The sequence below is a fragment of the Pleurodeles waltl genome, chromosome 2_1 (assembly GCF_031143425.1).
Source record: "Pleurodeles waltl isolate 20211129_DDA chromosome 2_1, aPleWal1.hap1.20221129, whole genome shotgun sequence".
Taxonomy (NCBI): Eukaryota; Metazoa; Chordata; class Amphibia; order Caudata; family Salamandridae; genus Pleurodeles; species Pleurodeles waltl.
This window is the reverse complement of record NC_090438.1, coordinates 151257820-151329908: the sequence shown is the minus strand read 5'-3', so window position 1 is coordinate 151329908 and position 72089 is coordinate 151257820.

The following is a 72089-nucleotide window of genomic DNA, read 5'->3' as shown; positions in this document are numbered from 1 at the left end:
GAAGAACTACCACTCAATCAATGTACAGATGGTGTGTTTTGCAGACCAATGCATCACATAAGTCACAGCCAAGTTTCCAGGATCAGTTTATTCTTCCTACATAATCGGAACAGCAATGTTCCACATCTGATGGCATGACTACAAACAGAGAGGGACTGGCGACTTGGGAAGTATATATTATATTGTGTATTTCAAGAGTTATGTCACCTGTCATAATATCATAGGCAGTCACTGAAGCTATTTCTGTTTTGTTCTACCATTGTGTTCACAATGACTCTGGCTATCCAAACCTTCTTTGGCTGTTGACACCAGTGAGGTACTCAGCCACGCCAGGAGAACTCCCTTTCAGTGAGGCCCACAGGAGGACAAGGTGTGTAATCCAGCAAACATTTGGGCTCCTGAAGGCAAGATTCAGGTGTCTGGACCTATCTGGAGGTGCCCTCCTATAATCACCTCACAAGTTATGCCAAATAATTGTTGCTTGCTGCATGCTCCACAATCTAGACCTGAGACGTCAGATACCATTGATAGCAGATAAAGGGGAGTCAGCAGGACCAGTGGCTGGTGATGCTGATATGGCAAGTGATGAAGAGCCAGAGGAAGAAGGAGCAGCTGACTCTAGGACAGAGCTCATCAATCAGTACTTCCACTGACATCCAGGTATGTGAAGTGGACCTTTACATGTGTTGCATGTGCATTTTGTAATGTGGATGGCTGCCATAACACCTCCTGTTTAGATTCATCATTGTTGGTGCAATTAACTCAGGTCTAACATGCATTCTTACATCTGATCCTAACATGCTCTTCTGGAATAGACTATCCAGTATTGAGCTATGTATTTTGCGTTCTCCTATCCTTCTTTCCTTCCACTCACAGAATTTCATTTTCATGTTTCCCTCTGCAACCTACAGCTTGAGGTATTCATTGTCAGTAGCCAATGTTAGTATATGACAGACATGAGAGTTGCTAATGAGAGATAGAAGGCAATTTGAGGATAGTTACATGGGGATGTGAACTTGTTTGCACTTCATTCATACATGAGGAAATGTGACTGCTTTATCCTTTCCTAATACAAGTGGGGTTCGGGTGATATGAAATGGTATTGATATTTTAAGTATGTGGCACGTGCGTGAAGAATAGATCATGGCCTCTGGCTTCACAGTGGGTGGAGTAGTTTGTGATGACCATGGAGCCTAGTTATTTTTGTATTCTGACGTTGCTGTACAAGGTGCAGATTACTGTAAAGTGAGTAAACAGTTAGAAGATTACTCTAGGTATATGCCCTATGTTTGTGTATGGTCAATGTACAGGGTCCTCAGTGATGTCATATGTGTCCTCCATGGGATGTGTGATCATGTAGCTATGCTATGTGTATGTGATGAGTCTGTACCTGGTGATATGTAGGTCCATAGTGGCTGCCTCTGCTTTGTAGGTGAGTTACCATGGGCATGACTTATGCTATCTGAATTCATACATTGTGTGCCACCATGCCTTCTTTCCTGATAATACTCTCTGTCATGCTCTATTTACTGAATGGAATACTGACTATATTATGATGTTGGCCTAGATGCAAGCTCTCAGACACCTGTCCTGTGACATCTATGTTGTAATATGTCTCATGCTGTGGGAGGCTCTGTCTAATGACCGTTTCACTGGCTGTTTGATGCATGCAGGGGGCATGACCTCACCACAGTTGGAAAGCATAGCAATTATTGAGGTATTAATAAAGACACTTATATAGTAGCTGCGCTCAATTGTGGTTTATTGTGCGCATCATGATGAATAATGTCAATATCAAAGTGGTAAAATTTGAGAAGGGGTGATGAGTTAGGTCTTGGTAGATGGATTCATCACCAGTTGGTTGCACAGGTCCAGTGTCCTTGTACCATGGAAAAATTGAGTCATATCTCAGGACAGTCTAAAGGGTGTCTCAGTGGCACACAAGGGTGACATTTCAGGTGAGGTTCACTTCCTGGAAGTGGGTTTTGTCTTGGCATCTTCTCCAGCCAGATGTTCAGGTGGACGTCCATGTTTGTGGGGGGTTGTTCAGCTATAGAGGGAGGGGTGTCTAAGGCTTCTGGTTCCACTGCAGGGCCTCCATTTCACTAGAGGGTGGCATTATGTGCCTGCCACTGCTGCATGACTTCCTGGTGGTATTCCCTCTGCAGCCCTTGATTCTCCCTCAACATGGTGATAATTTGGCCCATCCTGTCCTGGGAACTTTGGTATGCTCCCAGGACCTGGGAAATGGTTTCTTGGTCAGTGGAGTCCCGTTGAGGCCTCACCCTCTGGCCTACAGCATCCCTCCCACATATCCTAGCTGCCTGTGTCCCCGGCACGGTGTGCCCTCTCCCAGTGGTAGAAGGGCCTTCATTGGCTGGGATTTCAATGTTCAAGGTTGGCTCCCTGTACTGTGGGGCACATAATAGATTGAACTGGTCTTGAGACACAGGATGGGGGGGGAATGGTTGCTTGTGATGTGGTTGTACCAGGGGTAGTGGGTAAGTGGGTATTGATGTGGGCAAGGTGAGGGAGGGAGTCGTTGACTGACCAGGTACCCCATATGGACCAGGTTGTTTGACGTTGTCCAGACATCCATGTGTGTTGTCATCACTGGGGCCTTCATCCTGAGGGGGACTGACAGTGCTTGATATGGCTATAATACCTGTGGAGGGAGTGAGACACAAAGTTCAGGTTGGAACGTGTGTTAGATTACCTCTTCAAGAGATTCATGACAGTGGCTCTACATGATTCCCTGCAATGACACTGACAGATGCTGCACAGCATACCTTTGTTGTAAATACTACTCTTTGGCTTGATTTCCATAGTCCATATTGGGAGATGTCATACAGTTTTGGTACAGATTGCAGTGCAGATGAGTTCTGTTATTGTCTGATAATTGACATGACTGCTCACCTCTGTTACCTAGTGATTTGTGAGGCTTGCTAGATGTCACACATTATAGCTGCACAATACACAGCTGTCTTAGTTGGGAACACAGTATGTGTGTATACAAGGATTATAATCTTGTACTTAGATGTGTTGCTTGTGTGTCGTCTCAGCCATCTAACTTTACTACACAGGTAAGTCTATCTCTGGATTGGGATCTGTGATCTGCAACCATTAGAAATGGTCACTCACCTGTATGTTGTTTTGTATTATTGTGTGTGTGCCACTGCATATCTGTCATTGCCATGTACTGGTCCTCACTAGGTCAATCTAGATGGTGCAGCTAGTACTTTCGTTATACATGCATGAAATATGATGTGTTGTGCACATTTAAGGTGTTCACACAATAGTGTTGGTGCATGTTGGGAGTCGTAATGATTTGATTTGGCAGTCGTTAACGTACTATTGCCAAGGGCTGTGGGGCAGTTGGGCTGGGTGGAGTGGTGACGTGCAGGAGAGGGGACTTAGGTGAATATGTAGGATGTGCTATGGGTAACTTAGTGAATTAGGGAGCATTGGGTGGCGAGGAGGCATTCAGGACAATACTTCAGTCCCCCAGGTATTCAAGCCATGTCCTCCGGATGCAGTATGTCCAAGACCTTCTCCTCCCAAGATGTGAACTGTGGGGGAGGAGGTGGGGGCCCACAGCCAGTCTTATGCATGATGATCTGGTTGCGCAATGCCATGGAACGCACCTTCCCCCGTAGGGCTTTCACCTCTTCCTGATGCCCTCCCTTGTGCATGGATGGCTGCCTACTAAGTTGACCCTGTCGACTATCCTTTGCCACAACTCCAGTTTCCTGGCAACCAATGTTTGTTGGATGGTGAACAGTTGTGGCTCTTCCCTGACAATTTCATCTACCATGACCCTCAACTCCTGGACATGATTAAAAGGATGTTTAATGTTTGTGAGGATGTGTGGGTGCTGTGCTGTGAGTCGGTTGATGTGTATTGTGTGGTTATGTTATTTGTGTGGTGTGTATGTTGTGCAAGTGTGGGATGTGTGCTGAGTGTAATGTGTAGGGGTGCCTATTGTTTTTTTGCTATTTATATTTTCTTTGCTGGTATCTGGCTGTGAGTGGTGCTCTGGCTGCAAAGGATTGTGGGTTGTATAGGGGTGTGTTATACAGTGCAGTGAGTAGGTGTGACAGGTGTGTGGATGTGTTTCAGGTGTCGGGTATTCAAACTATTTATTGTGGTGTGATGTTCTGGCTGATGTGATTTTTGACTGCAGCGGTTTCCACCACCAATGGTTTTTCGCCATGGAAAAACCATTGTGGTAATTTGTGGCTCGTAATGTCATTGGTGGATGTATGTCAGGCTGGATGTGCTAGTGGTGGAACAGCCTCTTTCCCACCCTCCTGTGTCCTAGCGATCTCAGATTTTTGGTTGATTTTTGGCAGTCTTTACTGTGTGACTTTTAAGAATGTGGTCGGATGACCGCCAACAGGGCATGCTTTTGGCGACTGCCACTGCGGCGGTCTTCTAAAAAGACCGCCAAAGTCGTAATGAGGCCCTTAGTGTAGTCTCCACCAGCGCATATTGCATGGGTTGAAAAAAAATGAGTTAAGTTGGATAATGGTCAGGTATGGAGCATTAATGATATTTGTAAATTTTTATCAAAGGGTTAGGTAATGATTATGAACAAATTAAAATAATTGGTCAAAGTGGGCAACCTTTTAAAAAAAGATCCTCAAAGTTGAGTAAACATCTACACATTTGTATAAATTTGCATATCTGGGGTTTGATGCATTTTACTTTCCTTGTTGACAAACTGAAGGCATAATCCTGTACTTACCTTATTCATGTTGTTATTATTAGACTTCAGAATTCTAGCTCTTACAATGTCAGAGTGTAAATTTTTCCTTATGACTAACTGTACATATGGTCATTCTTATTTTACCCTTCACTCTTGCATTTTATCTGTCTCTACTAAGCTCTTCTAGTTTGCTTTTTCTTGGTCTTCTCCCTTATTCATCTTCATTGTATCTGGCCTGCCGTGCCTTTCCTGTTCAATATAGGAACGGGATGTGTTATATCTTGCCCTTTGTGTTACTGCGATCTCTTCTGACTACCCGTCTCCTTCCAGTGTGTTTTGAATTTTCTCACTGGAATTTGAGAGTTGGACAGAGAGAGAAGGCTAAGGCGAGCATTGACTTACCTGTTCTGATCTTGATATTGATGAAATTAATGTAAACAGTTTGTTGTGAGATTACAACACTAATGTTCCATGTTTAAAGACTACACCTGTCATAAACGTTGGAACTACTAATTCAAAAGGTTCCCTATGTACTACATAAAGAATGAAGACTCTGGTACAGAGTGCTATAACATACATTTGAAAAAATGAGTATCTTTCTGCTTCCTTAATAATCGCTGCAGCAAAGAGCAAAAATAACTTTCTCTTTGTTTTCCTCATTTCATTATTCGAGGAAATGTTCGCAAAAATGATTCACTGGCTGAATGTGACAAAGGCGCACCAGAAATATACCTATTTTCTTTGAATAGATTTAAAAAACAAGCTCAAGAGAAATTCTTCCATTTAGTCCTCATTGTGTGGATATCTAACTCTTATGTACTTTGGAAGCAAATATAAAGCACTGTTGAAAGTCTATAGAAATAAGGTCGATGAAGAACGTACATGGTAAAAGAAGTAATTTGTTAGGCACCTGAAAAAAGTTAGCATCATTCTAAGGATGGCTTCGAGCTTTTATCACTTTGAGAAGACGTGGGTGAAATATAAAGTCTGCTTGTGCATTTCATATAAAAATAGGAACTTGTCTGATTTGGGCCGAAGCTTTGATTCTTGTCAGACATCAGTAAAGATAATGTTTTACTTGCCAAGAGACCATGCAAAGCAGACTTTTCTGCTTGGGGGATATATCACAGCAGGAAATCCCAAACACCGATTGATGAACCACTCTAACCCTCCCACAGCAGAAATACGCAGTGAGAGGAGAGGACGATGCAGCATGCATAAGTGCTTAGGGGCAGTGTGGAGTGAGTTTATATCAGAACCACTTTGGAACATGGCACTTAGGATGCCTGGAAGGAGACACTGGTTAGTGTTGAGGATCTTCAAGTGGAGGGGGTACAAATGGGACATTTCTGGTAGCAAAATGGGGAATGGCAGCCAAGTTGATGCCAAGTTCAGCTGTGGCACCATGCAGAAGCAGCAACAGTTTAACCCAATAGTTCACATAAACACCTCTATTGCTTTTCAGTTATTCAATGCAATTGGCAATTGTGCACACACCTTCAAATCTGAAAAATATTCAAAGCAGCATAGCCATAATGGAAATCAAATGTGAACCTAAAATTAAATGGAGTCTCGTAAGAAACTGTTGAAAGTGCACTACATGTGCCCAGGGCCTATAAATTAAAAGTTACTTGTGGGTCTGTAACACTGATTGTACTTCCCACTTAAGTAGCCCTTTAACCATGTCTCAGGCGTGCCATTATAAACAGTCATGATGACCTGGCAAGTTAATTCTCTTGCCATGTCCAAACCTTCCTTTTTAATAAATATGTCATCCCTACATTAGGCCCTAGATAGCCCAAGGGCAAGGTGAAGTACATTTAAAAAGTAGGGCATGTACTTTTAAATTTTACACGGCCTAGTAGTGAAAAACTCTTAAATTAGTTGTTCACTACTTCAGGGCCTATCCCTCCCATAGAATATTATCAGGATTGCGTTATTTCATTTTATATGTGTAATTTCCAATCGGGAAGCGATGGGGCCCCCAAGCTTGGTGTCTCTTGAATCACAATTTAAAATCTCAGCTTAAAGTGAAGTTACGTTTTATGGTGCCTGCTGCCTTCTCTGTATACACATCTGTGTGGGCGACAGCTGGGCTCTTGTGTGTTCCCTCCTGACAGCTACACATAAAAGGAGCTTAGTTGTGACTGATGAACCATCAACACCCTGATGACCCATCCCAGGCAGGATGGGAGAGAGGAGCTGACACACCAAAATGGTCTGTGTCCTGATCCCACGTGAAGGGCTGCATAACCCCCTGTAGTGAGTCTGGAGTCAGGGCAGGAAGTACAAGGACTCTGTGCACCTCAAAGGCCTCTCTTTGAAGTCTCTCCCACTTTAAAGGCACCACTGGGTATATGAAATGGACTTCAGACACTATAAACTCAGTACACTGCTGGACCTGTGAAGAACTCTGCCAGAAAGAAGGAATACTGTGCTGCTACAAAGACTGCCGCTCCAGAATGCTGCTATGGAAGAACTGATTTTCTGATGTACTGCCCTTCTGCCTGATGTCCATTGCCCTACTGTAGAAGGGCTTGACTGATCTCAATTGAACCCAGAGTGACTCCATGGGCTTGCTGGCTTGCCTCCTTTTCTTCTGAAGTCTAAGGGACACAATATACTTCCTACTCACCACCTACAGCACCTGGACTTTGCTTGCTGAAAGTCTTTCCCTTGCCAAGTCATGCCAATCCAGTCCTGGGCCACTGGAAAAGGGTATAAAATGCTGTGACTGCCAGAGCCTGCAGATCAACAGCCTTGCGTTGATAGGAACCATCGCATCTCCAGCAACACCAATACATCACTACTGCTTCGCCATCAACGCTAGTGTATCACTGTTGCAGCAAAGGTCAGGAGCACTGTATTGAAGACTATATCATGTATCACCTTCATTCCAGATGCATCTCTAACTTTGCACTGCTCGGAGACGACGCATTACCTACAGCTTCTGGATTGACACCAATGCATTGCCTCCCTTGCTCTTTGCATCTTGTTTTCGATGTTGACGAATCTCTGAACCAAAGTTAGGTGGCCAAGGATAGTCCCCTTATCAGACCCATCCTCCATCATGGTCAGCCTGACCTTTCAGATTTCACCCCTCCTAGGGTGACTAAATAGCCACAGTTGGCACTTGATGCTTTTAATAACTACAGTTTAATTTATTCTTTACAAATTCATATCTTGTCTTCAACTTATTGGATTTTTGTTGATCTGGCCTTGTTTTGTTCATAAAAAATATAATCTATTTTTCTAAATTGACGTGGAGTCTGTTTGTGGTGTTTTCACTGTGTTACTGTTTGAAGTGATGCACAAATAATTTATGCATTGTCTTTTAAGTTAAACCTGAGTGTTTGTGCCATGCCTCCCAGCCTAGGATTGTGGTTCCTGCTTGGACAGGGTGCATATCTCTGCCAACCAGAAACCCAATTTTTAACACACATGATTTATAAGTTAATGCCCCCCGAGTTGGGGTGGTAACTAATTTGCAAGGGAATCCCTTATAAATTAAGTTGGTAGCCTCATGTGCAGAAGACAGTGCTTCAGGGGACTACTGCCTGCTCCCTTGACATTTTTAAAAATGGATACTTTTTTTTTTTAAAGCCCAGAATTGGTTCTTTCTAAGGACTACGGGCTGCTTTGAACAAAAAAAATAATTCCACTTTGGAATGCAATAAAATAATTGGTGGTCTTATGTCCCTTGCAGGCCACCATCTCTGTGATTACCACAAATCTCAGGGGGTTGCAAATTGTGATTTGTCTAATGAATATTAATCAACAGGTCATTATGCCACCCCCTATAATTTGGTATGTTGTGAACCAACCTATTAGTCCAAAGGTCAGTTAGCATAACACTATTCAATTTCCAAAAAGTAGGTACTCAATTTGCGATCACTTTTTGCAACTGGAACCTCTGATCCTCACAATTTTAGGCAAAGTTTGAAGTTTTCAGAGCATTGTAGGTAAGACAACACCCTGGGCCTCAAGTGAGGGACACCACCCTGGACTCCCCGGGTGTTTTGTTTTCAGAATTGTCTTGGTTTGATGGGTTTCCCAGGGTGGCTGCCGAGCTCTGGCCCCACATTGTGTTTTGGGCCCTTTCCTGTTGCTGGAACTAACCCCACCCACACAAGTGAGGTACTATTTATATCAGGAGATGTAGGTGAATGCAGGATAGTTGGCAATATGTGGCTCCATGCAGATTCCAAACCTTTCTGTCACAGAAATGTGAGGAAAAGTAATGTTTTTAGCCAAAGTTTGAGGTTTGCAAGGGCTTCTGAGTAAAATAAAATCTGGTGAGAGTCGCAGAAGTCACACCACGATGGACACCCCCAGGTTTCCAATTTTCAGAAATGTGCAGGTTTTATTAGGTTTTGCTAGGTGTTGGCTGTTCTAGAGCCCAGAATTCACAGCTACCCTAAATGCAAAAAAAGGTTGGTTTTTCAATGGGAAAATGTGGATGTGTGCATGCTGCATTTGGGCCCTTTCCTTTCATGGGCGCAAGGCCCACCCATATAAGTGAGGTACCTTATTTATTAGTAGACTTATTGAAGTTTCCAGAGCTTTGCCTTAGTAAAATGTGCAGAATATGTGTGTTTTAGGCAGTTTGAGATTTGTGAGGAGTTCTGGTAAAATGATATCTAACTAAAACAACACAAGATACACCGCCTGGACATCTCCCAGGCACCTAGTTTTTTTTTAGAAATGTCTGTGTATGATAGGTTTTCCCTGAATGACAGCTGAGCTATGGCCCAAAATTCCCCTCTACCCATGTAGGTAGGCAGTCAAGTTTTATTTTATTGTGCAGTTAATTAAAACTTTATAATATAATTCATGAAAGACATATTTGGACAGCGTAGTCTAACATCAGTCAACACAGCACTAAAAATTATGTCCAAGACCTCAAAAATGTGAGCAACATAACCATGTTTAAAATGATAAACATACTTAACATAAAGTGCAAAGTGAAAAAACATATAAATTAAAAGTTTAACGAAAGAAAGAAAAATGCACAAAGCACATTTAGGCCCTCATTACAACCCTGGCGGTTGGTGCAAAAGTGGCGGTAAGACTGGCAACAGGCTGGCGGTAATTACTGCCAAATTATGACCATGGCGGATAGATCTCCGATAGACAGCCACTTTACTACACCGACTGCCAGGGCGGAAACAACAGGCACCACAGCAGTAGCCGTCTACAGCCAGGCAGAAGTCAATGTTCAGCCCACCATATTATGACATGCCATTCCGCCACCTTTTCTGGGGCAGTACCAACGACACCCAAAGCCTGGTGGAAACACTGCACAGAAGTGAAAGGACTCCTAATTTGAGACACAGGGAACAACCACGCTGCCATGGAGCCCGAGCTGCATGTCTTCTACATGGGTTTCTATGTGCTGCTCCACAACGAACACCAACAACGGCGAAGACGACGACGGTGAGTACAGCTGCCTAGCACACAAGGGAGGGGGGAGGAAAAAGACAGTGACAAATGCACGCACCACATACACCCAACATACACACCCCATGCACACAACCAGATGCACAAGAAAACAAGTAAGTCCCCCTAAATCGGCTGAATAATACAAGGACAAAACACATTTTCTAAAGTGAGTGTTAGCCAATGTAACAGACATTTACAAATGTACAGAACAAGGGACACTGCCCAGTCCTCAGTTTGTGTGGGCCACATGGACACAGGGCAAAGAACAAGGTCCCACTTGTTACCTGCATCAACACGGAGAACACTACAGGGGGAAATAGGCAGGCACCTCAGGGGATGGGAGACGGGGGGAGGGGCAATTCACCCGGCAGGTGGAACAACACCACTGGTTCTGGAGGGGACAACATGCCCTGTGCACGGTCCTGGGGAGTGCAAGACCACAGACTCTCAAGTGGGTGATTTGCCCAAATGCTCTGGAGGGGGCAACATGCCCTGTGCATGGTCCTGGGGAGTGCAAGGCCACAGTCTCTGAAGTGGGTGATTTGCCCACATGCTCTGGAGGGGGCAACATGCCCTGTCCTTGGTCCTAGGGAGTGCAAGGCCACAGTCTCTCAAATGTGTGATTTGCCCACATGCTCTGGAGGGGGCAACATACCCTGTGCTTGGTCCTGGGGAGTGCAAGGCCACAGTCCCTCAAGTTGGTGATTTGCCACATGCTCTGGAGGGGGCAACATGCCCTGTGCTTGGTCCTGGGGAGTGCAAGGCCACAGTCTCTCGAGAGGTTGTCTTACCCACTGGTTCTGGAGGGGGTGTCATGCCCTGTGCTCTTGATCCTGGGGAGGCTGGGGTAGGTGGGTGTCTACCGACTGGATCTGGAGGAGACATTGTGCACAGTGCTCTTGATCCTGGGGAGTGCAAGGTCACAGTCTCTCAGCTGGGTGTCATACCCACTGGATTTGCAGGTGGCAGGCCACACAGCAGCCGATGGAGGCAGGATTACATACCGTCTGCCAGCGGCGATGGCTGCTCAATGGTAGTGATGGTGCTGCTGGTGGGGGGAGGCTCCTGCCCATCTCCTGCAGCTTCGGACAGCTGCCCACTGGAGGTGGCAGTGCTGCTGGTGGGGGGAGGCTGGAACCGTCACTTACATCGCAGTGAATGCAACGAAATGCATTTACCACAATACATTTACAACACATATGCATTTACCATGCATGGCTTTACCACGCATGCCTTTACCACAAATACACCTTTACCACGCATGCCTTTACAATGAATTTCATTGTAAAGGCATGAATGGTAAAGGTGTATGCGTGGTAAAGGTTTTAAAGGTAAGTATTAAGTGGGTATGGGTTTTGGGGTGGTAAGGGCTTTTTAGGTTGTAGGGTGCACAAGGGTTTTGGTGTGGTAAGGGTATTTTTAAGTTTTAGGGTGGGTATGGGTTTTAGGGTGGTAAGTTTTTTTTTTTAGGTTTTAGGGTGGGTATGGGTTTTGGGGTGGTAAGGGAATTTTTAGGTTTTAGGGTGGGTATGGTGTTTGGGGTGGCAAGGGGTGTTTAGTTTTAAGGTTTTAGGGTGGGTAGGGTTTTTGGATGGAAAGGTGTGTTTGTGTGCATATGTATATATATATATATATATGAAATGTATGTTATACTTACCTCTAGTTTTTACCATGCATATGCCTTTACCAACTATCCCTTTACTACGGAATTTTCATGGTAAAGACATTTGTGGTAAAGGCATATGCATTGTAAAAACATTTTGTGGTAAGTGCATGCGTAGTAATGACCATGCATTGAACTTACTGCGTTGTAAAGGCATGTGTTGTAAGTGCATGCGTTGTTCCATCATACATCCGAGGAGGCTCCTGCCCATCCTCTGCAGCCTTCAACGGCTGCACAAACATGGTTGGTGATGGGGACCCCGTCACAGTTCCTGCCCCAAGCCCCTTGCCCTTTCTGCCTGATGGTGCTGGCTCCTTGCTCTTCCTGGCAGCTAGGGGAAGACTCCTTAGTCTTCCTGGCAGCAGCTGGGGCAGTCTCCTTAGTCTTCCTGGCAGCAGCTGGGGCAGGCTCCTTAGTTTTCCTTGCAGCAGCTGTGGCAGGCTCCTTTTCTTTGAGGCTGCCTGGTGCAGGCTCCGTAACTTTCAGGACATGTGCCCTGGATGCATTTCCGACCACGAGTGGGTATGGTGACGACTGGGCCCGTGGACTGGGTGGCTGAGGTGCTTGGCTGGGTTTTTGCCACCCTGGCCAGACATGCAGGATGGGGGGGAAGGGGTAGGAAAGAGGTCATTGGTGGATAGGAAAAGTTTTTTAGGGACACTGGATTGGGAAGAGGGAGAAGGTTTGGGAGTGGAGGAAGAGGGAGTAGTTGTAGGTGGTGTCTGCTGATTTTGGGTGCAGGTGCATGGGCTGGATGCTGTTGTGAGGTGAAATGGCTGTTGGGGGTCTCAACGCTTGTGTTTGTGTACCTTTGGAGGGGGGGGAAGACACAGTGGGAGAGGACACAAGGGACATGTGCATGGCTGTTGTGGAGGTGCCTGCCAGTGAGGTGTGTGTTCTGCTAGGTGTGGCTGTGATGCTGGTAGTGGATGATGGTGTAGAGCATGCAGGTGGCAGTGTACACAGAACTGGGAGGGAGGTGGAGGAGGAGAAGGAAGGGGACACAGTGGAAATTGTTAGTATGTCTGCATCTGGATGGTGTTTGTGTGAGTGCCTGTGGGATAAATTGTGTTTGCCTGAATCACTCTTGCGTGTTGTCTTGTGTGTATGCTCGTCTGCATGTGTGCCTGGCATAGTTTGGGGTTAAGGAGAATGGGATTGGGAAGAAGAGGTTGCAGGGGGATGGGTGGAAACAGGGACATTGGCTGCCATCAGAGAGGAGGCCAGAGCCTGGATTGATCTCTGTTTGGTCGCCAAGCCAGTGTGAATGCCCTCCAGGAATGCATGAATCTGTTGCATCTGGGCTGCCAGCCACTGGATGGCATTCACAGTGGTTGACTGCCCTACAGAGATGGATCTCAGGAGGTCAATAGCCTCCTCACTCAGGGCAGCAGGGCTCACTAGGGCATGGCCTGAGGTGCCTGAGGCGAAGGCGATGCCCACACTCCTGGGTGAGTGGGCACAGACAACTCGATGATGCCCATCCACCAGTCTCTCCAACTCCTCCGAAGTGAAGGCAGGGGCCCTTTCCCCAGTCACACAGGCCATGGTAGGTTCCAGGCACAGGTCACAGCAGCACATGCAGTGTAGGTCTTCTCCTGTGGAAGGTCAGGTAGCAAGTGAAGAATCAGATATAAAATGGCAGTCACGTCAACTGCGATGCATACTGTCACCACCGGCGTAGATCACCATTGGCCACTGTAACCCATAGGGCCCAATGTTACCCAATGAGGTGTTGCATGGCTGGTCCCGACCGCCTCTCGCAGCAGCGCACAACATCAGCAGAATTACCTCACTTCCACCTGTCCTTCCATACAGGGGTGGGGCGCAAGCCCTGGATAATTGCTGCATCACTGTTTAAATGTGGACTTAATGGAAAATTCACACTGACCCATTACACATTAACAGCATGCAATGTTCTGTTGTAGCTCAATTGTTCAGTTTGTGACCGGCTCCTCACTCTTTTGCCCCATAGATTGCTACCACTGCGGATGAATAGGAGATGAAGACATACACCTGTGTACAGACCCCTGTTTGACTTGGCAAAACTGGAGGACAGGCGCATTATCCTCACCTATAGACTGGACAGGGCCACAATCTCAGAGCTGTGTGCCCAATCTGAGCCTGACCTGATATCTGCTGCCCATCACCCGACTGGGATCCCCCCTCTTGTGTAAGTTCTATCCGTGATCCATTTTCTGGCAAATGGTTCCTTCCAAGTGACAGTGGGCTTGGCAGCAGGAATGACACAGCCAATGTTCTCAATAGTGCTGACACAAGTGTTGCCTACCCTGATTAAACAAATGTGCAGCTACATTGTATTTTCCCAGGTGGAAGATTTGGCCTCAGTGAAGGCCGAGTTCTATGCAATGGGACATATCCCCATTATAACAGGGGCGATTGATGGAACACATATTGCATATGCCCCCCGTCAAAATAAACAGGTATACAGAAATCGTAAGAGTTTCCACTCTGTGAATGTACAGATGGTGTGCTTGGTGGACTAGTACATCTCCCAGGTCAATGCTAAGTATCCTGGTTTGATGCATAATGCCTTTGTCCTGAAGAAAAGCAGCATTCCAAATGTGATGGGGCAACTACAGAGGCACAGGGTGTGGCTCATAGGTGAGGCCTGGTCCCCACCCAGTATATGTTAGTGTATGGGTATGGTGTGGGCCATATGGGATAGTATGTGGCTAACGGTTGTTCCTCAATATTTGCAGGTGACTCTGGTTACCCCAACCTATCTTGGCTGCTGACCCCTGTGAGGAATGCCAGGACAAGGGCAGAAGAACGTTACACTGAGGCACATGGATGAACCAGAAGGAGTATAGAACAGATCTTTGGCCTCCTGAAGGCCAGGTTCCAATGCCTCCATCTAACAGTTGGATCCCTGTGCTACTCACCCAAGAAGATATGCCAAATAATAGCGGCATGAGACGCCATGTGCCTTTTCTGCAGGAGGAGGAGACTGGAGATACCCGTGTGGCAGCAGTGGACCCTGTGGACAGTAAGGATGAGGAGGCAGAGGATGAGGATAAGGACAACAGAACAGCAGTCATCAGACAGTAATTCCAATGACACACAGATGGTGCCTCACAATAGTTCCTAGTCTGAACACTGCAGCCAGCTGCAGGGCAGGTCATTAACACATGCTCATTTACTGTACAGTTGAATTGCATTGTTTGAAACTGGTTAAATGAATACATGTTTAAAAAATTTGACATACTCCATAAAGCTATTTTTTTCCAAGGGTGTTTATTGAAGTGCTAAGTAAAAAAGGGGGCAAGTGCATTGGGCTGGGGTGATAATGGAGGAGAGTCCAGGGTATTGTCCCAGTCTATTTGTAGCACAGATGCATTGTCCAAGGGGACAAAGGAAGGGGAGCAATGGCAGTTCAAGGTAGACAGGGTGACTGTGGGAACACATGGGTGACAATCTGGACAGTCTTATTTCCTGGTGGGGGTCTTGGCAATAGTCTCTGGTTTCAGTCTGGATTGCAGGGAATGTTTGCGGGGTGGTTGTCCTTCTGCAGGGGGAGGGGTGCTAATTGCCTGTTGGTCCTGTGGCGGGGCCACCTGTCCACTAGCGGCAGCAGAGGTAGAAGGCAGTTCAGATGTCTGGCTAGTGGCAGGGACCCGCTGTTGTGAGACTCTCAGAATATTGGCCATGTCTGCCAGCACCCCTGCTATGGAGACCATGGTGGTGTTGATGGCCTGTAAGTCCTCACTGATCTCCTGGTACTGTCCCTCCTGCAGCCGCCTGTTCTCCTGCACATTGTCCAGGATCTGGCCCATCGTGTCCGGGGAATGTTGCTATGCTCCCAGGATCTCTGCAAGTGCCTCCTGGAGAGTTGGTTCCCTGGGCCTGTCCTCCCCCTGGTGCACAGCATTCCTCCCAGTTTCCCTGTTGTTCTGTGCCTCTGTCCCCTGAACTGTGTGCCCACTGCCACTGACTGCAGGTCCCTAATTGTCTTGGGTATGCGGGGTGCCCTGGGGTCCCTGTAGAGGTTGACACACTGCTTATTGACGTGTCCTTGGGACAGAGGTATGGGTACGCTGGGTGGGTGAGGTGGTGATGTTTCCTGATGGGGAGGCTCTGTGATGGTGTGTGACTGTGCCTGGGTAACTGACTGTCCAGAGGTCCCTAATGGGCCAGGTTGGTTATCCAGATCCTGAAGTCCAGAGTTGCTGTCATCACTGTGGGCCTCTTCTGTGGGGGGAATGGATATTGCTGGCACCTCCTTTCTGGTGACATTGGCTGCGGTACCTGTGGGGATGTAAATGCTGTGTTATTGTTTCTGTGTCTGACATATTGTGCATCCGTGGCTTGTCCTCTTTGGTTGTATTTGCCCTGGCCGTTTTCACTTGTGTACGTTGGTATGTGGTGGGATAGCTGATTCCCCCTAGTGTGCATGCTTTAGTGATAGGTGTCCATGCAGGTCTGTGAGTGGTGTCGATGCATTGGTATGGCATGCAGGGCTTGGCATTGGGATGGGTGAGATGTGATGGTGGGGTGTGTGGGAAGTGGTGGAGTGTTGGGAGTGAGGGTGAGGGTATGTGATGGCATGCAGGTGGGGGGGCGTAGTAGTAGAGAGTTGACTTACCACAGTCCAGTCCTCCTCCTACTCCGGGCAGGCCTTCAGGATGCATGATTGCCAAGACTTTCTCCTCCCATGTTGTTAGTTGTGGGGGAGGAGGTGGTGGTCCAGTGTGAGTCCTCTGTACAGCGAGTTGGTTTCTTGCTGCTATGGAATGTACCTTCCCCTGTAGGTCGTTCCACCTCTTCCTGATGTCATCCCTGGTTCATGGGTGCTGTCCCACGACATTGACCCTGTCCATGATTCTCCGCCATAGCTGCATCTTCCAAGCTATGGATAACTGCTGCACCTGTGCTGATTTCCTCCACCATGATCCTTAGCTCCTCCTCTGAGAATCAGGGGTGTCTTTGTTGTGCCATGTGTGTTGTGTGAGTTGTGTAGGTGAGGGTGTGTAAGGTGATACGTTGGCGTGTGTGATGTTGGGTGCATGGGTGGTGTATACGTGTAGGTAGTGTGTGGCTCTGATTTTGTCTGTGGTTGTGGTGTCTGTCTCGTGCCAATGGTTTGTAATGGTAAAGGGTTGTGGGTAATGTGGGTGTGTGTTTTATAGTGGTGTGGGTGTGTGTATGGGTGTCAGGTGTGTGTTATTTGAATTGTCCAATGTGGTGTTGTTTTGTTTGTGTGTGTGTATTTTGAGCACGGCGGTATGTACCGTCAATGGTTTACCGCCACTGAATGTCTGCCGTGGTGATTAATGGATCATATTGTGATGGGCGTTGTCCTATTGGCGTAATGGTGTTGGTTTTGATACCTCCAGTTTATCACTGACCACCTTTGGGCTGACGGAATTGTGTCTGTGGCTGAATAGTGATGGATTGGTGTGTGTGTGTGTCATAATATGGTGAATGGATATCCGCCGCGGCCACCACAAGTTGGTGTCAGTCATCGTGGCGGAAAGTGGGATTTACGGCCAATGTCATAATGAGGGCCTTAATTTACCTTTGGACTGACCATCTACAGACACGAGGACACTTTAAATGGAGGACGTCTTATCATGATGTGTAAAGTGCAAAAACATGCTGAGGTAGTAGCCGTTTTAGTCACTGTTGGGAAGTAAAAGCATTCAGCTTTTTCCTCACAAGTCTTAAACATTTTGTGTAGCAGCAGTTTAAGAAAGGGACCATGGCATTTAGTATTACAATTATTGCCTTCCTACAAGTTTGAATACCTTGTTGATTAAGTAGGGTTTTCAACAGATGCCATCTTTCTTACAGTAAACCAGAGCAAGTACAGGTGAAACAAACGTGCTTTCCCACCCAGAACAACACGATCTGCATCATCCTTTAGGGTCAGATTTTTTCCATGACAATCTGTCAAATTTCCCTGGAAGAAAGCCAAAATGGTAGGGCATAAAGTCAGGGTCCCAGTAGGGGGTTAGGGTCCCATTGTGTGAGGGCAGCCCACTAACCTTTGAAATGTAAGTGTCAGGCCCTCCACCCTCCCGGCCCAGGAAGACACATTCAGTATGCAGATAAGTGCAGGTGTGACTGAGTGTCCTGTGTTTGTGGTTGCCTCAGTGAAATGCACAAGGGAGCTGACAACCAGCCCAGACATGGATTGGAGACAGGCTGTAAGGTACATATGGATTTTAAGTGCATTTCTAAAAGTGGCATTTCTAAAATAGTAATATAACATCCAACTTCACCAATAAGCAGGATTGTGTCTTACCATTCTGACTATACTAAACATGACCCGGTTACCCCTTTCTGATCAAAATCCACCACTCAAACTGTATATGAGGGTAGCCCTAATGCTGGCCTATGAAAGGAGCAGGCTTCACAGAAGTGACAAACGAATTTAGGAGTTTTGCACTACCAGGACATATAAAACATGTCTACATATCCTGCATTTTACCTCTATGGCACCCTGCCCTATGGATTACTTAGGGCCTACCTTTGGAATGACTTATATGTAGAAAAAATGGAGTTTAAGGCTTGGCAGGTACTTTTAAATGCCAAGTCGAAGTGGCAGTGAAACTGCGCACACAGGCCTTGCAATGGCAGGCCTCAGACATGGTTTAGGAGCTACAACCATTGCTGCAGGCCCACTAGTAGTATTCAATTTACAGTCCCTTGGCACATGTAGTGCACTTTTCTAGGGACTTACAAGTAAATTAAATATGTCAATTGGATATGAACCATGTATTTAGAGAGAGAGCACATGCACTTTAGCACTGGCTAGCAGTGGTAAAGTGTCTCGATTCCTAAAGCCAGCAAAAATGGGGTCAGAAAAAGAAGAAGAGGAAGGCAAACAGTTTGGGCATGACCCTGCAGAAAGGCCATTTCCGGCAATATGTTATTTGCAAAAAACTATACGAAAGGGAAATTGCAAAGTACCCCAAACAGCCCAAAAAGGGCTTAGCACAGGGGTAGAAAAGCCTCAGTAGATAAGGGGTTAAAGTACTGTTAGAAATTGGGTCTCTAGTTGGCAGAAGTATGCATTCTGTCCAAGTAGGGCCACAATCCTAGTCAAGGTAAGTCATAACACAACCTAACTGATACTGCACTCTCCCTACGTTAGCTTGGCACAGAGCAGGCAGGCTTAACTTAGACAGCAATGTGCAAAGTATTTGTATAAACACTCATACAGTAACACAGTGAAAGCACCACAAAAAGTACTCCATGCCAGTTTAGGAAAATAGATAATATTTTTCTGAAAAAAACAAGAAGAATCCAATATGCGCAATTCAAGATATCACTTTTCAGAGGTTTTGGTAAGTCTTAATGCATATGAATCAATGGTTGTATCTTTTTAGCACAAAGTACATGGGTTGCATCACAAATAACAATGTAGAGGGCCACAGAGGAGGTGATACATAGGGAAGTGTATAGGAAAGTACGTTTATGCTTCAGTTTTTCTGGCACAGCAGAGGTAATGCGTTGATTCTTTCCTCATGGGCAAGGTGATGCATCAATTTCCTGGTGAGCCTAGGGTCCTTACTGTGGTGAAGGGATATTTTGACACCCAGGGACAATGCATGGAAAATCCAAAATGTACTGCGATGAAGAAGCATGCACTTCGTCGACTGGGGAGGCACTGCAGTGTTTTTGAGCATCAGACAGGCGCTGCATCGATTTTGCAGAAGATGCTTCAATTTTTGCACACATTGCAGCAGTTTTCTTGTGCAGTGGATTTTTGCCCTCTCGTAAAGTTTTTGATAGTCCTGAGACTTCTTAGCTGGAGGCAAGCTCAGTCGAAACTCTTGGAGATCACTTGTAGGGAAAGGCACCGTCCTTCTAGCAGAATCTGGCAGCAGCATGCAGCAGAAGAGCAGTCCTTCCAGAAAAGCGGTCGAGATGAGTCCTTTGGGCAGCCTGGCAGTCCTTCTGACAGAATCCAGTTAAAGGTCCAGAAGTGTCTGATTTTAGGGAGTCATAGACCCAGCATATAAACTCAAATGTGCCTCTGAATGGGAGAAGACTTAAAAGAGTAGTATTGAAGTGCACTAATTCTCCATTCAACCCACTTCTGCCTGCCAGGAGATCTGTGGGAGGTTATGAGTCCCTTGTGTGCAGTATGCAGATGCAGCTTAGTGTCCTGTGTTTATGGCTGTCTGGGTAGAATGCACAAGGGGAGCTGTCAACTAGCACAGACCAGTCGTGGACTGGAGAGAGGCTGTAAACACAGTAAAAAGTGCAGAGAAATGCCTACTTTCTAAAAGTAATACAACACAATAAGTGCCAATACTGACCTAACAATAACTGCACAATTACTTTATGTCTGAAAGACACAACTAAATCAGAATGATTTCCTTGTTCTAGACAGAAAAGACCCAAAACAGCTTCATATAAAAGTCAATCATTTTTGTTGGCCCAGAGCACATAAAACAAAGATAATAAAACATAATCGCAACGATTCAGGAATTACTATTCATATAACACAAAAACAAAAGACAGGTGGTTCTCAGTTCTGGAGTTATATTCCCAATTGGGGCATTCTTCTGTTTAATTTGCAAGCCCATGACAATTGGGTAATTACCAGCGGGTGCCAAACAACATTTGAGCATGGACAAAAATTAGGGATAATGTCTATTTACTACTTTTGTCTAATATTCCCTATGTGGCCATAACATCTTTCAGTACCCCTCCCTGATGTTTGAAGTTGATGCATTTCAAACCCTACAACACATCCAGGGTTCTCATCAGGACATAGAACTGTTAGACACTGTAAAAGAAGAAAAACCAAGAATACTAATGAATACATTCCCAAATGTTGGCTTTCAATTGTGCAAAAATGCTTGAAAAACGTTTTTAAAAAAAACACTTCACTTGGCAACCTACAATTATTAAAGCCAATCGATTACTACATCTGTGCATGAAATCTATATGAATAATGAAAAAAGAACTAGTTAGGATATGAATGGACATAAAGGCCCTCATTACAACCTTGGTGGAAAATCCCGCTTACCGTCGTGCAGAAGATTGCTAACACACCACTGCGGCAACGGAATTCCGCTACAGCTATTACGACCCACAGCTCGGAATCCGCCAAAATCCAGACACCCACACAAGTCCGCCACACCAAAGGTCAGTGATAAACTGGCGATAACGAAACCGACACCGTCACACCAACAGGAATACGCCCACACTATCACAACTCATGAATCCACGCAGCGGTCTTTCAACCGCGGTATTCCATTGGCGGTACAAACCGCCGCGCTCAAAATACACACACATTTAAAAAACACAACAACATTGGACAATTTGAAATACACACACCTGATACACATACACACACCACTCCCACACACCCAATCCAATATAAAACAAACACCCACATCACCCACAAACTCTTACTACCAAAATTGCAAAAGAAGGCCAGAGAGAGACACTACCAGAAACAACACTAGCATCCACAGACACACAACATCATCACTCACACAACATCCACGCACCTCAGACAACACACACAAACACATCCCCTCACACATCACAACAGACATCACCCCACACATCACCCACACCACATCATGGCACCTCAATGACACTCCAGGTTATTTGAGGAGGAGCTCAGGGTCATGGTGGAGGAAATCGTCCGGGTAGAGCCACAGCTATTCAGATCACAGGTGCAGCACACCTCCATTGCTAGGAAGATGGAGCTATGGCGCAGAATCGTCGACAGGGTCAACGCAGTGGGACAGTATCCAAGACCACGGGATGACATCAGGAAGTAATGTAACGACCTACGGGGGAAGGTGCATTCCGAGGTCTCAAGACACAAGATTGCAGTACAGAGGACCGGCGGTGGACCCCCACCTCCTACCCCACAACTGACAACATGGGAGGAGCAAGTCTTGGCAATACTGCATCCTAAGGGCCTCTCAGGAGTAGCAGGAGGAGTGGACTCTGGTAAGTCAACTCTTAACTATTATATCCCCTACCCTACCTGCATGCCCTCACATACCCCCACCCTCACCCCATCACTCCAACACCTCACATATGTCCCACTACCACAAACCACCCATCCCACCACCAAGCCCTGCATGCAACACCAAAGCATGGACACCCATCACCATAGCATGTCCACTACAGATACCCACACAGACCCCAAACCAAATATCACACAAGGACCTAGACAAGAATGCAAGCACTGGAGTACAGGGTCACTCACCCATTGCACACGAAGGCACACACAGATGCAATAATCATGCCTTTACACCCCTGCAGGACCCATACCCAACATCACAGTACAGGAGGTTCCAAACATGTCCACTCCCCCCACAGAAGAGGCCCACAGTGATGACAGCAGCTCCGTACAACTGGATCACGATGACCAGCCCGGCCCATCTGGGACCTCGGGACAGTCGGTTCCCCTAATACTGGCACAAGCCACCACAGAGCCTCCCCCCTCAGGAAACACCAGCACAGCACCCACCCAGCAGGCCCATATCTCTGTCCCCAGGATACGTCAAGCAGCAGTGTGTCCCCCACTACAGGGAACCCAGGCAAACCCACCACCCCAAGAAAATCAGGGACCTGGGGGCAGTGGGCACACGGTTCATGGGACAGAGGCACAGGAAAACAGGGGAACTGGGAGGACTGCTGTGCGACAGGGGGAGGACAGGCCCAGGGAACCCACTCTCCACGAGGCCCTCTCCAACATCATGGGAGCGTACCATCATTCCCAGGAGACAACGGCAACGGTAATGGCCAAGTTTCAGGAGACCCAGCGGCTGCAGGAGGAACACTATCTGGGGATCAGGGAGGAACTGAAGTCCATCAACACCACCCTGGTCACCATTGTAGGGGTGCTGCAGGACCTTGTCAACACCAGGCGGGACACTGTGGCACAACAAGGGGCCCCTGACACTAGCCTGGATGATGAACAGCCCACCACCTCTGCCGGCACTAGTGGACAGGAGGCACCGCCACAGGACCACGACATCACCACCCCACCCCCTGCAGATAGAGAGCCACCCCGCAAACGGTCCCTGAGATCCAGGAACAAGACAGAGAACATTGCCAAGACCCCCTCCAGGAATTGAGACCCCCCCTGAATGTCATCCTTCTGTCTCAGTTTGTCACCCTGTCCATCCTTAAACTGCCCTAGCTACACTTCCTATGCCCCTTTGGACAATGCACCTGTGAAACAAATAGACTGGACTCTGCCATGGACATTCCTCCACCATCACCCCTGACCATTTTACAACCCCCTCCACTTATTTGCACAAAAATAAACACACATGAATCACAAAACAATCTGGAGTCAGTCTGTGCTTTCACAAATGTGTATTTACAATAACTATGGAATATAGCAATGTCAATTTTATTATCAACATGCTGATGTAACACAGCTGTAGTCCATGAGGAAATATAGCAGAGGTCACACAATGGGACCCACATCTGTTAAATGGAAAGTCAAAGTGACAAGTCAGGGTCCATACACTGGGTGAAAGTGACAGACTAATGATAGTTCAAACAATAGTATGAGATGTGTGAGGCAGGGATATCTTCTTACCTGTGTCTCACTGGAAGTATTGCTGGATAACGTTGTTTCTGTTGTCGATATCCTCTTCTTCTGCCTCCTCTTCTTCACTGTCCACAGGCTCCACAGCTGCCACAAGACCTCCAGCTGGACCATCCTCCTGCAGAAAAGGCACCTGTCATCGCAAAGCCAGGTTGTGCAGCATACAGCAGGTCACGATGATCTGGCACACCTTCTTTGGTGAGTAGTAGAGAAAACCGCCTGTATGGAGGCACCGGAACCTGGCCTTCAGGAGGCCGAAGGTTCTTTCTATAATCCTCCATGAAGGTAACAGAGAATTTCAATAATTCTGTAAGGATAAGTGATGGCAAGGCATGGGACTTGAGTTGTTTGGTGAAATGTAAGAAAGGTGAAGAAATGTTAGAAACAGATTTGAATGAGCACTACTGGTTGGATAAATTGTGGATGTCAGGAAGTTTTAATGCGTGCGAAAGCATTAAGAACTTCATGCAGTGAATGATATTGGTACACAGAATGAGAAGATTGTAGGAGATGGTGTTGCTGTGTATGATGGGATGGATGAAAGAGCTCAGGATGTACAGGAGAACAGTAGGTGTGGCAGAGAGATCAAATGGCCAGCATACCTGAAAGATTATAATATTTAAGGTTTGATTTTATTTAAATACATGTGCATGTGTTAGCAACTGATAGAACATTGTGTATTAATTGTTTCTTGTTTAAGATTGTTGATAACCTATTGTACAAGTTATAGTTAAATTCCATGTGCAACCCTACTTTTGATTTTTTCTATGCACATTTCAGTATTATATTATTATTTTCAAATTAGATGTGCTTTTTGAGAAAAGGGGAAGATGTGTTGTGTTTATTTTTTAAATCCTGTTCAGTTATTGTTGTGCATGCAATTCTAATAAAACTAGGGCCAGATGTATCATCACGGGCCTTTGCGATTCGGAAATAGCGATTTTTAAGAAATCGCTATTTCCGACTCGCAAAGTGCCATGTATCACATTTGCGAATCGGTAATAGCGATTTCTTAAAAATCACAAATGCTATTACCGAATCGCAAATTGCGATACCGGCCCCATTCGCAGCCATGGGCCTGTTGGCCCAGATCTGCAAATTTTTAGCATTTCCAAAATTGCAATTTCTGAACCAGAAATCGCAATTTTGGAAATGCAAAACCCCAGGGTGCTGGGGGGCTAAGGCCCCCTCTGCTGCACCCCAAAATATTTTTGGGGGACATGTAAGGTGCACACATGTCAAAAGGGCATTTGTGCTTTACATGTACAATTTAAAAATGCATTTTTTAACTTTGCACATGGTTACCACCAAGTTCAACTTGGTGGTAATTAGCGATTCCTAAATGCCAAAATCGCATTTAGGAATTGCTTCATACATGTGCTAAGAAATCGCAAATAAGGAATCCTTATTTGCGATTTCTAATTTAGAGAGTCACAATTTGCGGCTCTCTAAACAGGGTCGCAGTTTTAAGGAATCGCTATTTTAGCGATTCCTTAAAATTGTATTCAGAATGTATTTCATACATTCTGAAATGGCATTTTGCATTCGCAAACGGGCATTCGCACCATTTGCGAATGCAAAATGCTTTCATACATCTGGCCCCTAGCATAGAATTTAGTGATGTAAGAATCCTCTGTGTACGGCAGACACTCCACAAATGTCACTTGCACACTGTATGACTAAAGGTTAGAGTAAAAGGGCGTTATTAAAAATAGAATCATATTTTAAGGATATGTATGAGGAGTGTGTGTCTGATGTTTGAATCATAGTTTAGGATGGATGGAAGGCAGAATTGTTTGAGTGACTGTAGCATATCTTTACCATTACAAATAATATGCTTCCTTTTGCCCATGCTTCCTATTTGGCAGGGCAACACACACCTGACCTGTCTCCATCCGCAACCCTGCAAGACACAGAGGTATGTCACTATGCTGTTAGTGTCAGTATCAGATAATAGTAGATTTCTATACTTTTGATTGTTGGTCCTTGGCATTTGGTGTTTGTGATTCATTTTGAATAACTAATTTACTAATCTATAACATGGAGTAATGTTTTTATGCTCATCCACTACTAGTTGTGATGTATTTTTATGTTCCTGTGTTGAAGTCCAATCTACCAACTGCTACTAATTCTGCTTCTGGTATTGAACCAAAACCAGGTATGGCTACACACATCTGATAGAAAATAGAAATTGTTGAGTACACTGTCCACTCTTTTAGGTTGCGATCAAACATATCTCTTTCTCCGTGAGAGGATTGGTGCAGCCCTATCCTATGTTTTTCATTTTTTATTATATTCTGTGATATACTTTGTCATGTTTCTGTAGTCAGGTGTATAAGGGTGTAGTAAAATAAACTTTTCATTTAGAGCAAGCGTATATGCATCTTAATGGTTCCTCTGCCTTCACCACCTGCCAGTGCCCTTCACAATTCACCCACAACCTTCCATCCAGGAACCTAACTGTAACCTGGTAAGACTAGAATAGCTGGTATACAATCATACCAGATATAATTTCTCTAAATCATTACCATAAATTCAGACAGATTTAACTAATTAGCAATGCATAACATATTCACATCATGCAGCCAATCTGACGTCAGTTCGATGGCTGGGTCTCTCACATCAGAGACTTCTCCAGGTTGGTACCCATAGGTAGGCTACTCCAACGGCTGATGTGGGTTGCTAACAAGCATGTGCCAGGGAAATATGCTGGCCACCAGGTGTTCTCAAGCAACAGAAACACGGACCGGTCCCCACGCAGCTTCAACAACAGCACCACACCGCAGCTCAGCTTATAACAATGCACGCTCACTCTTACCGGCTGCAGCTGTAGTAAAAGTTGCTCCCACTGCACCTCAATCTGCAAAGAATCCTTCTAGAGAGCTTTCTTCTATAGGTAAGTGTAGAGAGCTTGTTGGGGTGAGAATGCAGACAAAGATACTCAGAAGAGTATTCAATTTAATCCAGCTTCTTTATTGAAGTGGACCCACAACAACATCAGCAGCCATCCAAGACCGGTGTCTGTGATCAACTGCCTTCACGGACACTCAAGAGCATTGGACGTTGCTAAATCTGCGAGGAGTCCCATTAGAATGCTCAGGCCTAAGCACAAGCATAACTGGAAATAAAGCAAGACAGTATTACAACATCTCCTTTCCTTACAACAAAATTAAATGCTAAACTATAAGTACAAGAAATTAACTCAAAACAAAATCTGACAAACTATAAGTACAAGAAATTAACTCAAAACAAAATCTGACAGTTTTGATGGTAACTTAAGTGAACGATTGCTGCGAGTATGCTGCACCACAAAATCTCCTCCGTTGGCACACACTTCTTGAGAAACACAAGCTCTGGTTTTCCCCTCAACATTCTCAAAATAGGATGAATCTTGCAACTCTGGAAGGTCAGTAACTATGTTTTCGTAACAACCCATGCATGCATCCGATGAGATCATGCTATCAGGATTCATGTGAAAATCCCTGTCAGGATATACTTTGCTGAAAAGTTCAACATGTGAAGCATAAATAGGAACAACACTGTTCCTATTCCACCATCCCCTTCCTTCCAACAAAAGAGAATTCCTGTTAGCCTTGATAACTTTTACAGGAAAAGAAAACCTAGATTCTCCCTTAAGTACTCTCTGTGGCTTCCTGATCAAAACATAGGGGGTCATTCTGACTTTGGCGCACCCGTCGCGATTTTCAGTGTCTGCTTGGCAGACACTGAAAATCTTGGTGGGGCCCTGTTAGGGGGCCCCTGCAGTGCCCATGCCATTGGCATGGGCACTGCAGGGGCCCCCAGGTGCCCCTTGACACCCGTTACCGCCAGCCAGGTTCTGGAGGTCAAAACCGCCAGAACCAGGCTGGTGGTAAGGGGGTCGGAATCCCCATGGCGGCGCTGCCTGCAGCGCCGCCATGGAGGATTCCCTAGGGCAGCGGGAAACCGGCGGGACACCGCCGGTTTCCCGTTTCTGACCGCGGCTGTACCGCCGCGGTCAGAATGCCCATGGATGCACCGCCAGCCTGTTGGCGGTGCATCCGCGGTCCCCGGCCCTGGCGGTAGTCAACCGCCAGGGTCGGAATGACCCCCATAATCTTGTACATTGATTGGTATATCTTTGACATTATTTCTGAGATCATAGTTGTGCTTCTTCAAACTTTGTTTTTCCGAAACTCTGTTTTGTAATTTGCTCCAATCAACTAATTTGGATTTATTCACTTTCCCATGAGTCAACCACAGAGGACATAAATTGGTTCTCGCCTGCTTGCCTCTAAGAAGAGCAAAAGGAGACAATCCTGTAGTAGACTGAGGTATAGTGAGATAAGCCCAGAATTTCTCCTTAAGAAAACAAGAAACATCAACATTCACAGAAATGGCTGTTTGAATCCACTCCTTTATAATTTGGTTGGCCCTTTTCACCAGACCATTAGACGCTGGGCTGTAGAGGGCTACTTAAGCATGCTTCACTTTGAATTTTTTCATAAAATCCTCCATTTGTTTTGATGTAAAATGCACTCCATTGTCTGTAACAATCAAAGATGGAGGACTTTCAATTAAGAACAGTTTCTCCAGAAAAGAAATCACAGAATCTGAATCAGCAAACTCCACAAATGAATAATAAATCCATTTAGAGAAGTAATCAATTGCTACGACTAAATATTTAATTGTTTTAGGTAATAAATGAAAGGGCAGAAAAATCTAGACCTAATTTGTCCCACGCTTTTGTCAGGAAGAGGAACATTACACAAAGGTCTCGTAGCACCCTTACAGTGTTCATCAGAAACAATACAGTGAGAACAGTTGTCCACAACACTTGTTTGTCCATACTGAGCCACCAATAAACTCCTTTTGTGCAATTTTGATAATCTTAATCCTCAGACCACCAGGTGGAACAATTAACCCCTCCTCATGGAGATCCCATTCTCACATGATAATTCCATTGAAATTTGGTTAAAAGTTCTTAAGTCACCATTGAGAGTCTTTTCAGAAAGCCAACCATTTTTAATGAAAAAATGCTTGTGTCAACACTTCATATTTAGACATGGCCATAATCCAGTCATCCTTTGTGATAATGCCATCACAAACTGAAACAGCATCCACTAAACCCAAAACACAATCCGTATCATGGTCTACAGCAGTATCATCACAATGCGGCAATGGCATGCGCGAAAGAAAGTATGCACAAATATTTTTCCCACCTTGTACATATTTCACATTAAGATTATACTCCTGTAATTTTAAAAGAAAGCGCACCAAGCGAGCAGACGCTTTACCCAAACCATTGCCAAAAAGAAGATACACTAAAGGTTTGTGATCAGTGTACAGATCACAATAGGCACCCTAAATGTAAGTCTTAAATTTTTGCACCGTCTGTATACATGCCAAGGCCTCTTTCTCAATTGTGCTGTAATTACTTTCTGCATCTGTAGGAGAGATAGAAGTGAAAGCAACAGTGTTTTCCTGCACATTGTTCCATTGGCCAAAAGCAGCATCAAGCCCCTTAAGATTAGCATCAACAGTTATAAAAGATTTGGCCAAAGAGTCAAAGAACTTAAAAGTAGGAGCAGATAAAACTAATTCCTTTATCTTCTGGAAGGCATCAGTGGCTTGACTGTCCCAAATGAACCTGTTGCCCTTTTTAACCCCTTTGCTGCCAGGCCTTTTCCCCTCCTGTGTCGAGCCTTTTTTTGGCTATTCACGCTTAGGCCCTCATAACATTTTCTCCACATATGCTACCCACCCCACATTTGCATCCTTTTTTTCAACATCCTAGGAATTCTAGAGGTACCCAGACTTTGTGGGTTCCCCTGAAGGACACCACGAAATTAGCCAACATTTTATTTTTTTCAAATAAATTGGAAAAAAGGGCTGCAGAAGAAGGCTTGTGAAAATAGCATCAACAAAGGGTTTGCGGTGCTAAAATCATCATCTTCCCAGCTTTCAGGAACAGGCATACTTAAGTCACAAAACCCAACTTTTCAGCACAATGTTGGCATTTTACTGGGACATACCCCATTTTTAATAGTTTTTGTGCTTTCAGCCTCCTTCCAGTTAGTGACCGAAATGGGTGTAAAACCAATGCTGGATCCCAGAAAGCTAAACATTTCTGAAAAGTAGACCAAATTCTGAGTTCAGCAAGTGGTAACTTGTGTAGATCCTACAAGGGTTTTCTACTGAAAATAACAGCTGAAATAAAAAAATATTGAAATTGAGGTAAAGAAAATAGCCATTTTTCTCCACGTTTTACTCTGTAACTTTTTCCTGCGATGTCCAATTTTTGAAAGCAATATACTGTTACGTCAGCTGGACTCTTCTGGTTGCGGGGATATACAGGGCTTATAGGTTCATTAAGAACCCTAGGTACCCAGAGCCAATAAATGAGCTGCACCTTGCAATGGGTTTTCATTCTACACCGGGTAAACAGCAATTCATTTGCTGAAATATAAAAAGTGAAAAATAGGTATCAAGAAAACCTTTGTATTTCCAAAATGGCCACAAGATAAGGTGTTGAGAAGCAGGGGTTATTTGCACATCTCTGAATTCTGGGGTCATCATACTAGCATGTGAATTACAGGGCATTTATCAAATAGACGTATTTTTTACACACTGTCTTACATTTGGAAGGAAAAAATGTAGAGAAAGACAAGGGTCAATAACACTTGTTTTGCTATTCTGTGTTCCCCAAGTCTCCCACAACAGGAAACACAAAATGGACACATCACAATTTCAGAAAGAAAACAGAGCTGTTTTTTACAAAGTGCCTAGCTGTGGATTTTGGCCTCTCACTCAGCCCGCACCTGGTGCAACCTAGCAAACCTGTGCATTCTTTAAAACTAGGCACCTAGTGAAATCCAAGATGGGGTCACTTATGGGGCTCTGACCAGGTTCTGTTACCCAGAATCCTTTGCAAACCTCAAAATTTGGCCAAAAAACACTTTTTCCTGTCATTTTGGTGAAAGAAAGTTCTGGAATCCGAGAGGAGCCACAAATTTCCTACCACCCAGAATTCCCCCAAGTCTCCCAATAAAAATGGTACCTCACTTGTGTGGGTAGGCATAGCGCCCGGGACAGGAAATGCCCCAAAACACAACGTGACACATCACATTTTCAGAAAGAAAACAGAGCTGTTTTTTACAAAGTGCCTAGCTGTGGATTTTGGCCTCTAGCTTAGCCGGCACCTGGGGAAACCTAGCAAACCTGCGCATTTTTGAAAACTAGACACCTAGGGGAATCCAAGATGGGGTGACTTATGGGGCTCTGACCAGGTTCTGTTACCCAGAATCCTTTGCAAACCTCAAAATTTGGCCCCAAAACACTTTTTCCTGTCATTTTGATGAAAGAAAGTTCTGGAATCTGAGAGGAGCCATACATTTCCTTCCACGCAGTGTTCCGCAAAGTCTCCCGATAAAAATAGTACCTCACTTGTGTGGGTAGGCCTAACGCCCAGGACATGAAATGCCCCAAAACACATTGTGGACACATCACATTTTCCCAAAGAAAACAGACCTGTTTTTTGCAAAGTGCCTAGCTGTGGATTTTGGCCTCTAGCTCAGCCAGCACCTAGGAAAACCTACCAAACCAGTGCATTTCTAAAAACTAGACACCTGGGGGAATCCAAAATGGGGTGACTTGTGGGGTTCTGACCAGGTTCTGTTACATAGAATCCTTTGCAAACCTCAAAATTTGGCCAAAAAACACTTTTTCCTCACATTTCGGTGACAGAAAGTTCTGGAATCTGAGAGGAGCCATACATTTCCTTCCACCCAGTGTTCCCCCAAGTCTCCTGATAAAAATGGTACCTCACTTGTGTGGATAGGCCTAGCGCCTGCGACAGGTTATGCCCCAAAACACAACGTGGACACATCACATTTTCTCAAAGAAAACAGACCTGTTTTTTGCAAAGTGCCTAGCTGTCGATTTTGGCCTCTAGCTCAGCCGGCACCTAGGAAAACCTACCAAACCTGTGCATTTTTTAAAACTAGACACCTGGGGGAATCCAAGATGGGGTGACTTGTGGAGCTCTCAACAGGTTCTGCTACCCAGAATCCTTTGCAAACCTCGCAATTTGATCAAAAAAGCACTTTTTCCTCACATTTCGGCGACAGAAAGTTTTGGAATCTGAGAGGAGCCACAAATTTCCTTCCATCCAGCGCTCCCCCAAGTCTCCCGATAAAAATGGTACCTCACTTGTGTAGGTGGGCCAAGTGCTTGTGACAGGGAAGAGCCAAAAACATGTTGAAATTGAGGGGGAACCAAAGAAGGGCAGTTTGAGAAAAAAACATTTTTAGGCTGACAAGTGCAGCATAATTTTTATCAGTATAGATAAGACAATGCTGGGTGGTAGGAAATGTGTGGATTCCTGCAGATTCTGGAAGGTTCCATCACAAAAATGTGTGATTTCCAGCAAAGTTGGAGGTTTGCAAGGGATTGTGGGTAAAAAAATTGTGCGGGTGCCTGTGAAGCACACCACCCTGGAATCACCCAGATGTTTTGTTTTCAGATGTGTCTAGGTCTTGTGGATTTTTCTACATGGCAGCGTCCCAAAGTCCATAAAGTGCATCCCTCACCATTCCAAGTGGGACAATTTTGAGAGTTAGCAAAGCTTTAGTGTGCGGGGGAGAGCTGAAAGACTGTTATCCCCTTCTGTTGTGGTGGGGGCATAACCAGGCCCATACTGGTTGGTAGCCACCACCCCACTATTTTTATTTTTTTTATTCCCTGGCATCCAGTAGACTTTCTGCCCCCCAGGGTGTGGATCAGGGGTAATTGCCCCATCTGCCCACTGGTGGGCAGAACAAATTTGTCCCCATTTTTTTGGGGTGTGGGTATGGCCATAACCCCACCCTCTTATTTTAAAATAAAATCTTCCCTGGTCTCTGGTGGGCTTTCTGCCCCCCTTGTGGGCTGATCGGCCTTCCAAAAATAAGCCAACAGTAATGTGTCCCCATGGGGAGTGACCCTTGCCCAAGGGGCTGCCCCCCGAAACAAAACACACACATACACACACACCAATTCCTGGTGCCTAAGTGGTTTCTGCCCACTAATAGAAATAGGCCGATCTGCCCCCAAGGGGAGGAGAAATGGCCTAAAATAAATTTGCCCCCCCCAGGGGAGCGACCCTTGCAGAAGGGGTCGTTCCCCTTGCGTGAAATTGACGCAAAAAAATAAAGATCCCTGGTGTCTACTTGTTTCCTCCCCCCTTGGGGGTAGATTGGCGTAGCAAAAAATGGCCGATCTGCCCCCAAAGGGGGGCAGAAATGGCCTAAATACAATTTGCCCCTCCAGGGGAGCGACTCTTGCCTAAGGGTCGCTCCCCATCTGTAAAACAATAACCAACAAAAAAATCCACGGTGCCTAGTGATTTCTGCCCCCCTTGGGGGCAGATCGGCCTAATTAAAAGAGGCTGATCTGCCCCGAAGGGGGGCAGAAAAGGCCTAAAATAAATTTGCCCCCCAGGGGAGCGACCCTTGCCTAAGGGGTCGCTCACCTTGCATGAAATTCATGTAAAAAACTAAATCCCTGGTGTCTAGTGGTTTCTGTCCCCCTTGGGGGCAGGTTGGCCTCATAAAAATAGGCAGAAAAGGCCTTAAAAAAAAAAAGTCCCCCTGGGGAGTGACCCTTGCCCAAGGGGTTGCTCCCCTTATGCCAAATTCTCATAAAAAATAAATCCCTGGTGTCTAGTGGGCATTTGCTCAGAGAGACTTCAAAGGGAAGGAAATTCCTTTCCTTCCCTTTGAAGCCTCTCAGGCCTCCGCCACATGATCGGAAGAGAAACGCTGAGCATTTCTCTTCCGATTGCGCTGGAAGCTGAGCTTCCAGCACGATGGGAGGAGGCCTCTGTGAGGTCAGCGTGCGATCACGCACTGACATCACAGGGGGGGTGGGGGGATTAGGGGGATGTCCAGGGTGGAAGGTGAAGGGCTTCCCCTTCCATCCCTGCCTATAAGAACACAGAGGGAGCGATCGCGCTCCCTCTGGGATCTCTGCCCAGGACGTAATGGTTACGTCCTGGGCACACAAGCACTGTGCTGCAGGACGTAACCATTACATCCTCGGCACAGAAGCGGTTAAGCAATGTTCTCAAAGGTTAAACTATCAATGCAAAGCCTAAAACAAAGCTTGTGTAATATTTGCACAAGCCCAAAAAAAGAACATAGAGCATCTTTATCAATAGGAGATGGAGCATTTTGGTTTCATCCCGTCTCCAGAAATCGTATGGCCCAAATATTCCACTTTTTCCAACATGAATTTGCACTTCTCTGATTTGATTGTCATGTCACGCAATTATAAAATACCAAATACCTTCTTCAGGACCTGAATATGTTCCTCGACTGTCTCGTATGAACAAATATGTCATCTTGGAATGCTTGAACATTAACCATTGCCCCAAATAATGTGTCCATTATCTTCTGAAATCCAGCTTCTTTATTCAAGTGGACCAACAACAGCATCAGCAGCCATCCAAGACCCGCGTCTGTGAGCAACTGCTTTCACGGACGCTGCAAGGAATCCCATTAAAATGCTCAGGCCTAAGCACAAGCACAACCATAAATAAAGCAATACAGTATTGCAGTAAGTTGTGCCTTATTGCTAAACTGTAGTGAGGTGTTCCTGGTTGTAGTTAAGTAAACTGTTTATTTAGCGTCAATACATCTTCATGGCTCCTTTGCTTTCACCAACTGCCAGTCTCCTTCACAATTCACCCACAACCTCCCATCCTAGAACCTAACAGTAACCTGGCAATTAGCTGCTCTAGATACCGCAGTTTCTTAAATCTAAGACAAGGTATTGTAATGGCAGCAAAGCCCAGGTAATAACATGCAGGAGAATACTCTGTGTTTGTTTTTTGTGTATCGACCATTTCACTGTGACATCAGGATGCATGTCTTTGGATGCCTTATTGCTCTGTATATGCCTTTACGTCATCTACGGTGAGAAAACAGCTCTGATGTCCACATTTACCCAGTGCCACAGATGATACCGTAGGGCATCATGTAAACAACTTTTTATCTCCTTTCAAGTCAGGTATGCCTTATGAAATCTAAACTCTATGGCATATGGTTATTTATACTTTCCTAGCACTTTTATATGTTATGGACAGTTGCTTGTTTGTCATGTATATCTCCATGCAATGACAACATATGAATGCTACTGTTATCCTTTAATTCACAACTCTTTATCTCACATTTTGCATAAATCTACTCTCCAGCTGGTGCATCAGACAATACGTTTTCACAACCACCTTCAAGGATGCTGGTTTGAGCAGCTGATGTCAAGAGATCCGTTCACAGAGCAAACAACCATGCTAGGAGCAGGTGTGTGGCTTTATGTAGCACCCTAAGCCTGAAAGACTATTCTCTTAACCTATACCGGGTGCTTCATTGGGCCTGGATATCTATACCTCTCTTAAGAACTCTAATAAGAGAGAGACACATATCAGGGTTTGCTTTTATTCAGATCCGTTTGGCTTGTATGGTATTTGCTTTATACACAAAGAAGCCACCTGAGTTTCTGTATCAAATAATTCCTAAATCCCTCCCATTTGGTTATTATTATGTTCCCAGCTTGCTCCTAGGCACACATACATTTTGATGGGATGTCCTCACACACCACCAGGTGGCATGCTTCATCATAGGACATCACCTTGCTCTTGAAAAACATAGTTTGATGAAGAGTGGGGCTACTCCCTATATTCAGGGAGGCACTTTTTAAAAGGAAATATTTGTCTGGGTCTGCAAAACAAACCGATAAAAGCCAATGTGGTAATCTGATCATCTGTTGGAAAATGGGTTATTGGTAAGGGCAGGTAGGTACCTCCACTTAGCAATAGGCCACTAACCTCCACTTAGGTCCACTTAGGTCTCTGTAAATTAAACCCAGCTCAACCCTTGGTAGCTTGGCAACCAGCAACAAGGCTTAACTTAGGAGACAGAGGGCCTGATTATGACCCTGGCGGACGGCGGAGGCCGTCCGCCAAGGTACCGCCGCTAAATGACCGCACCGCGGTCAAAAGACCGCGGCGGCCATTTAGACATTTCCTCTGGGCCGGCGGGCGCTCTCCAAGAGAGCGCCCGCCGGCCCAGAGGAAATGCCCCTGCAACGAGGACGCCGGCTCAGAATTGAGCCGGCGGAGTTGCAGGGGTGCGACGGGTGCAGTTGCACCCGTCGCGTATTTCAGTGTCTGCTTAGCAGACACTGAAATACTTTGCGGGGCCCTCTTACGGGGGCCCCTCGGCACCCCCTACCACCATCCTGTTCCTGGCGGGCTGCTCCACCATGGGGAATTCTAAGGGCAGCCGTAAACCGGCGGGAGACCGCCGGTTTGCCTCTTCTGACCGCGGCCGAACCGCCGCGGTCAGAATGCCCTGCGGGGCACCGCCGGCCTGTCGGCGGTGCTCCCGCCGACCCTGGACCGCCGGGGTCAGAATGACCCCCAGAGTGTAAAGCATTCAAATATCACAAAACAGTAATTAAATAAAACACAGGAAACAGTTTAAAAATCCAAAACCAATTCATAAAAATAGATTTATATTTTTATCTTTAAAATGACACAAAAATGAATAAAATCGGATAAGGGGAACCGGAGATATGAATTTTTAAAGAATTATTGTTTTTTTAGCGCCTAGAAACACAAAGCGCCAATCAGGTCATATGGTTGCACCTCGACCGGGGCAAAGTCAAAGTTTAAGGCCCACCGCGTTGGAGCCCGGCTCGGCTACAGGCTGAGGGAGGCCTCGGTCAAAAGTTTACCTTCACACTAAGTCGTTTTTCTGAAGAATTTCTTCAGCGGGACGAACCTGCCAGTCCAATCTGAACTCGTGGAACTCTTCTCTGGATACGCGTCGCGGGAATCCTAAGTGGAAATTTTTACCTTCGGACTTAGTTGTTTTTTCAAGGAGAAAATCATTCGACTGGGGTAAACCTGGATCTTGATCCGACATCCTTGGAGCCCTCCTCGGATACGCTGGCTGGGAGGTCCCGGTCAACTTTGTGCGTTCGGACTTAGGGCCTCATTATGACCCTGGCGGGCGGCGGAGGCCGCCCGCCAGGATGCCGCCCTCCATAATACCGCTCCGCGGTCAGAAGACCGCGGAGGGTATTATGAGTTTTTCCCTGGGCTGGCGGGCGGTCTCCAAAAGACCGCCCGCCAGCCCAGGGAAAAACTCCCTTCCCACGAGGATGCCGGCTCGTAATCGAGCCGGCGGAGTGGGAAGGTGCGACGCGTGCTACTGCACCCGTCGCGTATTTCACTGTCTGCTACGCAGACAGTGAAATACTAGCGGGGCCCTCTTACGGGGGCCCCTGCAGTGCCCATGCCATTGGCATGGGCACTGCAGGGGCCCCCAGGGGCCCCACGACAATCCCTACCGCCATCCTGTTCCTGGCGGGCGAGCCGCCAGGAACAGGATGGCGGTAGGGATTGTCAGAATCCCCTCGGCGGCGCAGCGAGCTGCGCCGCCTTGGAGGATTCTTACGGGCAGCGGAAAACCGGCGGGAGACCGCCGGTTTTCCTGTTCTGACCGCGGCCAAAGCGCCGCGGTCAGAATGCCCAAGGGAGCACCGCCGGCCTGTCGGCGGTGCTCCCGCCCCCGTTGTCCCTGGCGGTTCTCTACCGCCAGGGTCATAATGAGGCCCTTAGTCTCTTTTTTGGAGATTTTCTTCACCGGGACGAACCAGCAAATCAGGCCGGGTCACGGTTGAGGCAAGCCGGCTAGAGTTGCCGTGGCGGGTCAGCCCCTCTATGGAGCTTTTTTTCAAAACTTGTCCAAACTTCTGGATCTTCTCCCAAATGTTCCTTTAAGGTTCTTTTTGGGGTCCACAGCTCACCCCAAGGGTCCAGAAGCTCTGAGACGATCATTGGGGGTGTGGACTACAACTCCCAGAATGCACCTGGCGCAACTCCTTTTTGGCCACTGGGCAGTCATCAGCTAATTGATTTCTTCAGGAGTTGGTGTAGGGGACTGTGGTTAGCACTTTTACACCTGTCGCAAACAAGGAGTCCCTCCTTGAACCAGTTGAAGCCAGGCAAAGTCCTTCTTGTGGTGAAGCCCAAGTGTGCAGCTGGTGCAGTCCTTCAGACTGCAGGTTCCAGGTGCAGGCCAGGGGTCCAGCAGGGCAGTCCTTCTTCTCCTTTTGGTTCTTCCTTGTTGGAATCTGCGGTGTGGGTGCAGGTCTGCCAGTTTTATCCTTGCTCTTGGGTTAAACACAGGGGGGGTCCTGATTCTCCAGTCAGGTGCAGGGTCCTTCCCCCTGTGATAACCACTTCCTGGGAGGTGTGGCAAACATCAATCCCAGGAGGCAACATTCTTCAAAAATCCATCAAGGCTGAAAATGATTTTTGGAGGTTATATCTGGCTGAGCCCACCCACTGGTGTGGCTACAAATCATAAACACACCCCTCTCCTGCCCTCTCCTAATCTAATCAAGGGGGCACCTAGTTGTCTGGGGTTGCAGGATGTGGGGGTGTTGCTGGGTTGCTCCAAATGTCCTTCTCTGCCTTTGAAGACCAGTTTGGCAGCCCCCTCCTTCCTGCCGCACCATCTGCTGAGGGGAGAGTCCCTCCCACAGGCACATCTCTTTGTGTGAAGCCAGGCCACTTCCTACCTCATCAAGGCAGCCTGGCCAGGCTGCCAGAGGCTGGCCAATCAGAGCATAGCAGCAAAAACAATGCAGGGCTGAAATTGGCAACTTTTCAGGTAAAGTTTAAAACTCTTTACCTTAACAAGTTATATTAAATCCAACAACTGGAAGTTGTGGGATTTATTATAATAATTCATTTGATACCAAACTCTTTGTATCTGTAATTTAAGGGGACTTTTAAACTTAGAATAAAGTCTCCCCATTCTAGCCTATGAAGGCTATTCACTACAATGAGGGAAAAACAAATTTGGCTGTTTTTACCTCACCAGGGCTTATAAAACTACTTTTATAAGGTCCCTGCTCATAGATACATGGCGCCCAGCCCTAGGTGCACATAGGGCACACCTTAGGGGTGACTTATATGTAAAAATAAGGTAGTTTAAGACTTTGGAACTACTTTTAATTCCAAAGTTGAATTTGCATATATCTTTCATTTAAATTTAAAAGCTGCCAGCAAGGCAGGCCTGCCTTTAAAATGACACTGGGCACCTCAGCAGTGCACCTATGAGTGCACTACCTATGCTGTGGTCCCTAAACCTACATGCCCTACCATATACTAGGGACTTATAGGTAGGTTAGCTTAACCAATTATAATTAGCCTAATTTGCATATCCATTTTACACAGAGTACTGGCCCTGGGACTGGTAAGCAGTACCCAGGGCACAGCCAAGAGTCAGTAACCACCAGTACCTGTCCAAAAAGTGTGGGGGTTACCAGGGCAAAAAGGAGGACTTTCCTACATCATCATTGAATTTATATGGGATGACACTTGGTATTAACTAGTTCCCCACCCGCTACTCCATCAACATGTTTTTGCCTCGAGGCTCAACAGAGTCCAGGATATTTGACAGGATGGACATCAGACCCATCAATATCATGTCACCCTGTGTGTGCCACTATGTTGGTTAATTGACCAATTGCAGTGAATCTATTCCAGGTTCACTAGGTACCTGCAAGATAATAATAGCAAATAATTATAACCATCCAAGCTTTCACTGGCTGTTGATTCTGGATCAAGCATTCCTCCCATTTACCAAACAAATGCATAAAGTGTAAGTGTGCACTGCACTTATGTATTACATTCACATACTCCAGCGAACAGCTGTGAGGTCAGCTCACTATCTCCTCCCCCAACTTAGGGTCATTTGGGCCCCATGGAGGAAGGGCACATGACCCCCTGTAGTCACACTCTACAATGGGAGGAAATGAACCGTCACACATACTATAAGAAGAACAATCCATATTGGAAACAGGGTACCTGCTCATCCCCATCAATATCCACTTACTGCACTAAGATGCGTTTCTCGTGGATCACCTACTCGCATCAGCTTCTTCCCCCTGATGAACAAGGGAGTCATTCTGAGGCTTTCTTAATTATTCAATAGGACCCGTAGTGATTGGCAGGTAGCTAGCCCTCAGCTGTGTTTTCATGCAGGCTAGGCAAGTGCTATGAACACACGCCTTCAAGTGGTTCATGGTAAAAACCACTGTCCAGTAAACAGGCACGCTGCCTCTTGTGCCATATACAGTACATGATGTTTTTCTAGCCACCCAATTGGTTCATGTCAAACCATGGACAAGTAAACAGGCATGCAGCTTCCTGCATTGCTTATATTAGTCACTGTGCGATTGCCAGTACTACATCAATGCATTTATTGAGGCGATAGACCCACTGTGCAGTTCAATGCATCTCTCCCCAGCTTGCCTGCCCTCATATGTTACAAGGCATGGCTTGCCCTGCCCTGTAGTCAACCATGATTAAGGATTTTGGGACATGTAGTCCCTGAATCCAAATATCATAAATGCAGTCCAGCCATGTGGACTTACATTCCTCTGCATATATCTCATCCTGGAGTTTGCTGTGCCTCAGGATTCTGGGAAATGTAGTCTCATGCATGAAGTTGGCTCTTGGTCCAGAAAGTGTGTTGTGATTTGGTGTAAATCTGTTCTGTAGATATTAATCTTCAAAAAAATTTAAATATCTGGATCATTGTGTTCATGGGACTCTACCTCAAACATATTTTTTGTTTAAAGTGCCTTCTGATTGGTCCAGGATGCTTTTTTATATTTAGGCCATCTTGCTCTCACAGTAGCAAAGCTCTAATTGGCTGCATGCAGCCATTACAGGACTTGGGGACGTAGTCCCTGTCTCGTGGGAGTCCTGTGAGACTCATAGGATTCCTGTAGGAATGCGGGTAATTAAAAAATAAATTACACCCATCTGCCTTCAAATTTGTATAATATTTAGGGGAATGAGTGTGCTGTCCCCCTCCATGAGCAGGAGATGGCCTATGGGAACCTATCTCCCAGGGCCAAATTAATGAAAAAGGGTAGGAGCCGTATGACTTCATTCCCTGAGCTTTAAGAGGGCCTAAGGACCCATTCCCTTTGGCTGAAAATATATTAAGAGGGAGCAGGTGTGTGTCCCCCTCATGCCAGATGGGGGGCCCCTGGGAAAGCTTTGGGCTTGTGGAGGGACCGTGCACAATAGGTGGTTGGTTGTCCGTGAGATGCTAGGAGCAGGGCCATGCCATGCATTGTGAGGTGAATGCCTATGAGGGGTTTGGGTGAAGGGGCTGGCCACATGTAGGAGGTTTGCATAGTTACGTACAGTAATAAAATCTTACTTTACATAATAAACCCTAGAAATATATATACATCCGTTTTATGCATTTCATCTTTTAACATCTTCCACTTACATTACTTACATATATTGAGGACACTGAATTTGATAATGTTGCTGCATTATCTATAAGCGGAGAATGGTAGGCAATCCCAGGCAAAAATCAATCCCCCTCAAAGTACCCACCTTACCTTCAACCACTGCAGAAGAGGACGAGGAGCAGGTGTTGGTGGAGGAGGAGGAAGATATCATTGGTCACACACAGAAGCCATCTGAGAAGACCACCTCCCAGCGTACCCATAGTCATCCTTAGTAAAGGACTACAATTTGGTACAGTCTGGCAGTTTAACACTGCCAGATGGGTCAGCTTAGAAGGGCAAGTTTGTTTGGTTCCACCACTGCCCATGGGACCTAAATAATTGCACACACACAGGCTCTCATAAGGTGGTCTATTGTTAGGAAACTTTAATTGGGAACACTGGCACCTCTCCAGTTTTAAGCCACACCGGATCACACTGTGAAATATGCTGCTTGCATATTCAAACTAATGACTTTCAGATTAAAAAGTATGTTTCAAGTAATTTAAAAGGCCTGTGAAAGTACACAGTAGGGGGTAATTACATGTTCCTATCTGGTGTTTTCCCTAGAACCCAAGTTCTGCTACGCTTCAAAAAATGGAAAATTAATTCCTGCTCATTTGAGACAGGCAACTAATACCCACATTATGAGGAAGTAGACAAACATATATTTGTTTAGACTCATCCAGGGTTGTGCAGCTGGAAAAGGCCTTAACAGATCAAAACCTAACCGATCATTGCTTCCTCTGAAAAGCAATTTCACATAACATTATACTTATGCTCCAAGTATGTGTGGCATACTTTTTATTGAAAAAGCTGAATCTACAAATGAAGGTGGAATGGGTTTGCTACTACAACTGAATCTGCAATGTATAAAGTGAACATTGACTAAATTTACTGCAACTTAGATTGTTGTAATTATCTCAGTGGGAGCAAGGGGGGTTACAGAAACCCTCTCCCCACAGAGATCTCTTCCGTTAAGCATATGAACTACATGGGCACCATCTCTCACACCTCTTCCTTTGAATGCATGCCTAGTTAACTGAACTAATGGAATACATAAAGATTACACCATTTTTTTAAAGCTAATTCTATCACAAACGTAACAGCATCAACAACAACATACACCAACTCAATATCTATCACACATAAAGTGCCTGCGAGAAGGCAACTAGACTGAAGATCACATTACTAACATTATCTTATTGCTTCATAGATAGCTTTCCAATATGTTGTTTACGATGGTGTTGTACATTTGATTTAATGTGTATTAAATATTTTGGTAGCCTACATTATGGGGGTCATTCTGACCCTGGCGGCCGGTGGCCGCCAGGGCCACCGACCACGGGAGCACCGCCAACAGGCTGGCGGTGCTCCCACGAGCATTCTGACCGCGGCGGTTCAGCCGCGGTCAGAAGCGGAAAGTCGGCGGTCTCCCGCCGACTTCCCGCTGCTCGGGGGAATCCTCCATGGCGGCGGAGCGCGCTCCGCCGCCATGGGGATTCTGACACCCCCTACCGCCATCCTGTTCCTGGCGGGTCTCCCGCCAGGAACAGGATGGCGGTAGGGGGTGCCGCGGGGCCCCTGGGGGCCCCTGCAGTGCCCATGCCAATGGCATGGGCACTGCAGGGGCCCCCGTAAGAGGGCCCCACTGTGTATTTCAGTGTCTGCAATGCAGACACTGAAATAAGCGACGGGTGCAAACTGCACCCGTCGCACCCCTGCAACTACGCCGGCTCAATTCTGAGCCGGCGTCCTCGTTGCAGGGGCATTTCCTCTGGGCCGGCGGGCGCTCTTTTGGAGAGCGCCCGCCGGCCCAGAGGAAATGTCTGAATGGCCGCCGCGGTCTTTTGACCGCGGTGCGGTCATTTGGCGGCGGTACCTTGGCCGTCCGCCAAGGTCATAATCACCCCCTATGTGTTGTGTAGTTATGTTTGTTGTTGGAAGTGTCTTTGGTGGTCAGGATTACATTTAATTCAGAAAATAACTCTGGCTCATGAGCAGTGTCGATGAGGTCAAACTGAGGGTAATCCTCTGAGTGAGGCATCAATTGATGCTGGCTTTTCATTCACAGATCGAATCAGACTCAAAGTCTATTATTGATGAAGGAATGCAAACATGATTGACTTTAGCTATATTAATAATCTGTTTGCTGATCCTAATATCTTCAGATTGGGGTGTATTGATTGGATTACTTGGCAGTAGTATTTCTATACCTAATGGCAGAGCATGTAGAAATAGTTTGTTGTTTAAGACTTCTAACAGACTTTGTCCATCGATACTGCTGTAGTGCTTCCATGTGTCACAGGGTGATGTTATGGAGAATGCAGCAGGCAGCCTTGATGTGGTACACCCTAGCAGGTGAGAGTAGAGGAAGGCTCCACCGGTCTTGTCCAGGCACCTAAACCTGGTCTTCTGGAGCCCGAAAGCCCACTCTACTGGTTCTTCCATGGATGTTAATGAAGTGGACTTCCCCCTGGCATTTTGGGGTTTCTCAGTGGTGCCAATTTGCACAGTCAGTTATGATACACTGAGTCTCCTACACAGAAAGAACACATCAACAGATTACTCACATATCAAGCCATTCTCCCTTCCTAAACTGAGATTCAGGCAAACAATCATCAAGTCATATTGTGCTTAGCAACAAGCCAGGACCTCTCCAGTCCAACTAGTGGCATCTTCATGGGTATGTTACTGTTCCATTTGTGCAAATGAATCATGTGTTGACTCAGGGATGCAGGCACACACACTTGAGATGTAGAAGTCTGGTATGCAGACAACTTGTACATTGATGGCCTGGAAGTTCTTCTGATTGCAATAAACCTGTTCCCTTGAGTTTGGTGGCACCACAGCAATGCGCGTCCCATCTATTGGTCCATCCACATGATGTAGTCTACCCAAAGCATAACATTCGCCAATTTCTGTGAACATGGGGATTGGATGTAGCTGTTGATGTGTTTCATCAAGGAAGCAAGGATTTCCTATAGCGCACCACTGAACGTTGGCTGGAACATGCCCCCTGATACTGCCACATAGTATTGAAAAGTGCCAGTGGCAACAAAATGCAGTACTGCCATAATTTTCACCATGGTATTATGGCTGTTGGATTCATATTGTGAGGCAGGCGATTAGGCTTCAACTACTGACATAAATCCAGGATAGTGGTCCTATATAGTCAAAATTATTTCATGACGTCTCTTTCCTGCAAGGTGGCAAAGTCTGGAATGGGCAATAACACCTGAGTCTCCTCCTACCCATGGCTGGGTTCAGATGTCTATATGTATGGAAAAGAAAACATTAGCTGAAATGGTCACACTATTCTTTTGATGTCAACACACATCTGACTTCTTGGTAACAGTAGAAACGTCATTGGGTAATACATGTACATGTACACACATTAACATCTAAATTTTAGAACTCAAAATGATTAGTATTTTTTTATTTATTTTTCTCCATTATGTGCAAATAATACATTTGAAAAGTCCAATTATTGATGGAGGGGAACAAGGACATTTTGCTCATAAATGTTCCTTGAATGGAAGCCTCGAGGAGTTAACTGACTTCCTTGATTCCTTTGGGAAGCTTCAGGACAGTGAGATAGTTATGATTTGGGTTGGAGACTTTATTGTGCCGCTATGCAATCAGGAACTTACACATGTGTGTGACACCTTTATAGAGGGGAGAGAGACGTCTACACATTTCACCCATTCCAATCAAGGTGAAGCCCTAAATACTCTTATTTACAAATTTGATCTTGCTTACGCTAGGGAGAAGGCTGCTACACATATCCAAAAGATACCCACCTATACGGGGAATTCTAAAGGCAGTATTATCAATTTTATTTTAATTAGTTCCCCAGATTTCCATTCAATTCCGGATTTTATGATAATACCACATTGTGCTAGCAACCAAAATCCCTTGTGTATCAACTTAGTTTTTAATAACAGTTTGGCTTCATCTAGTGTAGAACGCAGGCGTAAACCAGTCTTTAATTAAAACTCTGGTCTTCGCATGTAATGAGAATGAGTAAAGCGAAAAACCTTTCATGAGGAAATTACTGACCAAAATCTTGGTTCTAGTAATACGTTTGCTGCCACAGCCATCTTATGCCCATCTTGTATCTGAATTTGAACTTTTAAGCCATGCTATCTCTGAGGCCCTAGTGAGTAATAGGCCCATTCAGGGCCCCAAGCCTCGGCGATGGTTCAATTCTACCTGTACAGCTGCCCATAAAGATTTAAAAAGTAGCCTTGAAAACAGTCCTGTTTAGTCGGTAATTAGTTAGACGGGCAAGGGACCAATATAAGACAGCCCTGGAGGAAAGAAGAAATGAAATTAGAACTAGAGCATGGGAAGAACTCCTGGCAGCCACGGAACTGAAGGACTCTGCACAATTCTGGAAAGTAGTTAACCATCCCTACTTTCTGGAATATGATAATAAGGAGGATGATTGTCTGATACCTGAAGGGGTCTGGGTGAAACACTTTACAAAGGTATTCCAGCCTGAAAATGACCCCCAACATAAACAAGGGGACTGTAGTAATTTGAATATGGTGGTACCAATCTTGAATACGGACAATCTATCCTTTGAGATACATGAGGTAATCACAGCTATTAAACAATTTAAATCACGGAAAGCTTCTGGCCCGGATGGGGTCCCGGTTGATATCTTGAAATCTATACCTGACCTCTGGGGCCCGTTAAGAACAAATGTACTGATCAGCGTAGCTAAAAGTAATATTCCCTCCTCATGGAAGACATCAATAATTGTTCCTATTTTCAAAAAGGGAAATAGACAAGATCCAACCTGTTGCAGACCAATTTCCCTTGTAGATTCTACTGCCAAGATTTTGGGGAGTGTCATCTTGACTCTGCTTGAGGACTGGGTGGGAACGACTAAAATTCTCTCCCCAATTCAACATGGTTTTAGGCCTGGCTTAGGCACAGTTGATCAGGCTTTAAATTTGCATCTTATCCTCAATAAATATGTCACCGCCAGGAGAGAATCTATTCACTTAGCTTTTATTGATCAATCTAGTGCGTTTGACTTGGTGAATAGAGAGACGCTGTGGCAACTTATGGATGCAATGGGGGTCGACCAGGATGTGCTTGAGTTAATTAAATGTTTATATACTGACCTCACTATTTCAGTCCAATATGGCCAGCATGGCAAAAGGTTTTCTTCCTTTTCATCCTTGCGATAATTTAGACAGGGTTGTATCCTAGCACCTTTTTTATTTCTTTTATATATTAACGGCCTTTACAGGTTCTTAGTAAAAGGACTTCCCTAGGATGGGATATAGACAACTTCCGGTCTTACTGTATGCTGACGACGCTGTCTTAATTGCCCGTACAGCAAATGGCCTTCAGAACTTATTGGATCTCTTTTTAACCTTCATGCAGGATCTCGACTTGAAAGTTAATTTTACAAAGTCGCACATCATGACATGTGGCCCCCGAAACACACAAACTAAATGTTTTACTCTGGGTGGAAATATTTTAAATAAAGTGAAATATTTTTTGCTATTTAGGACTATATTTAAGCTTCTCCCTGTCATGGAACCCTCATCTCACTTTTAAGACCCAACAAATGGAGAGAAATATAGAAGCGATTTTTCGCTTCGCTCATAAATTGGTGCACAGGCCGGTCCATCAGATTATTATGCTCTACAAGTCTAAATGCAGCTACCTATGGGGCGGGTCTTTAGAGCTACACCAAACTAGTCTGTTTACAACGCACTGAGAATACATTTTTGCATATGTTGCTTTTGGTACCCAAGAATGTAGCATATATCATCTGTCACGAGGAGTTGGGAGTACAGTATATTGAGGATTTGATTGGCATTGCCCCAATCTTGTTATGGTTAAAAGTCTGGTCAAACCCTGCGGCTAGCTTGGTACAAGACTGTCTAACAGACTGCATTCAATCAGCTAACCTTAATAAAATTCTGTGGATTACCTTTGTGCAAAATTATTTTCGGAACTTAGGGGTGGAGAACATGTTTATTAACCCTGGATCTCTGCCTATCAGTGCTAAGGAATTGGTTAAAGCATGATATATAGAGTATGCTGCAAATCTCAGATATCAAGGGGTAGTAAAATTGAAAACATTTGATTCTTATGTTCAGATTTCAACTTCAATTTTGGTAGAACCATGTTTAACTTGGTTTCTGAGCTCCTCATCATATTCTATCCTCGTCTTATTTAGATTAAATTTGATACATTTTAGAATGGCTTTGCAAAAAAAGTTTACATGGCAAAAAATGCTCCCAAATTATCCCTGTGATAACTCTTCCAAGCAAAGCACTTTTTCTATTCTGTTCGCTTTATTCTGCTCTCAGACACATTTTCATATTGCCAATTTTGCACAAATTGCAAACTACCTTTTATAAGGAAGAGCTGATTAGCATTCAAAGACTCTCTTCAACACAATTGTGCTATTCTGTTTTTAAGCTTTTTCAAATCTGCCATGTCCATTAGGAACAGATATGAATTGGTTGAAGCAGTTATATACTAACATAAACCGGCAATATATGTTTTAGGTTGATGTTGGGATTTTACTTTTGTATATGCACATTATTATATTTGCATATGGGTCATCGGACAGACAGTCAAAGGCAACACATATAGTTTTGCAATATTGTTGATTGAAGATGTTTTGTCATTACTGTTTACTATATGTATTGTATTTTAATTATTTAAACTTTTTAACTTGAAATCTACTTTTATGGCACATTGCCGAATAAAGATTATTTGACTGACTGACTCACTGACTGACTGACTGACATTTGAAATGTATTAAACTCAAACAGGCTGTGCACCACTAGAAAAGCAAATTGTTAAATACAGTAAGAAGAGAGTCCAATACTCCAATAGCAGAGACGAAGCAAGTCTTCCATTTAATTCTTTTTAGTTCGAATGTTAGGTATTCACACAGTTCTCATGTTCTTATTGCATCACATATTACAGAAAATTGACAGCCAACGCGTTTCGCCCACCAACAAAAGGGCTTCTTCAGGGCTGTAATGTGACGTAGAGCAAAGGTATACAAAATATAAGAAAAGGAAAGGTAATAATTGCATAGATGCAAACATGATAATACACAGAAACATTGTGAAAGCACAAAATGTGCATGAACATGCATGAGTGATATCAAATCTATATGAAAAGTGTCTTAGAGAACTCAACCTGGAAAGGCCGAGGACCGACAGAAAAAATGTAGGAGAATTGAAGGAGAAGCATAAATACTATAGAAGGCAGAAAAAAAAAATTCCACCCAGTGCAGAACCAGCCTTAAAGTAAAAAATACAAAGAGATAATGTGATAAGTTAAATACACAAACCACAGAAAAATGTATATAGGAAGGCAAATTTTCACCAAGTGCAAAACCAGATTTAAAGATCAATGAGTTCAGCGTACCAAGATGGTATCCAGTCGGTCACACTCTCCACCGGCGATGACGGCTGCTCAGTGGTGGTAGTGGTGCTGTTGGTGGTGCTGGCAGTTGTGGTGGAGGCTCCAGCCCTTCCCCTGCAGCCTCGGACGGCTGCCCACTAGGGCTGCTGCTGCTGGCAGTGGTGCTGTGTCGGTGCGTGTGTCGGTGCTGGTGGTGGTGTTGCAGTGGTGGGGGAGGCTCCAGCCCTTCTCCTGCAGCCGCGGACGACTGCCCACTGGGGCTGCTGCTGCTGGCAGTGGTCCTGGTGGCAGTGCTGGTGGCGTGCTGCCAGTGGTGGGGGGAGGCTCCAGCCCTTCCCTTGCAGACGGCTGAACCACCATGGTTGGTGGTAGGGATTCCGAATGAGTCCCAGCACCAGCCCTCCTTTCCTTCCTGCCTGCGGGTGCAGGCCCCTTTCCCTTCCCTGTTGCAGCTGGTGGTGCCTCCTTGCCCATCCTAAATGCTGCTAGTGGTGCCTCCTTGCCCTTCTCTGTCGCAGCTGGTGGGGCCTCCTTGCCCTTCCTAGACTCTGGTGGTGGTGCCTCCTTGCCCTACCCTGTTGCAGCTGGTGGTGCCTCCTGACCTTCCTAGATGCTGCTGGTGGCGCCTCCTTGTCCTTCCTTGAAGCACCTGGTGGAGGCACCCTTTCAGTGTAGCTGCCTGGTGCCCGTGATCCTCTCCCACCTGCAGTAGCTATTGACACTACTATGGCCGTGGACTGGGCGGCTGATGTGCTCACCTAGGTTCTGACCATCCTGGCCTGACGTGAAGGATGGGGGGGGAGTGGTAGGGAAGAGCTCAATGGTGGAGAGGAAAAGCTTCTTAGGGACATTGGGGTGGGAAGAGGGTGAAGGTTTGGGAGAGGAGGAAGAGGAATTGATTGTAGGAGGTGTCTGCTGATTTTGGTTGCAGGTGCATGGAGTGGATGCTGTTGTGAGGTCGATGGCTGTTGGGTGTTTGAGTGCTTGTGTTTGTGTATTTTGGGAGGAGGGGCACAGACACTGTGGTAGAGGACACAGGGGACTTGTGCATGGATGTGGGGGTGGTGACTGCCAGTGATGGGTGTGTACTGATAGATGTGCTGGTGATGGAGGCAGTGGATGACAATGTAGTGCATGCAGGTGGGAGTGTAGATGCTACTGGGAGGTAGGTTGATGAAGAGGAGGAGGAGGACACAGTAGAGGAAGTGGATGTTTGTAAGTCTGCATCTGGATTGTGTTTGTGTGAGTGCCTGTGGGAATATGTGTGGTGCTTGTGTTTGCCTGAACCACTCCTGTGTGTTGTCCTGGGTGCATTCTGGTCTGTCTGTATGCTTGGGATAGGTTACGGTTGAGGGGAATGTGATTGGGTAGAGGAAGTTGGAGGGGGAAAGTTAGAAACAGGGAGAATGGCTGCCATCATGGAGGAAGCCAGACCCTGGATTGATCTCTGTTGGGCTGCCATGCCAGAGTGAATGCCCTCCAGGAATGCATTTGTTTGTTGCAAATGGGCTGCCAGCCCCTGGATGGCATTCACAATGGTTGACTGCCCAACAGAGGTGGATCGCAGAAGGTCAATAGCCTCCTCACTCAGGGCAGCAGGGCTCACTGGGGCATGGCCTGAGGTGCCTGGGGTGGAGATGCCCACCCTCCTGGGTGAGCGGGCACGGGAATCATGCTGAGGGGCTGCTGGGAAGAAGGTGCTAGTACAGGGGTGGCGGCTGTACCTGTAGTTGGAGTGGGCACAGAGGTGTCCGCCACCACCAGGGAGCTTCTATCGGAGGAGGTATTACTGTCCAAACTGTCCTCTCCTGTCTCCGTAGTGGTGCTCCCCATCGGTGGATTTGGCCTCCTGGGCCCTGTGGGATGCAGCTCTCCCAGTCGCCGGTACCTCTGCTCTTCCGCCAGATCATGCTAATGCACATAAGGACAGGGTGACAAAACAAAAAGGGGAGGGAGAGACAAAGGATACACCTGGTCAGTGGCGACAACAACACCACTGTTGGCGTACACAACACACACACACACAGCGAACAGCCCTATGTACTAGGCAATGCACTACCAGTCACAATGCTAGTCACCAGCCCAGGGACAGGGATACCTAATGCCAATTGCAACATACCTGAGACCCACAGACCCCTGCCCAGTAGTGGATGCCTACAAACTTGGTTGGAGGGGGTATACATCAGACCCTGCAAAACATGGGACCTACCCTGCAATGTTCGGCCTGGCTTAGGGGCACCCACAGGCCCACATCCCCCACCCGGATGCCACCCGACCATGTGCAAGTAGTATATTAGGGCACTGTACTCACCCCCTTGTGTCTGCTGTGATGCCCTCAAGCATCCATACAGCTCTGGTTAGGACACCGCCAGTATGCAGGCCATCAGGGGTTCAGGTTTGGACGGGCATCCCTTCCTCGTTGGAGAAAATCTCCAGCTCGGCCTCCGCTGTCTTCCATGCCCAGCATCTCAGGTCCACCCACCGTTTCCGACAGTGGGTGCTCCACCTGCCATAGACCCCCAGGGTCCGCACGCCCTTGGCGATGGCACGCCATATATCCTTTTTTTGATGGGCGCTGACCTGCAGAGAAATACACTTAGGAAAAGGTATCAGTCAGACCGTCCTGCCTGTTACACTTATGGCCCACCATAGCCCACCATACATGCAGCACCCTGCACAGGTTCCTTCCACCTAACCCCCCATACACGAGGCCCTCACACAGAGCACTTCATGCATTCATGCCCCATGCATCGTGCTCACAGTGTACTCACCTGTTGGTCTGGAGGCCCATACAGAATTCAGTACTGTGGTAGGTCCCCATCCACCAGTCTCTCCAACTCCGGAGCGGTGAAGGCAGGGTCCCTTTCCCCAGTGACACATGCCATGGTCGGTTCCTAACACAGGTCACAGCAACACTTGCAGTGTAGGTCCTCTCCTGTTGATGGTCAGGTAGCAAGTGAGTGAACAGATATAAAATGGCGGTCACGTCTGTGACAATGCATACCATCACAACCGGCGTACATCACCATTGGCCCCTGTAACATCATAGGGTCCAATGGTATCCAATGAGGAGTTGCACAGTGGTTCTCGACCGCCGCCCGCAGCGGTGCACAACATCAGAGGAATTACTTTATTTTCACCTGTCCCTCCATACAGGACATGCAGACTCCATTTCAGAGGGGCGGCAGGCCATGGCACTTAACTGCATCACAGTACAAAGAGGCACCATTTGGGCCTATCCAACATTCTACTGTTACAGTTACAACATGCAATGCAGTGCAGTGTTTGGAAATAAGGAATACTGACCAGCTGCTCACTGTTTTACCCCCTAGATTGCAACCGCTGTGGATAAATATTAGATGGAGACCTCCACCGTGTACAGGCCCCTGGTGGACTTGGCAACAATGGAGGACAGCCACATTATCCTCACCTATATACTGGACAGGGCCACAATCACAGAGCTGTGTGCCCAATTGGAGCCTGACCTGATATCTGCTATCTGTCAGCCCACTGGGATCCACCTCTTGTGCAAGTGCTCTCAGTGCTCCATTTCCTGGCAACTGGCTCCTTCAAAGTGACAGTGGGTTTGGCAGCAGGAATTTCTCAGCCAATGTTCTAAATAGTGCTGACCAGAGAGTTGTCTGCCCTGTTTAAACTCATGCGCAGCTACATTGTTTTCCCCCAGGTAGAGGATTTTGCCACAGTGAAAGCTGATTTCTGTGCAATGGGACATATCCCCAACATTTTTGGGGAAAATGATGGTACACGTATTGCATTTGTCCCCCCGCAGAAAAATGAACAAGTGTTCAGAAATCCAAAGAGCTTTCACTCCATGAATGTGCAGATAGTGTGCCTGGTGGACCAGTACATCTCCCATGTTAATGCAAAGTATCCTGGGTCTGTGCATGATGCCTTTATCCTGAGGAATAGCAGCATCCCATATGTGATGGCTCAACTCGAGAGGCACCGTGTGTGGCTAACAGTTGTCCCTTGATATTTGCAGGTGATTCTGCTTACCCCAACCTTGCATGGCTACTGACCCCTGTGAGGAATGCCAGGACAAGGGCAGAGGAACTTTACAATGAGGCACATGGGCGAACAAGAAGAATCATAGAGAGGACATTCAGCCTTCTGAAGGCCAGGTTGTGTTGCATCTATCTAACAGTGGATCCCAGTGCTACTCAACCAAGAAGGTCTGCCAGATCATCGTGGCATGCTGTATGTTGCACAATCTTGCCTTACGTCACCAGGTGCCTTTTCTGAAGGAGGATGAGGCTGTAGATGGCCGTGTGGCAGCAGTGGATCCTGTGGACAGTGAAGATGCCAATAGACAACATAAGTGCAATAATACGACAATACTTCCAATAACACACACTGTAAATGCACTTTGCATTGACAGTTTTGTGTTTGACATTGTCACTGGCAGGTTGATTTTCCCACTTCTATGGCCACTTACTGTACCCTTTGGCACCTCTATTTGCAGATATTTATGCCCCACTATTGCTCCTGGTGTGTTAACTGCAGCCAACTACAGGTCATTCCTATGTATACATTACTGTACCGTTGTATTGCAGTGTTTAAAGCTTGTTACAGGAATACATAGTTAAATCATTTGACGCCATACTTGAATTTTTTCAAAGTGTGTTTATTTCAGTGCTAAAAAGGTAGAGGGGGAAGTGCAATGGGCTGGGGTGATGATTGAGGAAAGTAAAGGATAGAGTCCAGTCTATTTATATCACAGGTTCAGTGTCCAAGGGGACATAGAAGGGGAGCAATGGAAGTTCAAGGTGGACAGGGTGACAGAGTGGGACACAAGGGTTGCAATCAGGAGAGTCTTATTTCCTGGCGGGGGTCTTGGCAATAGTCTCTGACTTCTTCCTGGATCTCAGGCACCGTTTGCGTGGTGGTTCTCATTCTGCAGGGGGACGGGTGCTTGTGGCATGTTGGTCCTGTGGCGGGGCCTCCTGTCCACTAGCGGCAGTGGAGGTGGAGGGCTGTTCATCGGTGTGTCTAGTGGTAGGGGCCCGCTGTTGTGCCACTGCCTCCCTCATAGTGTTGCCCATGTCTGCCAGCACCCCTGCAAAGGTGACCAGGGTGGTGTTTATGTCCTTCAAGTCCTCCCTGATCCCCAGGTACTGTTCCTCGTGCAGCCGCTGGTTCTCCAGCATCTTGTCCAGTATCTGGCCCGTCATCTCCTGGGAATGGTGGTATGCTCCCAGGATCTTGGTGAGTGCCTCCTGGAGAGTCGATTCCCTGGGCCTGTCCTCCCCCTGTTGCACAGCAGTCCTCCCAGCTTCCCTGTTGTCCTGTGCATCTGTCCCATGAACTGTGTGCCCACTGCCATTGACCCCAGGTCCCTAATGATCCTGTGTTTGAGGGGTGGCCTGGGGTCCCCGTAGTGGTGAACGCACTGCTGATTGACGTGTCCTGGGGACAGAGGTATGGGCCCACTGGGTGGGTACTGTGCTGGTGTTTCCTGGGGGGGGGCTCTGTAGAGGTATGGGACTGTGCCAGGGTTGTAGAATGTCCGGAGATCCCTGATGGGCCAGGTTTGTCATCCAGATCCAGCTGTCCAGAGCTGCTGTCATCACTGTGGGCCTCTTCTGGGGGGTGGGGTGGATGTTGCTGGCACTTACTCTCCAGTGATGTTGGGTGGGGGACCTGTGGGCATGTAAATGCAGTGTTATTGTTTCTGCTGGTGACATCTTGTGCATGGGTGTGTTGCCCACCATGGTTGTTATTGCCCTGGCAGCTTTGCCTTGTGTGAGTAGTTATTTGGTGGGCTTGCTGTTTCCCTCTAGTGTGCATGCTTTAGTGATAGGTGTCCATGCAGGTCTGTGAGTAGTGTCCATGCATTGGTGTTGCATGCAGGGCTTGGTAATGGGATGAGTTGGGTCCAGGAGCTCTTGGCAGAGTATACAAGGGACCACCCTGCTGAGGAGGAAGACGTCCCCTCAGATAGGGAAGATGTTTGAGATGAGGAGGATAAACTCCCCCCTCTTTTCCTAACAAGGAGAGAACAGGGCCCAAAGGCAAGAATAGTGCTCACCGGGTCTGGATCTTCCACAGGGGAGTCCAGTTTCTCTGGGACATTGAGGGCAGCCTCAATGAAGAGGACCTCCTTTTAGCAGGGATGGCCAAAAGATTAGCTGTGGAGCAACAGCTCCTAGCTATAAAGAGGAAGAGAACAGAAATGGGATTAGCACCAATTAATGGAGGCAGAAATTTAAATAGGGGCAGAGAGAATACTGATGGTCTAAGAATCCCCAAAGGGATTTCTCTAAAGTTGGAGAAGTTTATGACATCACAAAATGGTTTACAGCTTTTGAGAGATCTTGTGCAACCATAAGACTGAACAAATCTCATTGGGGAGCTCTCCTTCGGGGACTGTTTACTGGTAAGTGTAGGGATAAACTCCTCACACTCACTGGCAATCCATGTACATTGCCTAAAGCTCTATTGTGACAGGCCAGATGTAACCATGCTGATGGTTACTGATGAGGAGCAGGAAAGAGAGAGTGAACCTCTCCCTGACCTCATCTCAAATAACCCTAAATATGGGTCATTTAATGGAGTTTCTACTCAGACACCCTCACTGCCAACAACAAGCTGACTGCAGGCACGTCCTACAGCAGTTTGGTGGGCTCTTCTCTTTGACCCCTGGACAGACCCACCTGTGTAACCATGATGTGGACACAGGAGACAGTTTACCTATCAAAACAAAAATATATAGACAGTATAACCAACTCAAAGAGAGCATCAAAGTGGAAGTCCACAAGATGCTGGATGTAGGGGTTTTTGAGCCCTCTGACACTACGTGGGCTAGCTCAGTGGTCTTAGGGCCAGATGTAGGTAGCGTTTTGCATGGCGCAAATTGCGAAAATCGCAGTTTGCGCTATGCAAAATGCGCATCGCTATGCTCATTCCCATGAATGCGACTCGCAAATAGGAAGGGGTGTCCCCTTCCTATTTGCTACTCGCACCGCTAAATGCTAAATGCTAAATTCCAATGGACCACTGCCTACTCTGAAAAAACATAACCAAATGGTTTTGTTATTTTTTTGCATTGCAACTCGTTTTCCTTTAAGGAAAACGGGCTACAATACAAAAATAAATAAACTGCTTTATTTAAAAAGCAGTCACAGACATGGAGGTCTGCTGTCTCCATCCCTGTGAGTGCAGGGAATCGCAATGGGGTCACAAAATGCAACCCACCTCATTAATGTTAATGAGGTGGGTCTTTGCAACTCCATCGCGATTCGCAGACGGTGTCTGAGACACCGTTCTGCATCCGATTTTGCGATTCAGAAATTGCGAGTCGCACCGACTCACAATTTCCGAATCGCAAAATCGGAAATTGCTACATCTGGCCCTTAGTTCCCAAATCTCATTCCAAAGATGGGAAGAGAAAGATGAGGTTTTGCGTGGACTATAGGGGTCACAACTATGTCACCAAGACAGATGCTCGCCCTATACCCATAGCAGATGAATTAATCGACAAGTTAGGCGCTGCCAAATTCCTTAGTACCTTTGAATTAGCTACAGGGGACTGGCAAATTAGGATGGCACCTGGAGCAAAAGAGAAGGCAGCATTTGCTACACCTCCTAGCATTATCAGTTTACTGTTATGCCTTTTGGTTTAAAGAATGACACTGCCACCTTCCAAAAGTTGGTGAATCAAGCCCTTGTTAGCTTTAGTGCAGCATATCTAGATAATATTGCTGTCTTCAGCTCCTCCTGGCAGGATTACCTGATCCACCTGGGGAAGGTTTTGCATGCCTTGCAATCAGCAGGCCTTACTTTTAAGGCATCAGAGTGCCAGATAGGGCAGGGCACTGTTGTATACTTGGGCCACCTTGTAGGCGTAGGTCAAGGGCCACTTTTACAGCCCAAGATCCAGACAATTCTGGACTGGGAAGCTCCAACAACCCATACTCAAGTCAGGGAGGTTTGTGAAGTGGTATGGATCCATTGTGCCCCCCTCACAGAATTTACCTCAAAGAAAATGCCCAGAAAAGTAAACTAGACTCCTGACTGTCAAAAGGCCTTTGACACACTGAAAGAGGCAATGTGCTCAGCACCAGTTCTCAAAGCTCCAAATTATTCAAAGCAGTTCATTCTGCAAACACATGCCTCTGAACATGGGATAGGGGCAGTCCTGCCCCAAACCGATGATGATGGCCATGGCCAGCCTGTTTCTTTTATTAGGAGGAGCAGTGTTGGAGTGTCATTGAGAGGTAGGCCTTTGCTGTGGTTTGGTCCCTGAAAAAGCTGAGAACATACTCGTTTGGTACTAACTTTATTTTTCGAACTGACCACAGACCTCTCAGATGGCTGATGCAACTGAAAGGTGAGAACCCTAAACATTTGAGGTGATCCATCTCCCTACACGGAATGGACTTTTCAGTGGAACACAGACCTGTGACTGCCCATGCCAATGCAGATGGCCTTTCCAGATTCTTCTACTTAGAAAATGAAGACTCTCTTGGGAAAAGTTAGTCTCATCCTCTTTCAGTTGGGAGGTGGTTGTGTAAGATAGTGCCCCTTTTGGCAAGGTTACCCCCGCTTTTTGCCTGATATTGATGCTGACTTGACTGAGAGTATGCTGGGATCCTCCTAACCGTGCCCCAGCACAGGTGTTCTTTCCCAAAACTGTACCATTGTTTCTACAATTGGCACACCCCAGGCACACACTGAAGTCCCTTGTAAAAGGGCCCTGTGACCAGGGAAGCTCCCCAAGGGCTACAGCATTTATTATGCCACCCTTGGGGACCCCTAGGCAAGCAAATACACACTGCCATTGTACCTTGTGTGTACTGATGGGGAGAAAAAGACAAAGTTAACATGGCACCCCTCTCCAGGTGCCATGCCCACAAACCACTGCCTGTGGCATAGGTATGTCACCCCTCTTGCAGGCCTTACAGCCCTAAGACAGGGTGCACTATCCCACAGGTGAGGGCAAAGTTGCATGAACAGTATTTCCCTACGGGGTCTAAGTCCATTCTTCAATATTGAAAGCACGGTGTGGCCATACTGAGTATATGGGCTGTGAGTTTGTCATTATGAACTCCACAGCTCCATAACGGCTTCACTGAAGTCTGGGATGTTTGGTATGAAACTTCTCAGCACAATAAACCTACACTGATGCCAGTGTTGGATTTATTGAAAAATGCACCCAGAGGGCATCCGAGAGATGCCCCCTGTATTTTAGTCAAACTTCTAGTAGAGGACTGACAGGTCTGTGCCAGCCTGCCACTTCCAGACAAGTTTCTTACCACATGGTGTGAGAGCCTTTTTGCTCTCTGTGGCCAGAAAAAAAAGTCTCCACTGGATGGAGGTGCTTCACACCTCCCCCTACAGGAACTGTAACACCTGGCGGTGAGCCTCAAAGGCTCATGCCTCACGTTACAGTGCCTCAGGGCACTCCAGCTAGTGGTGGACATGGACCAATAGGGATAGACCTCTGTCCCCTTCCCCAAAGGGAGCGGACACGGGAAGGGTGTAGTCACCCTCAGGGACAGTAGCCATTAGCTACTGCCCTCTGACCCCCTGTAACACCCATAAATCCAGCATTCAAAGTCTGCGGCCTGTGTCTAGGTGGCCCATCTGAATAGAGCTGGTCAGAGGGGTTGACCCCTCCTGTCCAAGAGGACGACACCTGCAGCCTAAATCCAGAGGTCCCCCCTGACAGCGAGAGAACCAGACGAAGATTCCTGACACCAAAAGGTACACATGCACCCGCAGCCCCCTGGCCTTGGGAAGTCTGACCTCCAGTGCAGCAACGTTCAGCAGGCAGCCCTCCTCCCTGTCCAGCCTGTGGTTTTCCAGACCCAACCCCTTGGACTTAGCCTGAAGCATCTTTGTGACCCCCAGGATTTCCACACAAAAAAGCATTGGGAGCCCAATGCTGTGTTTGCACCCTGCTCCCGGCCACCCATGTGCTGCTGAGGGTGTGTGCTTGGTGCTGACCTGTGGCCCCTCGGTGCTCACCTAAACCCACCCAGGTCTGCCCTCCGAAGACACAGGCATTTACCTGCAGGCAGGTCTGATTCCAAGTGCCCCCAGTCTCCACAGGAGCCCCTGTTAAATCTACCTAAATTTTGACCTCTGCACCCAGCTGGCCCTTTGTTGCTGGTGGTGGGTTTTTGGGGTTAACTTAAACCCCAACCTGTAGACATCCTAACCGCTGGAGACTGGAACACTAAGCCTTGTACTTACCTGGAAACTGTGCTAAATTTTCTGCCACCCAGGACTGTTTCTGAAAATTGCACTGTGTCAACTTTTAAAACAGATTATTACTATTTTCTTCAGACCCATTTGACTTGCAAAATTGAAACACAGTGGCATTGAAACATATGTTTGATATTTACTTACAAATGTACTTACCTACAAACTGAATCTTGTGATTCTAGAAATAAAGTAACATACAATATTTTTGCTATACCAAACCGTCGGCCTGGAGTTAGTCATTGAGTGTGTGCTTGTTTTATTGCCTAATGTATACAACAAGTGGTTTGCACTACCCTGTGATAAGCCTAACTGCTCAACCACACTGCCACAAAAGAGAGCATTAAGCCTCTGGGAAACCCCTGGATTATGTGCACACTATGGGGGTCATTCTGACTCCCGCCGGGCGCGGTCACCGCGCGCCCGGCGGGAGCCGCCAAAATACCGTACCGCGGTCGGAAAAGGCCGCCCGCCAGCCCAGGGGAAACCGTCCTTCCCACGATGAAGCCGGCTCGTAATCGAGCCGGCGGAGTGGGAAGGTGCGACGGGTGCTGTTGCACCCGTCGCGTATTTCACTGTCTGCCAAGCAGACAGTGAAATACTCTTAGGGGCCCTCTTACGGGGGCCCCTGCAGTGCCCATGCCAGTGGCATGGGCACTGCAGGGGCCCCCAGGGGCCCTGCGACCCCCCCTACCGCCATCCGGTTCCCGGCGGGCGGACCGCCGGGAACTGGATGGCGGTAGGGGGGGTCGGAATCCCCTCGGCGGCGCAGCGAGCTGCGCCGCCTTGGAGGATTCAAAGGGGCGGCGGTACACTGGCGGGAGACCGCCAGTGTTGCCGGTCTGACCGCGGCTTTACCGCCGCGGTCAGAATGCCCTGCGGGGCACCGCCGGTCTGTCGGCGGTGCTCCCGCCGACCCTGGCCCCGGCGGTCTTAGACCGCCGGGGTCAGAATGACCCCCTATATCTCATTATGATATACTATATACAAAGCCAGCTTCTATATAACACACAAATCCTACTACATCATTCAAACAGCAGGCACACAGTGTACCAGTAGTACCCCCATCGGTCAGCGTAAATATGGCAGTAAGTACTGCCAACAGGCTGGCGGCACTTACCGCCATTTTATGACATTGGCGGGTTGGCTGAAGCTAACCCGCAAAATGTACCATTCTGACCGCCACAGCGGTAACAGACGCCGGGCAGGAGATATCCATCTCCAGCCCAGCGACCGTCACTGTTACACCTGCGGGATTATGACCCCACCTACCACCATGGTTTTCGTGGCTTCCTTACTGCCACAAAAACCATAGTGGCAGGCACTATCTGTGACAGGCAATTCCTTCCCTGTCACTGATAGAGGTCTCCCCCCTTCTCCAGTTACCTCCCCACCCCCTGTCTCTCCAAAGCCCCAACACCCCCCTACATTCACCCCTTCACTTTGACACACACACATATACACACACCCTTTTCCCACAAACTTTCAAACATACACCCACACACGCAGCCACAAAACACAACTTACATGCACTCACACCTCCAAACATGCACACTTGCATCCAACACACAACACACACCCGCATCCACGCACATACAAACATACACAAACACACACCCCCAAACACACACACAACACCCCCCTCCCCTTTCAGAAACCCAACTTACCTGTGTTCAGGGGGTCCTCCGGCAGGAGACGGGACGGTAAGCCACACCAGTGGACTGCCGCCAGCCGTATTATGACCCATAATACGGCCTGGCGGTGTTGTGCTGGCGGGCGCTGCTGGTGGCAGCAGCCCCACCTTACCACCATCTGCCGGCATGGCCACAGCCTGATTTCCGCCATCCTTCTGCCGGAAATCCGGTTGTGGTCATAATACAGTAGACAGCTGGTAGCCGTTGAGACAGTCTTTTGGCAGCCACTGCTGCGGCGGTAGGTGGTTTTTACCACCATTGTCGAAATGAGGGCCAGAGTGTCTAGTGTTGTCTGATGCTGTACTATTACCTGTACTATTACATAGGGCCTGATTACAACTTTGGAGGAGGTGTTAATCCGTCCCAAAGTGACGGTAAAGTGACGGATATACCACCAGCTGTATTACGTGTCCATAATATCCTATGGAACTCGTAATACGGCTGGTGGTATATCCGTCACATTTGGGGCGGATTAACACCTCCTCCAAAGTTGTAATCAGGCCCATAATGTGTATTAGGTTGCTCCGTATGGTCTAAACCTGTCATGGAGGTAAAGTTAGCTTATGTGCAGCAAGTTCAGATGATGCTGGCTTACAATCATCTAACCCAGTCTTTCCCATTCTAACACACACATACAAAACACAAATTCCTGCTTTCACTGACACATAGCAGCCCTTCTATCTTGCCCTTAGTCACTGTATGTGATGCAGACCATGAGCTCTGACTCTTGGAAGGCAATATAGCTGTGAGTGTGATCCTGTACAACAAATGCACAGGAGGTTTGGCCTTTACTAGCTCACAGTGATTGTGAGCAATCAGGGGTGTCTCTCACAACAGGGTAGCTTGCATAGCTCTGGCCAAGATGATGAGGCCAGATTAGGTAACATGAAAAACTAGCAAGTATTGATGGTGCACATGAGATCACTGCAAATCAATTTTTCTGAGCTACCTGTAATGTTTTGCTGTGAAAAAAACTAAAAACTGTTTGGTGAATGTATGGGTGAATATTCAAAATGTAATGCCACAGCAGGACTGCCAAACAGAAACACTGAATTTTCTTTTCTTGTTCTTTTCTATCATCCACACAACTCAATGCCCATCAGAAGCAGGAGGTCTGAAAGGCCATCGCAAAGAAGGTGTGGACCCTGTCAGAAGAGGTGGGAAGACCTGTTTCAGGTGACATGTAAGTCTGCTGAGACCCAAGTCAGGCAGTCATCCCAGGGATCCAGGCAGGTGTGCCGCATCCTGATCTCCCTAATGGCTAACAACCTTGTAGTTGCTAATCTGGAGCTTAATGGGCAGTTGAGGGCCCAAGAGCAGCAAGATGGGGATACGTCATTGTCTGTAGATATTGTTCTTTCGTGACCTCTTTACTTTCAAGCTATGTTGTATGCCATCAACATTGAGGTTGATACAGAAACAAAGCCCATGAGGATTTCTGGAGATGTAAGTTGATCAGACAGTATCTGATGCGGTGTTTGCTGTATTGCTTTGTGCTGAAGGATGACACTATATTCTTCCTCACAAGGCAAGTACTGTTATGGGCAGACACATGGCTGCATGCAAACAAAGGGATTGCCAGCATTTTAACAATGATATGGGAGACAGTTTCACAAAAGATGTCCCATGTCTTGATTTGGTCAGGTGGGACGGTACGTCAAAAATGTGTGTATTAGATTTACCTTAACTGTGGCAAACTACACAATTACAATGCAGGTGATAAATCAGAGTTGACATTGGTAACTTGGTGCATTGGAAATATGAGAATATGCATCTGCACCAAAATTACTGGCATTCTGTGTACAGTGGCATGATTCCTTATGTGACACATGTTTGAAGCAGTTTGTCCAGCAGACTTCTAGTAAGTGAATGTGGACAGTAGCATGTTAACTTGAGCTCGTAGTCCTTCACAAATGTGCATGTAAGCCAGTCTGTGATTATCAATGTGATGTTGTCTGCCAAACTTTATTGATTGCAATAGACAGGAATGTGTCTACATTGGCGAGAGATCTGTATGCCCCACAGACAACATTTTTGTGTCCTTAGTCCTGCCTAGAGGAGAAATTGATGATGGGGAGCAATGTGATACTGAAAGGGACATTTTCATATGGAAGGTTACATCACATAGATTTTGTGGAGTCCCATCTTGAGAAGTCAATTTCCATCCCAAAAAGTTTGAGGGAAGTGAATCAATTTTAGCTCTGTACTGCAGAGGTTTAGAGGTGTCTCCAGGCGTATGTGTTTACTCATGCTGTTGGAACCCTTTGTAATGGAGTGAATTACAGGTGCATAAGTGTCAAAAGCATATATAATATGGGAGCCGAGATGGAGGATTACTAAACTTTCAAATGTTGTGTGATGTACATTAATGTCCAATTGTGCTCTCACAGATACCATAAAATCTGTGTTTTCAGCATCAACTGGGCATCTGTGTTTTCGCATCAACTGGGCAAGGTGAAGGTGACAGCGGCCACATCAATGTGGATGAAGCTGGCCACTGGGGATCGGGTGTGGACACCATTGATGCTGAGTGACCCAGTGGCATGGAGGGTGAGGGGACTGGCAAGGAGGCCACATGTAATTCGACATCTTCCTCCAATTAAGACCATTTCCTGATGGGGTGGACCCTAGAGCCACTGTGACACCTGTATCTTTGTCTGCCCCATGTCAATTTCCACCTTCCCCCTTGCAGTAATCTGTAGTCACCTCCCTAAAAGGGGCAGTGTCACCTTGCTGCTAGCACCTATACCCCTATCCCAATGTCCCTGGCTATGCTCACTGAGTAGGCTGTAGATCTATAACGGACAATCACTGTAGGTCAGACTGCACTTCTGTATGCCATCGAGGGGCTGACTTGCCAGAACACCCAGATGCTGGCTTATCTGTATGGCATTCACAATTCCCGGTATAGCCTACAGCAATCATTCCAGGGTCTGACCTCTATCCTTCAAACCAGCCCTATCCAAAGCACATGCAAACATGTACATGCACCTACAACAACAACCACAAGCAGCACATTCCAAAACCTGCACAGAAAAAAACACAACCACCAACACACACACACACACACACACACCACCACCACCACACTACAAGCATACTCACAGGCATCACACCCACCATGACACAAAGACATACCTCAAGCACACACCCAGTCGGCATACCCACGATCACACATGCATGCTCCTGCACACCCCCAGACACCACACCAACACATACCACATCCACTACACACACAATCACACACACGTACTAGACCCAAACGCCCACACTCACCCACCCAACAATCAGTAAGAGACACAAATCTAAAGATACAGCACATACACCAAACCTTCAAGCCCCCACGCATTCAACACTCACACACCCTACCGACACACTGTCAACAGTCACAACAGCCACCCTCCTTGAAGACCACCCTACCCATTTTCCTAAGGAGGATCTTCTTTGTCCCCTCGCTCTGACCACTTCCAGACCCAAAACCACCCCTCCAACATATCTTTCCAGCCCTACCACCTTCTAAACCACCCCTTCCACATCCCACCACAGCACTTCCAAATGCAAATCCACCCCTCCCAAACATCTTTCATCCCTTCCAAATCCCAACACACCCCTTCCAAATCCCAACACCCCCCTTCCAAATCCCAAAAGAACCCTTCCAAGTCCCAACCTACCACTTCCAAATCCCAACCCACCCATTCCAAATCTCAACACACCCCTTCCAAATCCCAACCCACCTCTACCAAATCCCAATCTACCCCTGTCAAATGCACCCCTTACAAACATAAACCCACCCCTCCCAAACCTGAGTACTCCTCCTTCCATTGAAATCATTGAGTCGCCTGCTCTCTGCCCCATAGATTCCCCTTCATGAGGAGGTTTACTTTGTCAGTGGCATTAGGAGGCAAGTTGTGGGTATACACCCACAGAATCAAGTACTGGTCTTGTGCCTTTGTTTTTTCTGTGCAATTTTATTTATTTACTTATGAAGTAGTAATCTCATTTACATAAAACATTTTTATTTTGAGAATAGATTTAGCCTGGCCATTATTTTGTGATTGTTACTATTTTTTTGCTGATGATGTTCTTTCTGCTAATGTGTGTACCATGCACTTACTCTCCTTTGTGACAGTGACAAGCACAGGTTGTATTTTTTAGAAATTTTGTCAAAACATATATTAGTGTTGTGCATATTAATTTTGGTGCAAGCATTCACATTGTTAATGGACACTTATACCAAAATAATGCATGTTTCTGTTTTTGTGACTGGAGAATGGATGTGTGTTTATATAGACATGATGTGTCATTTATATGCATATATGTGTTATACAGGGAACCTGGCACTTTACATTTAAATAGGATATTATGTTTGTGATATATTGCACACACCAAGGGGACATATGACCTTCAGATATCACTGCCATGTTTTCAGTTCACTAGTAAAATGTGTAGTACATTCTGTGTACACCCACCTATAGCACGTTGTAGTGTAATTGCTACATTATCATGGGATTGTTTGGTTCAGATTGGGTATACTATTTCAGATGATACTTTTTATATTTTGAGAACATTATTACAGACACCTGTGTGAACACATTTCTATTTCTGATTGTTGAGACTTTTTGTGTAGGTGTCCATTGCCATGAAGGCATTCCGTACAAGATTGGTGGGTGCTACTTATATCTTGAGCATCGTTCTGATACATTTTCTGACTACATTACACACTTCAGCAGTGTGCAGCATTATGGTGGTGTTTGCACAAATTAGTGAGTCATGCGTGCGTCCCATATTACTGTGATGCTACAACTCTAAGGATAACAGGAATGCCCCTGACTTACCTTCTGTTCCGGTAATGACAGGGTTGATTTCCACCTTTGACCTGGCCCACGATCAACGGAAGGAGTGGTAGCAGTGGGTTTATGGCAGCACGAGTTGTGGAAAGCAATAAAAAGGTGACTTTCATTCTGAGATAGCACACAATCCCCCAGTTCAAGTGTGGAGGTCTGGCAGCCACAGTTGCATCAGCAGGACTACACATCGTGATAGGCTCAGTGGTAAAAGGGGCTGTCGTCCCTTTACCAGCCGCTTTTGCCTTTAGCAGTACTAACATGGATGAAGTAGTTTGGCAGTGACAGCAGGCCTTTGGCACCCTTTTGACTATGATCCCGTTGACATCTAAGTAGGGCGGGTGGACCGTCACAGTGGTGGGAGGGTTTCCAGTCAAAAAGTCGATGTCAGGACCATTATCGCCAGGATCTAAATCAGGCCCTAGGTCTGAAGACAAAAATGTTGACCAGGCAAGGAAGTGGAAAGTAATTGCCCTACAAGAGGACTTTGAAGGCTGTGAAATTTGGATTTTTCCTGCTTTTAGTTTTTCCCACCAAAACCAATGGCTTCAGTTGGACCTTGTCCAACTGCAATCCTACTTTGAAATGACTTCATCCTGGTCTGCCTGAAATTACACCTATGTGACATTCCACTGCAAATAGTGGTAACTGAGTGGTGCTTTATATTTTCTTATTGCTTATTGCCATAAATCTTTGAAAAATTATGCCTCTGGTTCCCCTGATTGGATTTTTGTTGTTTTGCTGCTATTTTACTCATTCATTGAGTGGCGGTGAGTGGAAATGTGGCTTATAATATGGCGGATGGATGGTAGCCGCTGTGACGGCATGTTTGTGGCCATCACCACGGCGATATGTGGTTTTTACCACCATCGTTACAATCAGGGCCATGTTTTTTGCATCAGGAATAATTTAGCTGCAGCAACACTGGGGGAAGTAATTGTTGTGGAGATCATTCCTACCACACTCGTCCTAGCTCAACTTCTCAATGTCTAGTTTCACAAACGGACAACCTCAGCTGCAAATGGTAGTGATGAGGCATTTCCCTGCTGTGTCAGCTATGGGCATTGATGTCTGTGGACACTGTCATGGGCCTAACAAGAACTGCTTTGAATAAATCAGAATAAAATGATAATCCTTGTGAACACTTACCTTTAACAGGGGACAAAGTGCAAGCAGTCAAGTCTAACTTCTGGCGGTTGGAGGCAATAGGAACTAGGCCTGTGTGAAGTTTGCGTAATTCTGCTATGCAGAACTCTGTGAAGTGCCAAAAAAACTCTGCAGCGCTACACAGAGTTCCATGAGCGGTGGAGTTTGGTTAAGGTGCACTGTTCGCACTGATTTTCAGTGCTTGCGGGTCTCCAGCACTATAAAATTAGTGCAAACGGCATCACGCGGAGCGCCAGAGGCACTAAGTTCTTTTTGCCGCTCAAGTAGATTTTCTACTCGAGCGGCAGCTTCCTCAACTCAAGCAGCAGCTTTCTCATCACGAGCAGTTGCGGCCTACTGCGACCGCTTTAGTTCAGAAACCTCACTCGCACTTGCAAGCTTAACGATTTCTCACGCTCACCAACATAACAATGGTGAGTGTGAACGAGAGAAAGAAACTCTGCTCCGTATCACTTGACAGAGTTTTTCGAACTCGGCCGTCGGAGTCAAAGCGCCCAGCACCACGACCCCTGGCCCTCAGCACTCCCAAACCCCGCTGCACCGCTACGCCCCCATCACCCTCCACGCCCTCAACCCAGGGCGCTCTAGTACCTGCTTCCAAGCCAACCCGAAACGTACCCACGGACCCTTCGCAGGTCACACCTGCAAACTTACCTTCCACCACGAAACAACCACGACCACCAGCCCACGTGCCATCAACCACCTCAAATGCATCCTGATCAACGCTCGATCCGTCCACAAGCACGCCGTTGAACTCTGGGACCTCCTGGACTCCACCGCACCAGACGTCGCCTTCATCACTGAGACCTGGATGAACGCCTCTTCGGCCCCCGACATCACCACAGCCATCCCCGAAGGCTACAAGATTTCCAGGAAAGACCGCACCAACCAAGTAGGAGGAGGAATCGCCATCGTCTTCAAAGACTCCATCAGCGTCACCACCTCCACCGAAGACACCCCCCTCGCCGCCGAACACCTGCACTTCCAGATCCGCACAGACCCCAGGACCACCCTCAGAGGATCCCTCATCTACCGTCCCCCCGGACCGCGCGCCCTCTTCAGTGACTCTATCACCGACTTCATATCCCCGCACGCCCTGGCCTCGCCAGACTACATCCTCCTCGGCGACCTCAACTTCCATCTAGAACAGAACAACGACCCCAACACCACCGCCCTACTCGACAACCTCGCCAACCTCGGCCTGAAGCAACTGGTGAACATCCCCACCCACATTGCCGGACACACGCTCACCCCATCTTCCCCGCCACCAAACACGTTTCCTTCAGCCACGCCTCCGCTCTACACTGGACCGACCACAGTTGTGTCCACTTCACCTTCCGACGCGAGACTCGCCACCTCCGCACTCAACCCATCCCTCGTCGACAGTGGAACAAAATCCCCGAAGATCAGCTTTTCTCCACGCTCATCGACAACCAACCCACCTTCTCCGCCAACCCCAACGACGCAGCCCTCTGCCTCACGAACTGGATCACCAACTGCACAGACAACCTCGCTCCCCTCAGACGCCTTCCAAGACAGTCCAACACCAAAAAACCTCTCTGGTTCTCTGACACCCTTAAGGAATCAAAGAAAACTTGTCGTACCCTCGAGAAAGCCTGGCGTAAGGACCACACCGCAGACAACATGACTGCCCTCAAGAACGCTACCCGCAAACACCACCACCTGATCCGCGCAGCCAAAAGGAATTTCTTCACAGACAGACTGGACAAAAACAGCCACAACATCAGAGAACTCTTCAACATCGTAAAAGAGCCCTCCAACGCCATTACGCCCTCACAAGACCTGTGCAACTCCCTCGCCACCTTCTTCCATCGTAAGATCACCGACCTACACGACAGCTTCGGACACCTGACCCAGCCAACCACCACTGAAGCCACACCCCCAGCCATCACCCTCAACGCCTGGACCCACATCAACACAGAAGAGACCAAAACCACCATGAACTCAATCCACTCCGGTGCCCCCTCAGGGCCCTGGACTGGATCGCCTCCTTCCTCTCCAACCGCTCTCAAAGAGTCTACCTCCCTCCTTTTCGCTCAGACCCCACCGAGATCATTTGCGGCGTCCCACAAGGCTCCTCGCTCAGCCCGACACTCTTCAATGTCTACATGAGCCCCCTCGCCGACATCGTACGCAAACACAGCATCATCATCACCTCCTACGCCGACGACACTCAACTGATACTCTCCCTCACCAACGACCCCACCAGCGCAAAGACCAACCTGCAAGATGGAATGAAGGACGTTGCAGATTGGATGAAACTCAGCCGTCTGAAACTGAACTCAGATAAAACGGAAGTCCTCATCCTCGGTAACACCCCGACCGCCTGGGACGACTCCTGGTGGCCCACGGCCCTTGGCACCGCACCGACCCCCTCAGACCACGCATGCAACCTTGGCTTCATCTTGGACCCACTTCTCACCATGACCAAACAAGTCAATGCCGTATCCTCCTCCTGCTTCCTCACCCTCTGCATGCTCCGGAAGATCTTCTGCTGGATCCCCTCCGACACCAGAAAGACTGTGACCCACGCCCTCGTCACGAGCCGCCTGGACTACGGCAACACCCTTTACGCTGGGACCACCGCAAAACTCCAGAAATGTCTGCAACGAATTCAAAACGCCTCCGTCCGCCTCATCCTCGACATACCCCGCAACAGCCACATCTCCGCCCACCTGAGACACCTGCACTGGCTTCCCGTCAGCAAAAGGATCCCCTTCCGTCTCCTCACCCATGCACACAAAGCCCTCCACAAGGGACCAGAATACCTCAACCGTCGCCTCAGCTTCTACGCTCCCACCCGTCTTCTCCGCTCCACCAGCCTCGCTCTCGCCGCCGTCCCTCGCATCCGCCGCTCCACGGCGGGTGGGAGGTCCTTCTCCTACCTGGCGGCCAAGACATGGAACACCCTCCCAACCATCCTCAGGACCACCCAGGACCACTCCGCATTCCGGAGACTCCTCAAGACCTGGCTCTTCGAGCAGCAGTAACCCCTTCCCCCTAGCGCCTGGAGACCCGCATGGGTGAGTAGCGCGCTTTATAAATGTTAATGATTTGATTTGATTTGATTATGAAAGTCTTCACCTATCCCTAATAGGAACTCACTTAAAGCATATAAGTAACAGCAACGGCCAGGTATTAATGTAGCTTTGCAAAAGAAAACATATTTTCCTGATAGGTATGTGGATTGTTTTCTCTTGTGTTGCATTTGTGTTTGTATATAGTTTCACTACTCATAGGGTGCCAAAGTGCTTTCAGTGGACATGTATCAGGCTTCTCCGCCGGATTTGGATTATCACCAAGTGCTCCCTGGGATGAATATTGTAAGGACTTTAAAAAAATAATTTATCTAAATTGGCATGGTTTAGGAATAAAGTATGATTAAATCAACGTTCAATTGGTAAAGATGACTAGAACAACAAATACTGACATTTTTAAATAGGAGTTTATTAACTAGACAACTTACCTGTTGCATGCTCATATTTTAAATAGCCTATGTGAAGTTCTCTGTAAATAAATGTTGAGATTCAGGCTCCGCAAAGACAGGTAATCAAGTAACCCTATTCAAAGCCTGAGACAGAGGGATACAAGACAGTGGAAACTAAAAAGTCTATAAATACTAGACCACTAACTGCCTTTATACTTAGACACCCTTGTCATGGCTTGATAAACCTGGAGCAAGTAAAAAAGCAAAAGTCTCTGCTTTGCATTAATCTGTCCCAGGGATGTGCTCTATGGGTGGAGCCTGGGTGTTCCTGTGCATTCATCCATTAATTTTTGTGAAGTCCCAGATTTTCAATTAGTGGTAGACCTGGGAATGCATCAAAATGCTATTCCTCCCCAGGTAACAAGGAGAAATGTCTTTATTTCTGCTTGTTTTTTTCCTCTTTCTACATGTGCTGTATTTCTGCGGCATATGTAGGAAGAGGAAAACGAACCTGAGGACTGTTTTTGTTCAGGAACATACCCATCCCCTTCCTGCAAAGCCAGACAAATCTGTCTTTGCGTGGCTTTGTAAATACCAAAATAGGTTTTGCGCTAGGGTTTCTCCATAAAGGTGATGTATTCCTGATGCAAATATATATAATGTTGGAAGAATGGCAGGCCAATAGTATGGAATGTTCTAAAAACATGATGTACATCATTATTAAATACGCTAAAGAAGGACATTGAAGAGATCCACAAAGGAATGCGGGAGACAGCATTATCACTTTGTGGTGCAGCACAAGCAACAGTTTGCAGTAACCAATCCTGATAGGTGATCATTTACATTTAAATTGCACCTCCGTTGCCGTAATTTAAAACTCGTATGTTTTTTGGAAATAAAACAAAACATATTGGCTCTACTGTCTTAATTATTTTTACGTTAAAAGCAAACCGTTATTTTCTTAAATACACACATGAATACGCAACTCCATTAAACGCTTCGCAATAGAAATGAAATGGTGGTTTTAGTTTTTGCAAGCGAGCTTTGAACACGATCAGAAAGCAGGAAATAATATCGCCAGAACATACGTGTTTTTTTAAGTGTCCACGGGCAGTAATTAAAATCAGATTGAAAAGAAACGAAAACAGGAATAAAGACCCCGCTGAAATATGACAGGTATCGGCAAAATAATAGTTAAGTAGTTTTTATATAAATTGTTCAAGCTGCTGTTTGAAGATAAAACGGTATTTGGAGTTGTTTTAATTTTTTTATGATGTTCGTCAGATAGGAGTGCTCCACCCAATGCATCGTTTAAAGCTTCTGTCATCTTGAATGGCAAGCCTTGTGGTCTTAGAAAGTGGTTTCCAGATGATGAATCTTACAGTGCTGCAAAGTAGATTAAAAGCCTTCTGAAACTCATATGTTCCATGCTGCTATAGTGCTCTAGGTTCTCCTGCAATCAGCTCTTAAATCAGCTTTCATAAAGTAACTACTCCAGGATGTCAGCCTGAGCATATAAATAGTGCCTGTTACAAATGTACCACAAACTGCAATCTGACAGAACGGTTTCAGCTGATCGTGGCAGTAGAGAAGAAAGAGGAGAAAGGCAGTGAACGAATTCACAGGAACCGAAATTAAAGTTGTTTTTAATAGAAAGCAACCCTTTTGAATTGTATTTCTTCGTGTGCATTTGCCTAAAATCATGTAACATTTACAGTTGCAGCATGTTGTTAAAGGGTGATTAAATAAGCTTGAAGATTTGGACTGTGAATCATGTTTAGTTAATTTTAATGCACACATTATTCCATTCTTAGAAACGCATCTGAAGTTTTTCAGCCGCAGAAGCGAATTAGCAACACACTGCGTTTTTCTGTGTTCCCCACTTTTATTTAAAAATAAAACGATTAGAGAAGGCAAAGAATGGAAAAAATATATTACAGACGTGTTACAGAGAAGCACTGCATTGGGCATTTTTGGTATCAATATGTTTTGACATTTTGATTGCTCTATAACACCATGGACGTCAATTCACCAAGTGCCAGGGGTAGCCGATTAACCTTTTCTTTTACTCACACGCACATGCTTACACATACACACATATTCACTCATACAGTCAGTCTCTTTTACAAAAGCAAACTCTCACGCGCAAACATGCCTGCAACATCCGTTTCAAAGTGTTTTTTGCTTACCTCAGCTACCAAGTAGGGTCATATTCCAGCTAACTGTACTTCGTTTTTATTACACTAATAGTGAATAATATACTACGCACTAATAGTGCAATAAAAATACTGATTGAAAACAAGAGTGTAGCCCCAAGCAACTCCATTAGGACGAGCTGCCCCAATATTCCTGGCACCGATTTTGTCACCTCTGAGGCCAGGGGTTGCAAAGGCAGTGCCAGAGGTCACAAGGGGCAAGCTAGGGGTCGCAGCTTCATCCCCTGCGACCCCTAAATGAGTTCCATGTATGACACTCTTTCTTAATGACAATATAATTCCTATGCCTTTCTCAAGAGACTGCTTAACATTTCTTCTATGAAGTATCCGGACTCAGGAGCACAAGAATGCAAAA